General features: G+C 34.1%; 7 protein-coding genes and 1 long non-coding RNA gene across 14 annotated transcripts; 4 read left to right on the top strand and 4 right to left on the bottom strand.

The window, feature by feature from the left end:
- The first annotated feature begins 1270 nt into the window (after positions 1-1270).
- On the top strand, positions 1271-10368 carry LOC115716856 (rust resistance kinase Lr10). Its single transcript, XM_061115305.1, has 4 exons — positions 1271-1349; positions 1440-1469; positions 8744-8776; positions 9068-10368. Exon 4 carries the CDS (start codon positions 9154-9156, stop codon positions 10189-10191), a length of 1038 nt encoding a protein of 345 aa, XP_060971288.1. The 5' UTR covers positions 1271-1349; positions 1440-1469; positions 8744-8776; positions 9068-9153; the 3' UTR covers positions 10192-10368.
- Positions 10369-12483: 2115 nt separating this feature from the next.
- LOC115717484 (rust resistance kinase Lr10) lies at positions 12484-15132 on the bottom strand. The gene is made up of 2 exons (XM_061115304.1): positions 14220-15132; positions 12484-13890 (listed from the first exon to the last, which is right to left on the bottom strand). The coding sequence occupies exon 2, from the start codon at positions 13793-13795 to the stop codon at positions 12665-12667; it is 1131 nt and encodes a 376-aa protein (XP_060971287.1). The 5' UTR covers positions 13796-13890; positions 14220-15132; the 3' UTR covers positions 12484-12664.
- Positions 15133-18594: 3462 nt separating this feature from the next.
- LOC115716854 (rust resistance kinase Lr10-like) lies at positions 18595-28475 on the top strand. Its single transcript, XM_061115302.1, has 4 exons — positions 18595-19453; positions 19548-19577; positions 26851-26883; positions 27175-28475. Exons 1-4 carry the CDS (start codon positions 18700-18702, stop codon positions 28296-28298), a joined length of 1941 nt encoding a protein of 646 aa, XP_060971285.1. The 5' UTR covers positions 18595-18699; the 3' UTR covers positions 28299-28475.
- A 2199-nt stretch (positions 28476-30674) lies between these two features.
- Positions 30675-33209, bottom strand: LOC115716855 (rust resistance kinase Lr10-like). The gene is made up of 3 exons (XM_030645760.2): positions 32368-33209; positions 31957-31983; positions 30675-31862 (listed from the first exon to the last, which is right to left on the bottom strand). The coding sequence occupies exons 1-3, from the start codon at positions 33017-33019 to the stop codon at positions 30766-30768; spliced, it is 1776 nt and encodes a 591-aa protein (XP_030501620.2). The 5' UTR covers positions 33020-33209; the 3' UTR covers positions 30675-30765.
- Positions 33210-34031: 822 nt separating this feature from the next.
- On the top strand, positions 34032-43376 carry LOC115716853 (rust resistance kinase Lr10). Of its 2 annotated transcripts, none has more exons than XM_030645758.2 (4): positions 34032-35170; positions 35265-35312; positions 35403-35438; positions 42055-43376. In XM_030645758.2, the coding sequence occupies exons 1-4, from the start codon at positions 34357-34359 to the stop codon at positions 43176-43178; spliced, it is 2022 nt and encodes a 673-aa protein (XP_030501618.2). In that variant the 5' UTR covers positions 34032-34356; the 3' UTR covers positions 43179-43376. The 2 variants fall into 2 exon arrangements, with proteins under 2 accessions (XP_030501618.2, XP_030501619.2); XM_030645759.2 differs by having other exon boundaries at positions 34134-35170; positions 42250-43376.
- Positions 36941-38825, bottom strand: LOC133037779 (uncharacterized). 2 transcript variants are annotated; one of them, XR_009687780.1, is made up of 3 exons: positions 38057-38825; positions 37352-37601; positions 36941-37268 (listed from the first exon to the last, which is right to left on the bottom strand). It is a non-coding gene; the product is annotated as an uncharacterized LOC133037779 (long non-coding RNA). The 2 variants fall into 2 exon arrangements; XR_009687779.1 differs by lacking the exon at positions 38057-38825 and having other exon boundaries at positions 37352-37862.
- Positions 43377-45767: 2391 nt separating the features above from the next.
- LOC115716625 (uncharacterized) lies at positions 45768-53099 on the bottom strand. 5 transcript variants are annotated; one of them, XM_030645461.2, is made up of 6 exons: positions 52786-53047; positions 51883-52494; positions 49221-50136; positions 47027-48377; positions 46845-46928; positions 45768-46651 (listed from the first exon to the last, which is right to left on the bottom strand). In XM_030645461.2, the coding sequence occupies exons 2-6, from the start codon at positions 52490-52492 to the stop codon at positions 45899-45901; spliced, it is 3714 nt and encodes a 1237-aa protein (XP_030501321.2). In that variant the 5' UTR covers positions 52493-52494; positions 52786-53047; the 3' UTR covers positions 45768-45898. The 5 variants fall into 5 exon arrangements, with proteins under 5 accessions (XP_030501321.2, XP_060971289.1, XP_030501322.2 ...); XM_061115306.1 differs by having other exon boundaries at positions 45768-46624; positions 52786-53044; XM_030645462.2 differs by having other exon boundaries at positions 45768-46624; positions 51883-53099.
- Positions 53100-54765: 1666 nt separating this feature from the next.
- Positions 54766-60196, top strand: LOC115716549 (probable plastid-lipid-associated protein 14, chloroplastic). The gene is made up of 14 exons (XM_030645361.2): positions 54766-55080; positions 55545-55879; positions 55966-56009; positions 56090-56168; positions 56259-56375; positions 56458-56640; positions 56755-56841; positions 57522-57628; positions 57714-57801; positions 57952-58032; positions 58120-58196; positions 58645-58780; positions 59102-59164; positions 59451-60196. The coding sequence occupies exons 2-14, from the start codon at positions 55556-55558 to the stop codon at positions 60099-60101; spliced, it is 2037 nt and encodes a 678-aa protein (XP_030501221.2). The 5' UTR covers positions 54766-55080; positions 55545-55555; the 3' UTR covers positions 60102-60196.
- The last annotated feature ends 6373 nt before the right edge of the window (positions 60197-66569 follow it).

Genomic DNA, 66569 nt, shown 5'->3' on the forward strand with positions numbered 1-66569 from the left:
TTCATGTCATGGTATGGTGTTAAAATATTAATTTTTTTTAGTAAGAAAAAATCTAAAAATAGTTTTAAAATATTTATGCCAAACACCATTAAATTTTAAAATGACAAAAAATTATTTTTTATTCTTACCTTTAAAAACTGAAAATTGAAAACACAGCTAAACAGGCTCTCTCACAAATGCAAATTGAAAGGGGAACAATAACAATTTCCATGGGTGCCCATTGTTTTACTGTTCCTTAGTGTTGTCTTCATTTCTTTTGACTGATATTCTTATCATTTCTTTACAACACAGGATGATGGTCCCATATACCTTATCTTTTTTCACATTTATTTAGAGGTCATTTAAATTTAGATAGTGACGAAAACCAATTATGTACCTAAACTTTTAATGCACTCTACTTTGACTATTCTTTGATATTATTGTGAGTTGATTGTAACATGTCTGAATAGTATAGTATAACAATCATTAAATTGTTTTATTTTTATATCTTATGATATAAACCAAAATTTGATAAAATCATTTTATTAGTTTGGTGTAGAAAATTAACTTCATCTGTTTCTCTGTCCATCCTTCTCTACGAGAAGATTTTCCATGGCTTATTACCTTGTTGATAATTATTCTATAATGACCCCCTTCTTCTTATTATTGTTCCTTAATAATATTACAAGTAGCTATGCAAAATCATCAAATCCTCATTATTGTCCACCCTCTTCTTGTGATAATTATATTATCAACATAACAAGTCCTTTCAGACTCAACACAGATCCGAAACACTGTGGCTACCCAGAATATGAGCTTTCTTGCGACAACAATCTTACTGTAATACACTCCAAAAATGATGTGAAATTCTTGGTGAGGTCAATCAATTACGGAAACTACACCATTAGAATTGCAGACTCCAAACTTGACAAGAACAACTATTGCTCCTTCCCAAATAACTTTCTATTGAGAGAAAATAGTTTCAATGGTTTGAGTTCTTACAGCTACCATTCGGGAGAGGATGTCAAACTCAGAAAGCAAATAGTATTCTTGAAATGTGAAAATCCACCAATAGAAGTGAATAATAATTATATAGACACTGCTTCTTACTGCAATGGTTCTAATTATTATGTGGTGGATGGTGGGTTCAATGTTTCCGATATGGCGATCGGGTGCGAAACAGAGCTAAGCAGTTGCATATCAAATCAGGTAGTGGTGAATGGGACGAATACATCTTATTTTGACATTCACAATCACCTTACTTATGGCTTTGAGCTTTCATGGTTGAAAATACAATTCTATAACGTATTTGGTGATTACTGCTCCATCGATTATTCCGACGAGATGCGATCATTGCGATGTCGTCGTAAGTAGGTCTTATGTTGGGTTTAGCTTTGTAAATATATTGAATCAACTTTGTTCTGATCCGCTAATGTCAAAATTATCTTCCATCACTGCAGATAGGAGCTTTCGAAGCATTGATGACATACGTAATAATTCTATCTTATAAACCACCATATGTATATTATTAGTACGTATTTTCAAACTTTATTTTTTTTTTATATAAATATTTTTATTACATCTATGTTTCTCTGATTCAAACTTTTACCTTTTTTTTTTTTTTTTTGAAAAATTCATTATCTTTATTAATTGCAATCTATAGTGATTATATGATTAAAATTTGGAGTAACATCACTATTCCTGATAACACGATCAGTAACTAAATAAGATGCTCGAGCTAATAAATGAGCAATACTATTTGCAACGACTGGTGTCACGGGCCGCCTATTTGGACACCCCCAAGTAGGTGGAACGTGCGGCACTTGCTGGCACACCGAGCTAGCAAGTCAGCCTAAACGCGTCTGCAGACAAACAAGTTCAAAGGTTAGGCACGATACATGTCTCGCACATGTTGAGTGCAAACAAGAAGCATGAACAAGCAAACACAAAGCGTCCCCCAAGGACCAATCTCACACAACCCACAAGCAAACATATAGACAAATGGCACGCAATGGCCCAACAAAGGCAACAAACAGGCATCACAAAGACCATATAGAAGCATACACAAGAAGCATGGATAAACATCGTTTTATTAATATATGGCCTTGATAGGGCAAGGGAGTACACAAATGCCCCTATCATGCTGGTGACAAGGTGCTTCATAAGTCACCTGGTCACCACCCCCTATAGAGCTTATTGGGGTTTTAAGGGATTTCAGAACATAGATGATTTTAGCTCTGTAGACATATGTGAAGGAAATACAAATAAAGAAAGCTAAACACCAAAAGGTTCCCAACCCCCATGAGGTGCTTGGTGCAAGACTTGACTAATGATCAAGCACCAAGGCATGCTCATGTTACAAAATACCCCAATGAGGTGCTTGGTGCGAGACTTGACTAATGATCAAGCACCAAGGCATGCTCATGTTACAAAATGGCCCTAGTGTGGGTGTGCCATGGGGCAGCACGCCACATTCTCCCCCACTTAATTGTTCGGCGTCCTCGACGAACCTGCCGCATGATCTTCAATCTTCTGTATAAACTGCTGCAAGTCCTCCGCCTTTTCCCAGCTGATCTCGTCATCGGCAAGGCCTTTCCATTTGACCGGTACTCTTTTCTCTTCTTTTTCTTCACACGAACAGTTCTTTCGGCAAGGATTTCTTCGGTTCTCTGTCTTCGCGTCGTTGAATGCCGATGTCGTCCCCGGTAGATCGGTTGCGCGCCGGATCTTCCGGATCTTCATGATACGGCTTGAGGTTGCCGACGTGCGGGACCGGTGTATCTTCATCCATGAAGGTAGTTCGACTTTGTAGGATGCTAGGCCAATTTTGGAGATGATCGGAACAGGCCCTCGTATTTGCGTACGAGTCCGATGTCCTTGTCCCCTCGAATCTCAATTGTTCTCGCCGCAGCTTGATCAACACTAAGTCACCCGTCTCTTGAACTCCACGGCTCGGCGTTTCGATCTCGCCCACTTCTTCATTCTTCGTGAAGCTTTCTCTAAATATGCTTCGGGGCAATCTCCTCGTGTTCTTCTTCCGCCTTTTGTAAAATTAAAGGCCCGCGGATTCCGTCCATGGTATTCATCCACTGTGTGGGGTAACAGTGGTTGCTGTCCGTTCACAACTTCAAAAGGGCTCTTGTTTGATGAAGAACTCTTCTGAGAGTTGAAACAAAATTGAGCTACGTCTAGTAGTTGCGGCCAATTCTTCTGGTTGGCATTGACAAAGTGCCGCAAATACTCCTCCAACATCCCATTGAATCTTTCTGTCTGCCCATCTGTCTGTGGATGGTAGCTCGAGGAGATGTTCATCTGTGACCCAAGAAGCTTGAATAGTTCGGACCAGAAGGTCCCTGTGAATCTTCGATCTCGGTCACTTACTATATTCTGGGGTACTCCCCAGTATTTTACAATATGCTTGAAGAAAAGTTGAGCTGTCTCTTCTGCCGGACACTGCTTCGACACCGGGATGAAGGTTGCATACTTTGAAAATCTATCCACAATCACCAAGATTGCATTCAAGTCCCCAGTCTTCGGCAAACCTGAGATGAAATCAAGCGAGACACTCTCCCATGGTCTGTTTGGGACCGATAGAGGTTCTAACAACCCTGGCGTCTTATGCCTCTCCACTTTGTCTTGTTGGCAGACGAGACAGGTCCTTGTGTAGTCCACCACATCTTCCCGCATCTGCGGCCAATAGTACCCATGCTCCAAAAGGGCATGTGTCCTATGCCACCCTTGATGACCCGCCCACAACGTGTCATGACACTCACTCAGCAGCGTCCTCCTTAGATCGCCTGCCTTTGGAACGAACAACCGCCCACCTTTGGCCCACAAGAGGTCATCCTCTACCCAAAACTGAGTTGTTTTTCCCTTTCTTGCGAGAGTCATGATGTTCTTTGCAACTGGGTCCTTCTCCAAGTTCTCCTTGATGCGCTCTTTGATTGGTGTACCCACTTGGCTAGCTGACATGCCCGCTAACACCTTTAGCGCCGCCAACTCGGCTTTACGACTAAGGGCATCAGCTGCCTGATTAAGACGTCCAGCCTTGTGCTCGAAGTAGAAGTCGAATTCTGCCAAGAATTCCTGCCATCTGGCCTGCTTGGGAGTCAGTTTTGGCTGTGTGAGGAAATGACTAACAGCAGTATTGTCCGTCTTCACCACAAACTTTGACCTCAGCAAGTAATGCCTCCACGTCCGTAAACAATGAATAACTGCCAAGAGCTCTTTCTCTTGCGCAGTGTACCGCCTCTCTGCTTCGGAAAGTTTGCGGCTCTCAAATGCCACGGGGTGGCCCTCCTGCACGAGTACCCCTCCTAAAGCATAATCTGACGCGTCAGTCTGTACTTCAAAAGGCTTGCATACATCGGGCAGGGCTAATACAGGATCTTCGACCATGGCTTCTTTCAAACTTCGAAAAGCTTCTTCGCACTTCTCAGACCACGTCCATGTAACACCCTTCTTTAATAACTCTGTCAAGGGTGTCGCTCTTCTCGAATAGCCCTCCACAAATCTTCTATAGTAATTGGCTAGACCGAGAAACGAGCGAAGTTGTTTCACGTTGGTTGGGGTCGTCCACTCTTGGATCGCCCGCACCTTTTCCATGTCCATACGGATTTTCCCGTGTTCCACAATATGACCCAGGAACTTGATACTTTTCTGAGCGAAAGAACACTTCTCGCGCTTTACATACAACTGTTCTTTCCTCAACTTCCGAAACACCGTTGTCAAGTGTTCCTGATGCTCTTCTAAAGTGGCGCTGTAGACCACGATGTCATCCAAGTACACCACCACGAACTTGTCTAAGACATCATGGAAGACTTCATTCATCAATGTACAGAATGTGGCTGGCGCATTAGTCAACCCAAACGGCATGACGCGAAACTCAAACGCCCCATACCGAGTAACACAAGTCGTCTTTGGTTCATCCCCTTCTGCGATACGAACTTGATAGTATCCTGATCTCAAGTCCAACTTCGTGAAGTATTTCGCTCCATTTAGCTGGTCAAACAGATCCGCGATCAAGGGAATGGGGTATCTGTTGCGCACAGTCACCTTGTTGAGGGCGCGGTAGTCTATGCATAGTCTCAAGGTCCCGTCCTTCTTCTTTTGGAACAACACGGGGGCACCAAAAGGTGCCTTTGAGGGTTTGATGAATTCTGCCTCCAGCATCTCCGTTAGCTGACTCTTCAACTCTTTAAGTTCCGGAGGAGACATTCGATATGCTGCTTTAGCTGGGGCCTTTGCACTTGGCACCAGCTCAATTTGGTGATCAACTCCCCTCCTGGGAGGCAGTCTCTTTGGAAGCTCGTCTGGCATCACATCCTTGAATTCATCTAACACCTTCTTGATTACAGGTGGAGTGGACTCTTCCACTTTTTCGTCGTACACGGTGGGAGCGATGACAAATGTTGGCCTCTTCTTCTTCAAGCCCCTTTTCAGTTGTAGGGCTGATAGTAGCTTGACTTCTGGGGGCTGTCTCACTTTGGCGGGTACCATTGAAGGATTCTCACCCATAATCAGGAGATTCCCTGTTGCTGGAATTGGAATGGCCCCCTTCTCTGCTAGAAACTCCATTCCCAACACCACATCGAAGTCATCCATGCGAACCGCTACGAGGTCAAGTTGTCCCTCCCATCCGTCAATCTTAACATTCACCTTCTCGGCCACTCCGCCTTGTGGCCATGGCCTTGGAATTGACTGCCTTCATGCGACCCGCATCTTTCTCCAGTTTTAGGCCCACTCTCTTAGCTTCAATTTCTGAGATGAAGTTGTGTGTTGCGCCGGTGTCAATCAGTACACTCTTGGCCTGCTTACCGTTTAAAGTGGCCTCCACAAACATCAACCCCTTCCCAAGGGCTTTCTTCCCTCCGACGCCATGCTTCTTGAGAGCAGCCATTAATCGAACAGCGCTCATGTGCGCGCAGTCTTCATCCTCATCCTCTTCCCCGCATCCTTGCTCCTCTTGAGCAATGGATGCCTTTATGGCACTCAGCTTGGACTGGTGGGGGCAAGCAGCCGCCCTATGTGGGCCTTGGCAAAGCCAACACTTAAGGGGCTTCTTCCCCGTTGCAGCATCACTTTTGGAGGAGGAACTAGATTCAGGAGTCCTCTTGTCTCCTCCCCCACTTTTACTCGACCACTGCTTTCCTGACTTCTTGCTTGCGGCATTGTTGGCGCTGGTCTGAGGATTCGTCTTCTTTGGCTGCGAATTCTCAGAGGTGTAGTCAGTCAGTCGTTCGGCTGCAGCTTGAGCAGTGGCGAGATCTGCCACACGCTGCCTTTGCAGCTCTTGTTTAGCCCATGGCTTGAGTCCTTCAAGGAAGTAGAAAAGTCTGTCGACTTCATTCATATCTTTGATGTCGAGCATCAATCCAGAGAACTTCTTCACATAGTCTCGGACTGTCCCGACTTGCTTTAGCTCTCTAAGCTGACGTCGAGCCAGGTAGGCGACATTCTCTGGCAGAAATTGGGCGTTTAATTCCTTCTTGAGATCTTCCCAAGTGTCGATGGTGCATTTACCATTCTGAATATCTTCATATTTCGTCCTCCACCACAACTTGGCGTCCCCGGACAAATACATGGTAGCTGTTGCTACCTTGGCTTCTTCAGAGTCGGTCCGCACGACCCTAAAGTACTGCTCCATGTCAAACAGAAAGTTTTGGAGCTCCTTGGCATCCCTCGCCCCTCCATAGCATTTGGGCTCGGGTGCTCTCGGTCGGCCATACTCCATACCTCCGTGCCCCCCGGTATTTGCACGCTCTGCTGCTATCATGGTAAGATTTAGCTTGGTTGACATCCCTGCCAATTCTTCCCGGATGGCGGTGACAGACACATTACAATCCTCGATCGTATCATTGAGAGAGTCTTGTAATGCAACCTGCCCATTTTCAGTAAGACAGCTGATGTTGCAGCCTCGCATGCCCGCTGTTGCTTGTTCTAATGCCTTGATGCGATCCTCCATCTGAGGTGCACCTGATGTTCCGATAGCAGCATCTCTTCTCTCGATCGCAGCTACCCTGGCCAACAAGTTTGCATAGTCTTGAGCCAACGAGGCAACTTGTTGTTGTGTCACTGTTGGCCCTGAGTTCTGATTGTTAGGGGCTAGATCCCTGACCCTCTCGTCCAGGCCATCTAACTCCCCTATGCGCCTCTCAAGCTCTTGAATCCTTTGGGTGTTGCTCACCATTATGTCGTGTTACCAAGCTTCCCTTTTCTCTTGGCTCTGATACCAACTGTCACGGGCCGCCTATTTGGACACCCCCAAGTAGGTGGAACGTGCGGCACTTGCTGGCACACCGAGCTAGCAAGTCAGCCTAAACGCATCTGCAGGCAAACAAGTTCAAAGGTTAGGCACGATACATGTCTCGCACATGTTGAGTGCAAACAAGAAGCATGAACAAGCAAACACAAAGCGTCCCCCAAGGACCAATCTCACACAACCCACAAGCAAACATATAGACAAATGGCACGCAATGGCCCAACAAAGGCAACAAACAGGCATCACAAAGACCATATAGAAGCATACACAAGAAGCATGGATAAACATCGTTTTATTAATATATGGCCTTGATAGGGCAAGGGAGTACACAGTTGGGCCCCTATCATGCTGGTGACAAGGTGCTTCATAAGTCACCTGGTCACCCCCCCCCCCTAAAGAGCTTATTGGGGTTTTAAGGGATTTCCAGGAACATAGATGATTTTAGCTCTGTAGACATATGTGAAGGAAATACAAATAAAGAAAGCTAAACACCAAAAGGTTCCCAACCCCCATGAGGTGCTTGGTGCAAGACTTGACTAATGATCAAGCACCAAGGCATGCTCATGTTACAAAATACCCCAATGAGGTGCTTGGTGCGAGACTTGACTAATGATCAAGCACCAAGGCATGCTCATGTTACAAAATGGCCCTAGTGTGGGTGTGCCATGGGGCAGCACGCCACAACTGGCAATGGCGATGTGGTAAGTAGCTCTTATGTTGGGTTTAGCTTCGTATATATATTGAATCAACTTTGCTCTGATCCGCTAATGTCAAAATTATCTTCCATCACTGCAGATACGGGCATTGGATGTAATAATTCTATCTTATATAACATCGTGTATATATATGGTTGCACTCTTAATAATGGGTATTACTCATGGTAATATTATGAAAATTTAAGTTTTCATGCTTAATTTTTCCTATCTAATTAAAAAAAATTTCTCATTTTTACATTAGATAAGTTAAGATTGTTCCATGGACTTAAAAAAAATTAAGAAAAATTTTTTTTTGGCAAAAAAGAAAAAATACAGTTTGACTTAAGTAGTTTGTATAGAAATATATTTTTGATATAGTTTAAAAAGTGATATTTTTTTAATTAAGTATGGAAATTCAATTTTTTCTTTTATTATTTGTTATTGGATCAAAATTTAATAGTTTAATATTTTTAAAATTAATATTTATAATTAAATTACGTAATACCTATTAAGAAGTGTTACATATATATAAAGACACGATTTTGTCTCGCGATATATTAAATGGATCTTAAGGTACATTACTATTTTTTAACCTTAATTACCCCTTGATCAACCGCAGCCCTCAACTCAAATAATTCCACCATCTAACAGTTGTCGTACATCACGAAATACATTTCGTGAAGTACATCACGAGAGTAAAGCGTGTCCCATATATATATTAGTAGTATTTTCAAACTTTATTTTTTTTATATAAATATTTTCACTCCATCTATGTTTCTCTGATTCATTTATTATTGCCTTCTTGCAGTTATCATATTGAATGCATTTACGGGTGTGCTTGGTAAGTAATAAGAACTTTTACTTTTAAAAATTAATAAAATTTTATTTTATGTTTTATAATTTTTAATAGAAATATTAATTAGATATAATAAATATTACGGCAAGTTTGCATTTATATGATGGAATACAATGCTAAAAATTGCATAAAATATATCATATAGTTGTCTTGTTATGCTAAATATAAAATAATTTTTGCTTTATACTTGTAATATGTGATAATTTTTTAGTGTAATCACCTTCATGCATAAATAATTGTGTACTGAAGCCAAAATTTCAATTTGTTAAAATGCAGTACCATATGTGGGACTAAAGTTTATATTGGGAACTCCATTTGTAGTTATTTTTTTAATCTATAAATGGCGAAGGCGTCATTTATCAATGTATAATTCTATTGAGGAATTCCTTCACACTCAAAATAATCTTACTCCTATAAGATACTCATTTAGAGATATAAAGAAGATGACCCAAAATTTCAAGAATAAATTAGGTGAAGGAGGTTATGGCTCTGTGTTCAAAGGAAAGCTTCGTAGTGGTCGTTTTGTTGCGGTGAAGATATTGAGTAAATCCAAAGGAAATGGACAAGATTTCATCAATGAAATTTCTACAATTGGAACAATTCATCATGTCAATGTCGTTCGTTTGATAGGATTTTGTGTCCATTCCTCGAATCACGCTCTCGTGTATGATTTCATGTCCAATGGATCTTTAGAAAAATATATTTTTTCTCACGAAGGAATTGCCTCTTTAAGTTGCAAGCAAATTTTTGAAATTTCGCTTGGTGTGGCACGTGGAATTGAATATTTGCATCAAGGATGTCACATGCAAATTTTACACTTTGATATTAAGCCTCACAACATTCTTTTGGATGAAAATTTTAATCCAAAAGTTTCTGATTTTGGGTTAGCAAGATTATGCCCGTTGGATAATCAGAATTTGTCTCTAACTGCAGCAAGAGGAACATTAGGATACATAGCTCCAGAATTATTTTACAAAAATATTGGAAGAGTTTCTAATAAGGCCGATGTGTATAGTTTTGGAATGTTATTGATGGAGATGGTAGGTAAAAGGAAAAATATAAAAGCGGATGCGGAAAATACTAGCCAAATTTACTTTCCTTCTTGGGTGCATGATCAACTAAGTGAAGGAAAAAATATAGACATAGAAACAACACTTACAGATGAGGAAAATTCAAAGGTTATGAAGAAGATGATTATAGTAGCATTATGGTGTATACAACTGAAGCCAAGTGATCGCCCTACAATGAACAAAGTTATAGAATTACTTGAAGGAGAAGTTGATTGTCTACAAATACCTCCTAAGCCTTCTCTATATCAGCTAGACAAGCCTAGAGAACTTGTCCAAGAGGCATCATGTTCAATGAATTCAACAATACCATCATTAACACTACCAAGATAAGTTCAAACCTACATCTTGGCAAATTTTAGTTGGTGATATATGACAATAAATAATGGATTTGATATAAATCCAAACCTAATTATTGTGAGTTACTTTTTTCTTGTGTTTTATTTTATTTCAATTTTTGTGATTTAACTTTGAAAGGTCATAATGGAAAGGATTTTTCTTTCATGATTATATTAGATTATTTTTATTCATCATTCGTTCATTTTAATTGACATTCTATAATTCCATAACTAAATATATTTTCTTTATTTTTCTTAATTTTTTTTTTACAAAAAAAATCTCTAAAAATTAATAATTTTGTATTGGAGAACAAGTCAAATCTCTTACGACAATCCATTTGAATAGTAATGTTACCATTTGAATAGTAATGTTATTGTTACACATCTTACTTTTACTAAAAATATTTATTTAATTTGTGTTTTTGTCTTTTCTTTCATTCCCTCATTTTTTAAAGGATTCAAAATAAAAGATTAGGAGGGAGAGTTGATACCTCCATGCATCTATCATCTCCCTCCTATTTTCTTTTTCTTTCTTATCAAACAATAGAATTTCGTTGTCCTCCCTCCCCTCTTCCTACCCTCTCCATCCTTATTTCCTTTTTGAAAAAGAAAAACATACTAAGTGGAAGGTGGCAATGTATAGTAAATTATTGGTGTTGAAATATATGATGGATATCCTGATTAATGGAAAATGACAAAAATGTAGATGATAGAAACAGAAATTTTGAGAATAATCCTAAGCATTTTAAATAATGGTTTTTACGAATGAGAGAAAAGATGTTGTATTTTTTGAGAGAAGGTTTTACTTGAGATGTGTTATTTAAAATTTTACTATTATGAAAGATGTTTTGACAAAAAAAATTACTATTCAAAAATAGCATGAAGGATAGATATGTTGATTGGATAACAATTAGTAAATAGCACAACAGATTTTGACTAATAATTTAGGATAACAGTACTTTAACATCTTAGGATTCAATTCACATTCTGTATCAACCTTTCATATTGTATTAAACTACTATGTTTAGAGGATAAGTGTTATTGAATTAATTTTAATTCAACCCATAGTGTACTATGGAATACATAAGAAAATGGATATCCAATATTATTAGGCTAATTAGTAATTTTTCCCTCCGAACTTTGACATGTACTAAATCATGCCCCCTAAACTTTTTTAGCCGTTGAAAATTCTCCCTCAACTATTAATATTGTTAAATTTAAAGACTTTTGTCTAATTTTAGTAAAAAAATTCTAGCATAGATGAAAGTTGAGGGGCATGATTTAATACATATCAAAGTTTGAGGGGCATGATTTGGTAGATATCAAAGTCTGGGGAACATGGTTTAGTACATAAACTATCACTGAAACAGTAAAATTAAATGAAATTAGAAAAAGTCCTTAGATCTAACAATCTCAATAGTTCAAGAGAAATTTTTAACAGACAAAAAAGTTCAGGAAGCATGATTTGGTATATATCAAAGTTTGGGGAAAAAAATTGCTAATTAGCCTATTATTTATGAACTTAGATTATTTTGTGGTAAAGTCAAAGTTGGGATCAAGGTCCGAATGAGGTTGGGTTAGGGTCCAAGGCCGGGATCCAAGGGTCAAGGACAGGGGTCGAGGTCAGCGTCCACAAGGTTTGAGTCCTAGATCGAAATCCAAGATTAGGTTGGAATTAAGGTCGAAGGCCTAGGTCATAAGTCAAGTCCAAGTCTAAGTTTGGGTCTAGAGTCAAGGTCCAAGCTAAGGTTTAGGTTTAGGTTTAGGTTTAGGGTCAAGCTCCGAGGTCAATTCGAGGGCTAGGTTTGAGACTTACAGCTCAGTGCCGAAGGCCAAAGTCAAATTATTAATCTTGCTTTTAGTCAGCGACAGTGAGTCAAATTAAAACAATTAAGAATAATTAAATAACAAATGTAAATAATATAACGTAAAAAAATCATATTTATAGAGGTCCAGCCCCATATAGCAAGAACAGGTTTACAAGAATATTCTAGAGTAGGACACGTATGCCCTGCCAACCTATCATTGGCACAGAAAAATATGTACAGTATAATGGTACAACGACTAATATTCTAATAGAAGAGATGCTCTAATCATTTCCCCAATAATGAGGTGTCCAACTAGATGAGGCTGTTGCATAATTCCTATTTTACCCTGCGTCTATTGCATCCATTTTCCTAACAAGGCATCAGAGGGTTTTCTACATGAAAATCTCTGTGCTCCCATCAATCCAAATCAAAGATCACTAGAGAAGGAAGGATCGAGAAGGAAATCCAAAGGAATCTAAGCTAAACCAGAGAATATTACTAAAAATAACAAGTATTTCACAACACTTATTATTTTATTACACACATGTTAAATTAACTCTTTTAAACAGTATGAAAATGTTATTATCTCACCATGTTGACATTCAAGTGCATAGATCTTAAACATATACAAAGTAAATACAAACTTGTCGTTAGATTATATCACTCCAACTCAGTTATAGTTTCTAATTCCAAGTTCATTCTCCTTCTTGGCATATCAACTCTTGTTTTTGTTGAATCATTAGAGGTAAAAGGATTTGGTGGCAAAGTCAAATTTTGTTCTCCTTCCAGCATGTGAATCACAACTTTCATAGAAGGACGATCTGTAGGATGCCATTGAATGCACCATAGTCCTACAATTGCTAACATTTTTGCAATCTTAGCATCTTCTTCTTTATCAACATGAATTCGCAAATCTTCTCCTTCTTCTAAGAGATTATAAATCCATTCCGGATAATAAACTTCCTCTTTCACATCAGTTATCTTCTTTCCTCCAACCATTTCGAGTAACATCATTCCAAAACTATAAATATCTGACTTGTATGAAACAATTCCAAAATTTCTAGAGAAAACTTCAGGTGCAATATAACCCATGGTCCCTTTTGCTGTAGTCATTGACACAATACTTTTATCCTTGGAACACAGCTTGGCCAAACCAAAATCAGAAATTTTTGGAATGAAGTTTTGGTCTAACAAGACATTATGAGGTTTGATATCGAAATGAAGTATTCGTTGATCACACCCTTGGTGAAGATATTCAATTCCTTTGGCAATGCCTAAAGTAATGTCTTTTAGCTTTCCCCATCCAAGAAAATGTTTAGAATCTGGAGAAGATATGTACTGTTGCAATGATCCATTGGGTGAGAACTCGTACACAAGAGCTCTTCTAGCTCCATCCGCACAATATCCAACCAACCGAACCACATTGATATGGTGAATTTGACCTATTGTTCCAACTTCATTTATAAACTCTTCTCCATTGCCTTTTGAGTTGTTAAGAATTTTCACTGCAACGAAAAAATCAGTAGAGAGCTTTCCTTTGTAAACTGTTCCATAAGCTCCTTCTCCCAATTTTTCAGAGAATTGACTTGTAATTTTCTTAATATCAGCATATGAATATCTGCTTGGCTTTAGAGCTTTGTAATCCTCCAAAAATCTCTTTATTCTCAGTTTGTACTCTTTTCCTTGTTTATTAGAGTTGTAAGCACGATAAATTAGAATAAGCACTACTGTCACTACTGCAGCACCAAGGTAGCACCTATAGAAGAAGACAAATAAAATGCAGTTATACATATATATCAAGATTCATAGTATCAGTCTATACTAAATCTAAGATATATAGTTCCAATAAGAAAACTCACCAATAGTGACAAATTTCTTCTTTTCACCTGAGAAAGTACAAGTGTACAACCAAGTTAAGTTAATCTACTTAAGAAACAAATTATGATAATAAATCTTGATTACATTCCGTGATGTACTATAAATTTTGTTTAATGTACTTTAATTAAGGTAAAATGTATTCTAGATTCGATTTGATTTACTTCGACTTTCAAGCATTAATCAACTCAATCTTGATCCAATAGTTATAGTGATCACGGAGTAACCACAAGATTATTATGTGACATGACAAAATTTACTCTCATAAAATGTATAGGCTACTCTGCTTATGTGTTAAAAAAAAGCCAACTGCAGAAGTTGAAAGAGATAAAGGAGTTACCTTTGGGAGGAATGGGAGGAATACATATAATTGATTGGAGATGGGTGGCATTTTTGAGTTGACAAGTCTTCCCTTTTGTTTCACAATGGCGACAATTTGGTTTAAGCCATTCCAAACGTAGTCTGTTCTTCCACTTCTCTACATCGGGAAGAGGAGATGATGTGTTATTCAACTTGGTACAATGTATGGGCAAGTATTCAATTGAATTGCTTGAGTCAGAGAAATAAATTTGATAACCAGGGCCACTAAGGCAAGGGATGAATATTGATCGATAATATATATGTCTTTCTCCATCGTTTGAACAATTGAACAAGGTATATTTGATGAGGTCATCTGCTTCGAATTGAAATGGAGAAAGTGATGGCAAGTCCTGGATTTTCATGACATGTCTCTCAAGGCAGTTATGAGGGTCGTAAAGTTCAATTACTTGAGCTTTGTAATCAATATGTTTTACAAAGAGCTTCAAAGATGATTTTGGGAACTCAAGAAGTGTGTTTATGCCACTGCATGATAGCTGGAAGCCAGGATATGGTGGTTGATTTTGGTCATCTTTTAGCCCAAATGGGAATCTGATATTTGGGCCTTTCTTTCCACACTTAGCTTCAACCACCTCCAACAACAACACTACCACCAACAACATCATGCTTGACCAATACATGATTTTGGTCATCTATAATTACAATATAATTGCTCTCTCTTTCTCTCTCTAAGTTTTTTCTTTTTTTTCTTAACCCAGTTTGTTCTTATTAAACAGGAATGGACCAAGTTTTTGTTGGTTAATTGTGATAAGCTCCAGTAGGATAGATAACATGAAACTTTTGTTGAGGTCACCTTCCTCGAAGGACTTATTTTGAGGTGGGTGGAAGTGGGACTTATATTTCAGTCTCTTCTTTAATAAATAAGACTTTTCTTTCCGTGGAACTTTCAAAACAAACTATATCTTTTTCAATATTCAATTTGTAAAGAAAAATGTTAAAAGGACACCAATGTATCTACCTCAAATGTTGGCTGTAAATTGAAGTCGTTATCCAATTAACTGTCACCATAGACTGCTTATGTGTATACTATTATACACGTGGCACATTTATATTAGTATACCGAATATTATTTTTTAAAAATTATTTTCAAAATTTATTTAAATTTAAATAAAATTATAAAAATAAAAAATATTATAAAATTTGAAATATTTTATTTTTATTTTTTAAATAATAATATTAGGTGTACATAAATGTGTCATGTGTATAAGAGTGTACACATAAGCAGTTTATGTTGACAATTAATTGTAGAAAGTGGATGACACTTTAAGTTAAATAATTTGGAGGGTTTTATGGAGGATTAAGTACAAGTAGAGTGATAGTTGAAAGGGTTTAACCGCAAAAAACTCTTTTTCTTTTTTTTTTTAACTCGTGTTTCCCCGCCTCTCTTCACAGTCTCTCTCCCTCTGCAAAAGTAAGTAATTTTTTTGTTAGTATAATAATTAGATATTTTGTGTTAAATTGACATATGATTACCTATGTGTATTTTTAGGTTAAAATAATTTAGTTTCAGAATTTTCTTTGGTAAGTAATTTATAAAAATAAATGTATTTAAAACTAATTTATGTTTGTGATACATTAGTGATTGAGACTATTCTGATTATTATTTAAAGTTATAAATTTTTGGATATGTATATTTTTTTTAACATATAAGTTATATTTCAGGTAGATAAAATTATTTTTTAATTAATTATGTTATTAATGAATTAAATTTTTATGTAAGTTCTTTTTTTAAAAAATCAAGTTTATATAATAAGGGTGGTATATACGTATATGTATATGTGTATAAGTTTATATATAATATATAAGCGTGTGAGTATGTATATATCTATATGTATATGCGTATTTTTTTACAATGATTAATATATAGGGAATTATTCTATATACTATTTTTTTAACATTTTTTTCAAATTTATAGTTTGGGTTTCTAAAATGATTGCAGCGCTAGTTGCAATAAGAGTTTCTATACGATTTTTTGTTGCAAATTAGATTGCAGCGCTAATTGCAATATGAGTTTCTATGTAAAATTCCGTAAAAATGTAAAAAAAAAAATTATTTTGAAGCGTAAAAATAAAAAAGCCCCTAATATATATGTGTGAGTATCTATATATGTATATATGTGAGTATATATATATATGTATGTCTATAGATATGTGTATATATTCAAAAAAAAAAATTATTTTTTTAATGTAAAATCTTTTAGGGGCGACTATTATGTAATAAAATTCGAACCCAGAACTTATAACACACACATCTGAGTAAAAATTAAACCATAAATGAAGATTTATGTTAGTATTTTTTGAATTTCGGTATTTATCAGCAACAAATTTAATATTTTAAGTATTTATATCATAAATTTTTTAATAGTAAAGTTAAAATTGTAATAAGTAATTATTATTAATTAAAATACACAATTTATTTTTCATATATAATTTAAAATATTTTATATATTCGCCGCGAAGCGCGGGATGTTTACTAGTATATATATGTATGTCTATAGATATGTGTATATATTCAAAAAAAATTATTTTTTTAATGTAAAATCTTTTAGGGGCGACTATTATGTGTTTAGGGGTGATAAAGTCGTCCCTAACTAGAGGCGACTTTTTGTAGCTCCTAAGAGCATCTTTAGTGGTAAAATTTTAAAGAATGCTTGGTGAGGTGGATATATTATGTGGCAAAATATTGAGATGTCATGCTATTGGAGAGAAAAAAAAAATGCCATTCTACAAATTTACATGGATGCTATGTTGTGGCATTGATGCTATTCATTTTTTTTAATAAAAAATTAAAGCTAAAATGTTATTGGAGCTAAAAGTTAGGATATATATTAAATAATAATGTGTGAGATTATAATTATAGCATTTTTAAAGAGTATTATATATTGGAGTATTTTTAAAAATAAGAATGCTAAAAATAATATAGAAGAGAGATAAAATAAAATATTATATTTTTAGATAATTTATAAATTTTTAGCATCCTTAAAAAATGCTACCATTGGAGATGCTCTAATAGTACTTTTAGATATGAATTATTATTAGGGACGACCTTTTAGGAGCGACTTGTCGCCTCGAATAGTGATTAGGGGTGAATTTGTATGGTTTTAGGGGTAGTTTTTGTCGCCCCTAATACTCATATTTGTTGTAGTATCAACATTATTAGTAACTAAAAAGTCACTTTTAAAAAACACAAAAAAAAAATTAAAAAAAAAATTTAAAAAAAATGTCAAAAACCATGAGAAACATCACATTTGGCTGACGTGACATCAATAATAGTGGTAATTTTTTTATTGTAAATTAGATGAAAAAAATATATATTATTGTAAATTTTTCTTTAATAAAATCAATAAAAATTAGTGTAAGACCAAATAAAATTTTAATATTATTTTGATAAAAAATCAGTTCAAGGTATAATTTTTAACTATTTTGAAAAATACATTATTTAATTGGTCATTTAACGAAACTAGCGGTCCAATCGGTGATAATTTCAAAACATAGTCTAAAATAGTATTTATCCTAGTTTTATATGATGAAAACAAATTAAGACTTATTTATTAAATACTTTCATGAGTTGGTTTAGAAAAGCCCAGAGGCCGTTTGGCTTCATAGCTTAAAAACAGTTTTTTGTTTTTTAAAATTGAAAACAGTTTTTAAAAATTAATAGGGGTCATTTGGCAAAATTTTTTAAAAACAGTTTTTTAAAATTGAGTTTTAAAAAACTAAAAAACAGAAAATATCAAAATGTTGTTTTCAATTTTCAAAAACAATTTTTTTTTTCTAATATATTATATTATATTTTTGCTTGCATATTCGGATTTCAGACCCGAAATCATACCTGAACCCGAACCCGAATAGTTCATGTCATGGTATGGTGTTAAAATATTAATTTTTTTTAGTAAGAAAAAATCTAAAAATAGTTTTAAAATATTTATGCCAAACACCATTAAATTTTAAAATGACAAAAAATTATTTTTTATTCTTACCTTTAAAAACTGAAAATTGAAAACACAGCTAAACAGGCTCTCTCACAAATGCAAATTGAAAGGGGAACAATAACAATTTCCATGGGTGCCCATTGTTTTACTGTTCCTTAGTGTTGTCTTCATTTCTTTTGACTGATATTCTTATCATTTCTTTACAACACAGGATGATGGTCCCATATACCTTATCTTTTTTCACATTTATTTAGAGGTCATTTAAATTTAGATAGTGACGAAAACCAATTATGTACCTAAACTTTTAATGCACTCTACTTTGACTATTCTTTGATATTATTGTGAGTTGATTGTAACATGTCTGAATAGTATAGTATAACAATCATTAAATTGTTTTATTTTTATATCTTATGATATAAACCAAAATTTGATAAAATCATTTTATTAGTTTGGTGTAGAAAATTAACTTCATCTGTTTCTCTGTCCATCCTTCTCTACGAGAAGATTTTCCATGGCTTATTACCTTGTTGATAATTATTCTATAATGACCCCCTTCTTCTTATTATTGTTCCTTAATAATATTACAAGTAGCTATGCAAAATCATCAAATCCTCATTATTGTCCACCCTCTTCTTGTGATAATTATATTATCAACATAACAAGTCCTTTCAGACTCAACACAGATCCGAAACACTGTGGCTACCCAGAATATGAGCTTTCTTGCGACAACAATCTTACTGTAATACACTCCAAAAATGATGTGAAATTCTTGGTGAGGTCAATCAATTACGGAAACTACACCATTAGAATTGCAGACTCCAAACTTGACAAGAACAACTATTGCTCCTTCCCAAATAACTTTCTATTGAGAGAAAATAGTTTCAATGGTTTGAGTTCTTACAGCTACCATTCGGGAGAGGATGTCAAACTCAGAAAGCAAATAGTATTCTTGAAATGTGAAAATCCACCAATAGAAGTGAATAATAATTATATAGACACTGCTTCTTACTGCAATGGTTCTAATTATTATGTGGTGGATGGTGGGTTCAATGTTTCCGATATGGCGATCGGGTGCGAAACAGAGCTAAGCAGTTGCATATCAAATCAGGTAGTGGTGAATGGGACGAATACATCTTATTTTGACATTCACAATCACCTTACTTATGGCTTTGAGCTTTCATGGTTGAAAATACAATTCTATAACGTATTTGGTGATTACTGCTCCATCGATTATTCCGACGAGATGCGATCATTGCGATGTCGTCGTAAGTAGGTCTTATGTTGGGTTTAGCTTTGTAAATATATTGAATCAACTTTGTTCTGATCCGCTAATGTCAAAATTATCTTCCATCACTGCAGATAGGAGCTTTCGAAGCATTGATGACATACGTAATAATTCTATCTTATAAACCACCATATGTATATTATTAGTACGTATTTTCAAACTTTATTTTTTTTTTATATAAATATTTTTATTACATCTATGTTTCTCTGATTCAAACTTTTACCTTTTTTTTTTTTTTTTTGAAAAATTCATTATCTTTATTAATTGCAATCTATAGTGATTATATGATTAAAATTTGGAGTAACATCACTATTCCTGATAACACGATCAGTAACTAAATAAGATGCTCGAGCTAATAAATGAGCAATACTATTTGCAACGACTGGTGTCACGGGCCGCCTATTTGGACACCCCCAAGTAGGTGGAACGTGCGGCACTTGCTGGCACACCGAGCTAGCAAGTCAGCCTAAACGCGTCTGCAGACAAACAAGTTCAAAGGTTAGGCACGATACATGTCTCGCACATGTTGAGTGCAAACAAGAAGCATGAACAAGCAAACACAAAGCGTCCCCCAAGGACCAATCTCACACAACCCACAAGCAAACATATAGACAAATGGCACGCAATGGCCCAACAAAGGCAACAAACAGGCATCACAAAGACCATATAGAAGCATACACAAGAAGCATGGATAAACATCGTTTTATTAATATATGGCCTTGATAGGGCAAGGGAGTACACAGCTGGGCCCCTATCATGCTGGTGACAAGGTGCTTCATAAGTCACCTGGTCACCCCCCCCTAAAGAGCTTATTGGGGTTTTAAGGGATTTCCAGGAACATAGATGATTTTAGCTCTGTAGACATATGTGAAGGAAATACAAATAAAGAAAGCTAAACACCAAAAGGTTCCCAACCCCCATGAGGTGCTTGGTGCAAGACTTGACTAATGATCAAGCACCAAGGCATGCTCATGTTACAAAATACCCCAATGAGGTGCTTGGTGCGAGACTTGACTAATGATCAAGCACCAAGGCATGCTCATGTTACAAAATGGCCCTAGTGTGGGTGTGCCATGGGGCAGCACGCCACATTCTCCCCCACTTAATTGTTCGGCGTCCTCGACGAACCTGCTGCATGATCTTCAATCTTCTGTATAAACTGCTGCAAGTCCTCCGCCTTTTCCCAGCTGATCTCGTCATCAGCAAGGCCTTTCCATTTGACCAGGTACTCTTTTCTCTTCTTTTTCTTCACACGAACAGTTCTTTCGGCAAGGATTTCTTCTGGTTCTCTGCTGCTGCGTCGTTGAATGCTGATGTCGTCCCTGGTAGACTGGTTGCGCGCTGGATCTTCTGGATCTTCATGATACGGCTTGAGGTTGCTGACGTGCAGGACCGGGTGTATCTTCATCCATGAAGGTAGTTCGACTTTGTAGGATGCTAGGCCAATTTTGGAGATGACTGGAACAGGGCCCTCGTATTTGCGTACGAGTCTGATGTCCTTGTCCCCTCGGAATCTCAATTGTTCTGGCCGCAGTTTGATCAACACTAAGTCACCTGTCTTGAACTCCAGCGGTCGGCGTTTCTGATCTGCCCACTTCTTCATTCTTCGTGAAGCTTTCTCTAAATATGCTTGGGCAATCTCTGTGTTCTTCTTCCAGTCTTTTGTAAAATTAAAGGCCCGCGGATTCCGTCCATGGTATTCATCCACTGTGTGGGGTCACAGTGGTCTGTGTCCGTTCACAACTTCAAAAGGGCTCTTGTTTGATGAAGAACTCTTCTGAGAGTTGAAACAAAATTGAGCTACGTCTAGTAGTTGCGGCCAATTCTTCTGGTTGGCATTGACAAAGTGCCGCAAATACTCCTCCAACATCCCATTAAATCTTTCTGTCTGCCCATCTGTCTGTGGATGGTAGCTCGAGGAGATGTTCATCTGTGACCCAAGAAGCTTGAATAGTTCGGACCAGAAGGTCCCTGTGAATCTTCGATCTCGGTCACTTACTATATTCTGGGGTACTCCCCAGTATTTTACAATATGCTTGAAGAAAAGTTGAGCTGTCTCTTCTGCCGGACACTGCTTCGACACCGGGATGAAGGTTGCATACTTTGAAAATCTATCCACAATCACCAAGATTGCATTCAAGTCCCCAGTCTTCGGCAAACCTGAGATGAAATCAAGCGAGACACTCTCCCATGGTCTGTTTGGGACCGATAGAGGTTCTAACAACCCTGGCGTCTTATGCCTCTCCACTTTGTCTTGTTGGCAGACGAGACAGGTCCTTGTGTAGTCCACCACATCTTCCCGCATCTGCGGCCAATAGTACCCATGCTTCAAAAGGGCATGTGTCCTATGCCACCCTTGATGACCCGCCCACAACGTGTCATGACACTCACTCAGCAGCGTCCTCCTTAGATCGCCTGCCTTTGGAACGAACAACCGCCCACCTTTGGCCCACAAGAGGTCATCCTCTACCCAAAACTGAGTTGTTTTTCCCTTTCTTGCGAGAGTCATGATGTTCTTTGCAACTGGGTCCTTCTCCAAGTTCTCCTTGATGCGCTCTTTGATTGGTGTACCCACTTGGCTAGCTGACATGCCCGCTAACACCTTTAGCGCCGCCAACTCGGCTTTACGACTAAGGGCATCAGCTGCCTGATTAAGACGTCCAGCCTTGTGCTCGAAGTAGAAGTCGAATTCTGCCAAGAATTCCTGCCATCTGGCCTGCTTGGGAGTCAGTTTTGGCTGTGTGAGGAAATGACTGACAGCAGTATTGTCCGTCTTCACCACAAACTTTGACCCCAGCAAGTAATGCCTCCACGTCCGTAAACAATGAATAACTGCCAAGAGCTCTTTCTCTTGCGCGATTAAGGTACCGCCTCTCTGCTTCGGAAAGTTTGCGGCTCTCAAATGCCACGGGGTGGCCCTCCTGCACGAGTACCCCTCCTAAAGCATAATCTGACGCGTCAGTCTGTACTTCAAAAGGCTTGCATACATCGGGCAGGGCTAATACAGGATCTTCGACCATGGCTTCTTTCAAACTTCGAAAAGCTTCTTCGCACTTCTCAGACCACGTCCATGTAACACCCTTCTTTAATAACTCTGTCAAGGGTGTCGCTCTTCTCGAATAGCCCTCCACAAATCTTCTATAGTAATTGGCTAGACCGAGAAACGAGCGAAGTTGTTTCACGTTGGTTGGGGTCGTCCACTCTTGGATCGCCCGCACCTTTTCCATGTCCATACGGATTTTCCCGTGTTCCACAATATGACCCAGGAACTTGATACTTTTCTGAGCGAAAGAACACTTCTCGCGCTTTACATACAACTGTTCTTTCCTCAACTTCCGAAACACCGTTGTCAAGTGTTCCTGATGCTCTTCTAAAGTGGCGCTGTAGACCACGATGTCATCCAAGTACACCACCACGAACTTGTCTAAGACATCATGGAAGACTTCATTCATCAATGTACAGAATGTGGCTGGCGCATTAGTCAACCCAAACGGCATGACGCGAAACTCAAACGCCCCATACCGAGTAACACAAGTCGTCTTTGGTTCATCCCCTTCTGCGATACGAACTTGATAGTATCCTGATCTCAAGTCCAACTTCGTGAAGTATTTCGCTCCATTTAGCTGGTCAAACAGATCCGCGATCAAGGGAATGGGGTATCTGTTGCGCACAGTCACCTTGTTGAGGGCGCGGTAGTCTATGCATAGTCTCAAGGTCCCGTCCTTCTTCTTTTGGAACAACACGGGGGCACCAAAAGGTGCCTTTGAGGGTTTGATGAATTCTGCCTCCAGCATCTCCGTTAGCTGACTCTTCAACTCTTTAAGTTCCGAAGGAGACATTCGATATGCTGCTTTAGCTGGGGCCTTTGCACTTGGCACCAGCTCAATTTGGTGATCAACTCCCCTCCTGGGAGGCAGTCTCTTTGGAAGCTCGTCTGGCATCACATCCTTGAATTCATCTAACACCTTCTTGATTACAGGTGGAGTGGACTCTTCCACTTTTTCGTCGTACACGGTGGGAGCGATGACAAATGTTGGCCTCTTCTTCTTCAAGCCCCTTTTCAGTTGTAGGGCTGATAGTAGCTTGACTTCTGGGGGCTGTCTCACTTTGGCGGGTACCATTGAAGGATTCTCACCCATAATCAGGAGATTCCCTGTTGCTGGAATTGGAATGGCCCCCTTCTCTGCTAGAAACTCCATTCCCAACACCACATCGAAGTCATCCATGCGAACCGCTACGAGGTCAAGTTGTCCCTCCCATCCGTCAATCTTAACATTCACCTTTCTGGCCACTCCAGTTGTGGCCATGGCCTTGGAATTGACTGCCTTCATGCGACCCGCATCTTTCTCCAGTTTTAGGCCCACTCTCTTAGCTTCAATTTCTGAGATGAAGTTGTGTGTTGCGCCGGTGTCAATCATTACACTCTTGGCCTGCTTACCGTTTAAAGTGGCCTCCACAAACATCAACCCCTTCCCAAGGGCTTTCTTCCCTCCGACGCCATGCTTCTTGAGAGCAGCCATTAATCGAACAGCGCTCATGTGCGCGCAGTCTTCATCCTCATCCTCTTCCCCGCATCCTTGCTCCTCTTGAGCAATGGATGCCTTTATGGCACTCAGCTTGGACTGGTGGGGGCAAGCAGCCGCCCTATGTGGGCCTTGGCAAAGCCAACACTTAAGGGGCTTCTTCCCCGTTGCAGCATCACTTTTGGAGGAGGAACTAGATTCAGGAGTCCTCTTGTCTCCTCCCCCACTTTTACTCGGCCACTGCTTTCCTGACTTCTTGCTTGCGGCATTGTTGGCGCTGGTCTGAGGATTCGTCTTCTTTGGCTGCGAATTCTCAGAGGTGTAGTCAGTCAGTCGTTCGGCTGCAGCTTGAGCAGTGGCGAGATCTGCCACACGCTGCCTTTGCAGCTCTTGTTTAGCCCATGGCTTGAGTCCTTCAAGGAAGTAGAAAAGTCTGTCGACTTCATTCATATCTTTGATGTCGAGCATCAATCCAGAGAACTTCTTCACATAGTCTCGGACTGTCCCGACTTGCTTTAGCTCTCTAAGCTGACGTCGAGCCAGGTAGGCGACATTCTCTGGCAGAAATTGGGCGTTTAATTCCTTCTTGAGATCTTCCCAAGTGTCGATGGTGCATTTACCATTCTGAATATCTTCATATTTCGTCCTCCACCACAACTTGGCGTCCCCGGACAAATACATGGTAGCTGTTGCTACCTTGGCTTCTTCAGAGTCGGTCCGCACGACCCTAAAGTACTGCTCCATGTCAAACAGAAAGTTTTGGAGCTCCTTGGCATCCCTCGCCCCTCCATAGCATTTGGGCTCGGGTGCTCTCGGTCGGCCATACTCCATACCTCCGTGCCCCCCGGTATTTGCACGCTCTGCTGCTATCATGGTAAGATTTAGCTTGGTTGACATCCCTGCCAATTCTTCCCGGATGGCTGTGACAGACACATTACAATCCTCGATCGTATCATTGAGAGAGTCTTGTAATGCAGCCTGCCCATTTTGTAGTACAGTGATAGCAGCCTGCATGCCTGCTGTTGCTTGTTCTAATGCCTTGATGCGATCCTCCATCTGAGGTGCACCTGATGTTCCGGTAGCAGCATCTCTTCTCTCGATCGCAGCTACCCTGGCCAACAAGTTTGCATAGTCTTGAGCCAACGAGGCAACTTGTTGTTGTGTCACTGTTGGCCCTGAGTTCTGATTGTTAGGGGCTAGATCCCTGACCCTCTCGTCCAGGCCATCTAATTCCCCTATGCGCCTCTCAAGCTCTTGAATCCTTTGGGTGTTGCTCACCATTATGTCGTGTTACCAAGCTTCCCTTTTCTCTTGGCTCTGATACCAACTGTCACGGGCCGCCTATTTGGACACCCCCAAGTAGGTGGAACGTGCGGCACTTGCTGGCACACCGAGCTAGCAAGTCAGCCTAAACGCGCCTGCAGGCAAACAAGTTCAAAGGTTAGGCACGATACATGTCTCGCACATGTTGAGTGCAAACAAGAAGCATGAACAAGCAAACACAAAGCGTCCCCCAAGGACCAATCTCACACAACCCACAAGCAAACATATAGACAAATGGCACGCAATGGCCCAACAAAGGCAACAAACAGGCATCACAAAGACCATATAGAAGCATACACAAGAAGCATGGATAAACATCGTTTTATTAATATATGGCCTTGATAGGGCAAGGGAGTACACAGCTGGGCCCCTATCATGCTGGTGACAAGGTGCTTCATAAGTCACCTGGTCACCCCCCCCTAAAGAGCTTATTGGGGTTTTAAGGGATTTCCAGGAACATAGATGATTTTAGCTCTGTAGACATATGTGAAGGAAATACAAATAAAGAAAGCTAAACACCAAAAGGTTCCCAACCCCCATGAGGTGCTTGGTGCAAGACTTGACTAATGATCAAGCACCAAGGCATGCTCATGTTACAAAATACCCCAATGAGGTGCTTGGTGCGAGACTTGACTAATGATCAAGCACCAAGGCATGCTCATGTTACAAAATGGCCCTAGTGTGGGTGTGCCATGGGGCAGCACGCCACAACTGGCAATGGCGATGTGGTAAGTAGCTCTTATGTTGGGTTTAGCTTCGTATATATATTGAATCAACTTTGCTCTGATCCGCTAATGTCAAAATTATCTTCCATCATCGCGAGATACGGGCATTGGATGTAATAATTCTATCTTATATAACATCGTGTATATATATGGTTGCACTCTTAATAATGGGTATTACTCATGGTAATATTATGAAAATTTAAGTTTTCATGCTTAATTTTTCCTATCTAATTAAAAAAAATTTCTCATTTTTACATTAGATAAGTTAAGATTGTTCCATGGACTTAAAAAAAATTAAGAAAAATTTTTTTTTGGCAAAAAAGAAAAAATACAGTTTGACTTAAGTAGTTTGTATAGAAATATATTTTTGATATAGTTTAAAAAGTGATATTTTTTTAATTAAGTATGGAAATTCAATTTTTTCTTTTATTATTTGTTATTGGATCAAAATTTAATAGTTTAATATTTTTAAAATTAATATTTATAATTAAATTACGTAATACCTATTAAGAAGTGTTACATATATATAAAGACACGATTTTGTCTCGCGATATATTAAATGGATCTTAAGGTACATTACTATTTTTTAACCTTAATTACCCCTTGATCAACCGCAGCCCTCAACTCAAATAATTCCACCATCTAACAGTTGTCGTACATCACGAAATACATTTCGTGAAGTACATCACGAGAGTAAAGCGTGTCCCATATATATATTAGTAGTATTTTCAAACTTTATTTTTTTTATATAAATATTTTCACTCCATCTATGTTTCTCTGATTCATTTATTATTGCCTTCTTGCAGTTATCATATTGAATGCATTTACGGGTGTGCTTGGTAAGTAATAAGAACTTTTACTTTTAAAAATTAATAAAATTTTATTTTATGTTTTATAATTTTTAATAGAAATATTAATTAGATATAATAAATATTACGGCAAGTTTGCATTTATATGATGGAATACAATGCTAAAAATTGCATAAAATATATCATATAGTTGTCTTGTTATGCTAAATATAAAATAATTTTTGCTTTATACTTGTAATATGTGATAATTTTTTAGTGTAATCACCTTCATGCATAAATAATTGTGTACTGAAGCCAAAATTTCAATTTGTTAAAATGCAGTACCATATGTGGGACTAAAGTTTATATTGGGAACTCCATTTGTAGTTATTTTTTTAATCTATAAATGGCGAAGGCGTCATTTATCAATGTATAATTCTATTGAGGAATTCCTTCACACTCAAAATAATCTTACTCCTATAAGATACTCATTTAGAGATATAAAGAAGATGACCCAAAATTTCAAGAATAAATTAGGTGAAGGAGGTTATGGCTCTGTGTTCAAAGGAAAGCTTCGTAGTGGTCGTTTTGTTGCGGTGAAGATATTGAGTAAATCCAAAGGAAATGGACAAGATTTCATCAATGAAATTTCTACAATTGGAACAATTCATCATGTCAATGTCGTTCGTTTGATAGGATTTTGTGTCCATTCCTCGAATCACGCTCTCGTGTATGATTTCATGTCCAATGGATCTTTAGAAAAATATATTTTTTCTCACGAAGGAATTGCCTCTTTAAGTTGCAAGCAAATTTTTGAAATTTCGCTTGGTGTGGCACGTGGAATTGAATATTTGCATCAAGGATGTCACATGCAAATTTTACACTTTGATATTAAGCCTCACAACATTCTTTTGGATGAAAATTTTAATCCAAAAGTTTCTGATTTTGGGTTAGCAAGATTATGCCCGTTGGATAATCAGAATTTGTCTCTAACTGCAGCAAGAGGAACATTAGGATACATAGCTCCAGAATTATTTTACAAAAATATTGGAAGAGTTTCTAATAAGGCCGATGTGTATAGTTTTGGAATGTTATTGATGGAGATGGTAGGTAAAAGGAAAAATATAAAAGCGGATGCGGAAAATACTAGCCAAATTTACTTTCCTTCTTGGGTGCATGATCAACTAAGTGAAGGAAAAAATATAGACATAGAAACAACACTTACAGATGAGGAAAATTCAAAGGTTATGAAGAAGATGATTATAGTAGCATTATGGTGTATACAACTGAAGCCAAGTGATCGCCCTACAATGAACAAAGTTATAGAATTACTTGAAGGAGAAGTTGATTGTCTACAAATACCTCCTAAGCCTTCTCTATATCAGCTAGACAAGCCTAGAGAACTTGTCCAAGAGGCATCATGTTCAATGAATTCAACAATACCATCATTAACACTACCAAGATAAGTTCAAACCTACATCTTGGCAAATTTTAGTTGGTGATATATGACAATAAATAATGGATTTGATATAAATCCAAACCTAATTATTGTGAGTTACTTTTTTCTTGTGTTTTATTTTATTTCAATTTTTGTGATTTAACTTTGAAAGGTCATAATGGAAAGGATTTTTCTTTCATGATTATATTAGATTATTTTTATTCATCATTCGTTCATTTTAATTGACATTCTATAATTCCATAACTAAATATATTTTCTTTATTTTTCTTAATTTTTTTTTTACAAAAAAAATCTCTAAAAATTAATAATTTTGTATTGGAGAACAAGTCAAATCTCTTACGACAATCCATTTGAATAGTAATGTTACCATTTGAATAGTAATGTTATTGTTACACATCTTACTTTTACTAAAAATATTTATTTAATTTGTGTTTTTGTCTTTTCTTTCATTCCCTCATTTTTTAAAGGATTCAAAATAAAAGATTAGGAGGGAGAGTTGATACCTCCATGCATCTATCATCTCCCTCCTATTTTCTTTTTCTTTCTTATCAAACAATAGAATTTCGTTGTCCTCCCTCCCCTCTTCCTACCCTCTCCATCCTTATTTCCTTTTTGAAAAAGAAAAACATACTAAGTGGAAGGTGGCAATGTATAGTAAATTATTGGTGTTGAAATATATGATGGATATCCTGATTAATGGAAAATGACAAAAATGTAGATGATAGAAACAGAAATTTTGAGAATAATCCTAAGCATTTTAAATAATGGTTTTTACGAATGAGAGAAAAGATGTTGTATTTTTTGAGAGAAGGTTTTACTTGAGATGTGTTATTTAAAATTTTACTATTATGAAAGATGTTTTGACAAAAAAAATTACTATTCAAAAATAGCATGAAGGATAGATATGTTGATTGGATAACAATTAGTAAATAGCACAACAGATTTTGACTAATAATTTAGGATAACAGTACTTTAACATCTTAGGATTCAATTCACATTCTGTATCAACCTTTCATATTGTATTAAACTACTATGTTTAGAGGATAAGTGTTATTGAATTAATTTTAATTCAACCCATAGTGTACTATGGAATACATAAGAAAATGGATATCCAATATTATTAGGCTAATTAGTAATTTTTCCCTCCGAACTTTGACATGTACTAAATCATGCCCCCTAAACTTTTTTAGCCGTTAAAAATTCTCCCTCAACTATTAATATTGTTAAATTTAAAGACTTTTGTCTAATTTTAGTAAAAAAATTCTAGCATAGATGAAAGTTGAGGGGCATGATTTAATACATATCAAAGTTTGAGGGGCATGATTTGGTAGATATCAAAGTCTGGGGAACATGGTTTAGTACATAAACTATCACTGAAACAGTAAAATTAAATGAAATTAGAAAAAGTCCTTAGATCTAACAATCTCAATAGTTCAAGAGAAATTTTTAACAGACAAAAAAGTTCAGGAAGCATGATTTGGTATATATCAAAGTTTGGGGAAAAAAATTGCTAATTAGCCTATTATTTATGAACTTAGATTATTTTGTGGTAAAGTCAAAGTTGGGATCAAGGTCCGAATGAGGTTGGGTTAGGGTCCAAGGCCGGGATCCAAGGGTCAAGGACAGGGGTCGAGGTCAGCGTCCACAAGGTTTGAGTCCTAGATCGAAATCCAAGATTAGGTTGGAATTAAGGTCGAAGGCCTAGGTCATAAGTCAAGTCCAAGTCTAAGTTTGGGTCTAGAGTCAAGGTCCAAGCTAAGGTTTAGGTTTAGGTTTAGGGTCAAGCTCCGAGGTCAATTCGAGGGCTAGGTTTGAGACTTACAGCTCAGTGCCGAAGGCCAAAGTCAAATTATTAATCTTGCTTTTAGTCAGCGACAGTGAGTCAAATTAAAACAATTAAGAATAATTAAATAACAAATGTAAATAATATAACGTAAAAAAATCATATTTATAGAGGTCCAGCCCCATATAGCAAGAACAGGTTTACAAGAATATTCTAGAGTAGGACACGTATGCCCTGCCAACCTATCATTGGCACAGAAAAATATGTACAGTATAATGGTACAACGACTAATATTCTAATAGAAGAGATGCTCTAATCATTTCCCCAATAATGAGGTGTCCAACTAGATGAGGCTGTTGCATAATTCCTATTTTACCCTGCGTCTATTGCATCCATTTTCCTAACAAGGCATCAGAGGGTTTTCTACATGAAAATCTCTGTGCTCCCATCAATCCAAATCAAAGATCACTAGAGAAGGAAGGATCGAGAAGGAAATCCAAAGGAATCTAAGCTAAACCAGAGAATATTACTAAAAATAACAAGTATTTCACAACACTTATTATTTTATTACACACATGTTAAATCAACTCTTTTAAATAGTATGAAAATGTTATTATCTCACCATGTTGACATTCAAGTGCATAGATCTTAAACATATACAAAGTAAATACAAACTTGTCGTTAAATTATATCACTCCAACTCAGTTATAGTTTCTAATTCCAAGTTCATTCTCCTTCTTGGCATATCAACTCTTGTTTTTGTTGAATCACTAGAGGTAAAAGGATTTGGTGGCAAAGTCAAATTTTGTTCTCCTTCCAGCATGTGAATCACAACTTTCATAGAAGGACGATCTGTAGGATGCCATTGAATGCACCATAGTCCTACAATTGCTAACATTTTTGCAATCTCAGCATCTTCTTCTTTATCAACATGAATTCGCAAATCTTCTCCTTCTTCTAAGAGATTATAGATCCATTCCGGATAATAAACTTCCTCTTTCACATTAGTTATCTTCTTTCCTCCAACCATTTCGAGTAACATCATTCCAAAACTATAAATATCTGACTTGTAAGAAACAATTCCAAAATTTCTAGAGAAAACTTCAGGTGCAATATAACCCATGGTCCCTTTTGCTGTAGTCATTGACACAATACTTTTATCCTTGGAACACAGCTTGGCCAAACCAAAATCAGAAATTTTTGGAATGAAGTTTTGGTCTAACAAGACATTATGAGGTTTGATATCGAAATGAAGTATTCGTTGATCACACCCTTGGTGAAGATATTCAATTCCTTTGGCAATGCCTAAAGTAATGTCTTTTAGCTTTCCCCATCCAAGAAAATGTTCAGAATCTGGAGAAGATATGTACTGTTGCAATGATCCATTGGGTGAGAACTCGTACACAAGAGCTCTTCTAGCTCCATCCGCACAATATCCAACCAACCGAACCACATTGATATGGTGAATTTGACCTATTGTTCCAACTTCATTTATAAACTCTTCTCCATCGCCTTTTGAGCTGTTAAGAATTTTCACTGCAACGAAAAAATCGGTAGAGAGCTTTCCTTTGTAAACTGTTCCATAAGCTCCTTCTCCCAATTTTTCAGATAATTGACTTGTAATCTGCTTAATATCAGCATATGAATATCTGCTAGGCTTTAGAGCCTTGTAATCCTCCAAAAATCTCTCTATTCTCAATTTGTACTCTTTTCCCTGTTTATTAGAGCTGTAAGCACGATAAATTAGAATAAGCACTACTGTCACTACTGCAGCACCAAGGGTAGCACCTATAGAAGAAGACAAAAAATTGCATATATATCAAGATCCATGGTATCAGTCTATACAAAATCCAAGATATTAAGTTCCAATAAGAAAACTCACCAATAGTGACATACTTCTTCTTTTCTCCTGAGAAAGTACAAGTGCACAACCAAGTTAAGTTAATCTAGCTTATTAAAGAATCGAACTTTTAATAATGTATATAAAATGTAGAGAATAAATTTGTCCCTTTATTATAAAAAAATGATACCATTCCGTGATGTACTATAAAATTTTTTTTGATGTACTTTAATTATAGTAAAAATATATTCTAGACTTGATTTGATTTACTTTCAACCATTAATCAACTCAATCTGAGAAACCACAAGATTATTATGTGACAGGACAAAATTCACTCTCATAAAATGTATAGGCTACTCCGCTTATTGGCTAGCTAAGCAAGACTTAGAATAGATATATGTTCAAACAAAAAAAAAAAAGGAAATTAGAACTTGAAGGAGATAAAGGAGTTACCTTTGGGAAGAATACATGCAATTGATTGGAGATGGGTGGCATTTTTGAGTTGACAAGTCTTCCCTTTTGTTTCACAATGACGACAATTTGGTTTAAGCCATTCCAAACGTAGTCTGTTCTTCCATGTCCTTACATTTGGAAGAGATGAAGTATTATTCAACTTGGTACAATGTATGGGCAAGTATTTAATTGCAATGCGTGAGTCAGAGAAATAAATTTGATAACCAGGGCCACCAAGGCAAGGGATGAATCCATAAGAATTTTGTTTTTCTCCATCGTTTGAACAATTGAACAAGGTATATTTGAAGAGGACATCTTCCACAAATTGAAATGGAGAAATTGATGGCAAGTCCTGGATATTCATGACATGTCTCTCAAGGCAGTTATGAGGGTCGTAAAGTTCAATTACTTGAGCTTTGTAATCAATATGTTTTACAAAGAGCTTCAAAGATGATTTAGGGAACTCAAGAAGTGTGTTTATGCCACTGCATGATAGCTGGAAGCCAGGATAAGGTGGTTGATTTTGGTCATCTTTTAGCCCAAATGGGAATCTGATATTTGGGCCTTTCTTTCCACACTTAGCTTCAACCACATCCAACAACAACACTACCACCAACAACATCATGCTTGCCCAATACATGATTTTAGTCATCTATAATTACAATATAATTGCTCCCTCTCTCTCTCTCACTCTCTCTAAGTTTTTTCTCTTTTTTTTCTTCACCCAGTTTGTTCTTATTAAATAGGAATGGACCAAGTTTTTCTTGGTTAATTGCAACTTAATTGTGATAAGATCCAGTAGGATAGATAACACAAAACTTTTGTTGAAGACCTTCCAGGAATTGCGGTGGGTGGGACTTATATTTCAGTCTCTTCTATCAGACTTTTCCTTTGAAGTTTCAAAACAAACTTTTAGAATATCTTTTTCAATAGTCAATTATTTCACCTCATATATAAAGAAAACTTTTATCATCATTTGTAACATATTGTCTACCTATAAAACAAATATTACTCCCACTAACCTTCTGGTATATAATTATTTCTATAATTCTCTTTTCAAACCTAAAAGAAAAGATGATATAATACCAATTTGTGAGATATTTGTTTTAATCTATAGGTAGACACTTTAAGCTTGTATATGTTCACCACTATTAGAGGGAAATCTTTATGGCAGTCTGTATATCTTTTCCTCTAGTTCACTGTTTGGAATTGATTAATGAATTGAAACGAGCAACAAATGCCAAGGTCTATAATAAAATCATTTATAAAAACAAGTGAGAATGTAAATCTCCTTTGTTATTGATTCTTATTTCAAAATGAACTTCTTAGCAATGAATATTCTTTTATATCTTTATGTTTCTCAATGTTGCCTAATGAATATTATTGGTGAAAAAAAACTATGCTTGATTAATATTCTCCAGTACCCCATTAGACAACTTTACTAAAGATAAACCGAAACAACTTTATAGCCTGCGTTTGAATACAATTCTCTGGCACCATAATCATCTTCATATGCTCTCAGTACTGTTTAAATTGCCTATCTTTTGTATTCCGATTTTTTTGACTTGATGCCTTAATTCCTTTTCACAAAAAGAAAGGGGAACAATAACATTTTCCATGGGTGCCCATTGTTTTACTTTATTATCATTCCATGGGTGCCCATTGTTTTACTTTATTATCACTGTTCCTTAGTGCTGTCTTCATTTCTTTTGACTGATATTCTTAACTTTTGTCTACAACACAGGATGATGGTCCTATATACCTTATCTTTTTTCACATTTATTCAAATTTAGATAGTGAGGAAAACCAGTTATTTACCTAAACTTTTAATCTACTCTACTTTGACTAGTCTTTGATATTACTGTGAGTTGATTGTAACATGTCTGAATAGTATAGTATAACAATCATTAAATTGTCTTATTTTTATATTTCATGATATAAACGAAAATTTGATTAAATCATTTTAGTTTGGTGTAGAAAATTAGCTTCATGGCTGTCCAGTACTACTCTGTGCCAATCAAAAGTGGAACATCCTTCTTTAGGAGAAGATTTTCCATGGCTGTCCTTGTTGATAATTATTCTATAATCACCCCCTTCTTATTATTATTGTTCCTTAATAATATTACAAGTAGCTATGCAAAATCATCAAATCCTCATTATTGTCCACCCTCTTCTTGTGATAATTATATCATCAACATTACAAGTCCTTTCAGACTCAACACAGATCCAAAACACTGTGGCTACCCACAATATGAGCTTTCTTGCGATAACAATCTTACTGTAATACACTCCAAAAATAATGTGAAATTCTTGGTGAGGTCAATCAATTACGGGAATAACACCATTAGAATTGCAGACTCCAAACTTGACAAGAACAACTATTGTTCCTTCCCAAATAACTTTCAATTGTTAGAAGATTGGATCGGTGATTTGAGTTCTTACAGGAACCATTCGGGAGAGAATGTCGAACTCACAAAGCAAATAGTATTCTTGAAATGTGAGAATCCACTCCCAGCAGTAGTAGTAGTGAATAATAATTATATAGACACTGCTCCTTACTGCAATGGTTCTAATTATTATGTGGTGGATGGTGGGTTTAGTGTTTCCGATATGGCGATCGGGTGCAAAACAGAGCTAAGCAGTAGCATATCAAATGAGGTAGTGGTGAATAAGAGGAATACATCTTATTTCGACATTCACAACCACCTTGCTCATGGCTTTGAGCTTTCATGGTTGGAAACAGAATTGTATAAGAGAAAATATAACTGCTCCATCGATTATTCCAACGAGTGGCGATGTGGTGGTAAGTAGGTCTTATGTTGGGTTTAGCTTTGAATATATATTGAAACAACTTTGTTCTGATCCGCTAATGTCAAAATTATCTTCCATCACTGCAGATACGAGCACTGAAAGTGAAAGCATTGTTAGAAGAATTGTTGACATAAGTAATAATTCTCTATCTTATAAATAAACCAGCATATATTAGTATTTTCATTACATCTATTTTTGATTCATTTATTATTGCCTTATTGCAGTAATGATGTACTCTAAAGCTGCATATGATGTGCTTGGTAAGAGATTTTACTTTTAAAATTAATCTACATTAGAAATTTTATTTATTTATTTTTTTTAATAAAAAAAAAAAAAAAATTGATCAGGTCGGCTCATTGGGTCATTGGTCTCAGGATCATTTTTTTTTTTTGGAAAATGTTTAATTATATACTTAATTATAAAATAATAGCATAATTACATCATACACTATTTTTTGTAAAAAAAATTACATTTTTATATTTAAAGATTTTTTTTTTGACATTTTTATGATTTTTCATAGAAATAACACGAAAACAACAAGAAAATTATACAAAAATAACATGAAAATAATATCAAAACAACAACAAAAAATAACATACAAATAACAAAAAATCAACAACAAATCAACAAGAGTACAACATAAAAAGACCGTATTTTCTGTAGATAAAATTAAAAAATCGTAAAAATATTTAAAATTCCGTAAAATTGTATTTTTGATTTTTTTTTTTATATATTTGTAAAATAATCTCTAAAATAATAAATAAATTAACCGTCAATCATTGAAATGATACATTGAGCGGTAATGACTGTATATGTAAACAAATATATGCTATTTTTTTTTGTTGTTAGTGTAGACTCAAGTGGCACATTTTTTTTTATCATTTTTTCTTTTGATTTTTTTTTTTTTTGTTGAATCTATCTCTATTTTTATTTTTTACAATTTTAAAAATAAAAATAATTACACCGTTAATCATTTTGATTAAAATATAATATTATTGCGACCTATTTCTCAAATTTATCATTTTAATAGGTAAGCAGCATATTTTTTCTCCTCACTAAATAAGATATTTAAAATCAAAAGTAATCAATTAATTTCTTTTATAAACTCTTAAAAAAATAACAAATTTTTTTAAAATCAAATATGTACCACACTAAAAGTATTTTTTTATTGTGACATTCATCCAGAAAATATTTATTTTATATTATTTAAGAGTTACTAGATGTTTTTAAAAAGTAAGGTACTACAATACTAATTGATTTTTTTTTATAAGCTTTACTTTGAGATAATATTATCTCATATGCATCTTTGTTACCTACCAATTTATTACTTTTAAAATCATATATTTTGTTTATCTACTAATTAGTTACTTTTAAAATTATAATTTTATTTTTAAGTTATATTATATTATTGATCATAACACATTTGCGTTACTTTTATATATATTTATATACTAGATGAAAGTTACGTGGCGAGCCACGTAAATATTAGTTTTATTTAAGTTTTAGTGATTTTTTTAAAAAAATTCGGTAACTAATTGTAAATTATTTTTTATTATTTGTTTTATAAAAATAGACTTTTTAAGAATGTCATAATTGTATATATAAACTTATGATGTACACATTGTTATTAATAATACTAAAAAATTGGTAATATTAGAAGTACTTATGAACTGTACTTATGATTATGATTAAAACATGTTACACTTAGAAGATTGAAAGAGACTTCATATTAATGATAAATCAAAGAGAAGAGCTTGCAGCCTATATAAATATTTATATATATAGTTAAATTTTTGTTGAATCCTGTTAACTCTTACAGTTGTAGTAAAGAATGGAATGGGTCCTTGGAAAGAGTTTTTTTAGGAAACCTTGCATCAAGACAAACAAGTAGTTAACTATTGTTAATAAGGATATAGATATTGCAACATCATCAAAATACAGATATTTGTTCATCTTGCCTTACAAGGTAGTAAGATTTAAACATATTCTTTTCTAAGAAAGAAAAAACAAAAATGTTCTCATACGCTGAGAAGAATAAATTTCAAACCATATGGATCTGGCTGAATATGTGTTGGTGGGGCTTTAGTTTTCTGTAGGAAAAAAAAATTATCAATGAAACTGTGATAATCATCAGTAATACCAACAATTTTACAACAAAAGGGATATCACTTACAGCTACTAAAGTATCCAAGCCTTCCATTACCGGAAGTGGAAGGTCCTCTCTAACAGCTACAGTTAACAGAAATTTATTGAGAAGAAACACAAATAGAACATATATGACTAAACATTATATTAAATTAGGATGCACGAGAATCTCGATTTGTTTATAAAGTGTTGAGCTAGCGCACTCTCCCATCGACCTTTTGAAAGGCAAGAATGTTAAACTCTTAGAAAGACCCAATGTCTTGAGCTTGACTATAAATCTCAAAGAACACAATATAGGATTATATAAAATTTTCGATTAGATAAATAGGAAAATATATAAAATCTCATATATATATGTATGATTTCTTCTAAGAGTTTCACGATTGTTGGGCTACCTAAATTACAAAGATCTCATATATATATATATATATATATGAATTCTACTGAATCAATACACAAAAATATGAATTACAATAATTAATCAAATGCCTCATTTCAATAAACATATTTGAAAACTACCTGAATTTTTTGAAACCTATATATATTATATATAATATCTTTATATATTAACAAAAATATGGAGAATTGATTTAGCCTCTCCACTACAGAGAATACACTGACATTAATCGAATTAAATTTATATATATGTGTATGTATTAATTTTTGTAATTTCAGAAATTAAATTAGATAAAAAGAAATATAAGAAATTAAAAGAGGGAAAAGAGAAACTAACCGCATTCTTATATTGGCCTCAATTCTTTCACGAAGGCCTGAAATATGAAATCACATTGGATCAGAACCCTCTCCCTCTGAGCTGCTCTCCAAGCTACGAGGGCAACTTGTTGGGGAGTGAAGGAGCTAAACTGAATCGTTGATGTGACAATTGGATTTGCTGCAATTTTTGGGCGATATCGAATTGGATCTCTTCTTGCAATAAAATGTAGCGACATTAATTGGGATTTCTTCTTTCCCAAGAGTTTCACGATCATTGTTGCAAACGAAGAGGCCATTATTGTTGCAGTCGTTCTCCAATTTTGATTTCTTGAAAAGAAGAGAGGATCGATCGATTGGGATTTCTTCTTTTCCAAAAGTTTCACGATCAATTGCTTTTTTTATATTTTAGGATTGAGATGAAGAGAAGAAGAATTGGAGCAGAGGTAGGCTTCACGCAGCCGTCTCCATAACCTCTCAAAGATATAGGGTTTGAGATTTTAAACAAAAAAAAAAAGAAAATTATAAATAAGATAAATTATGGATTTGAAAGTTAAGGGAGATGTTAATCTCCCGTTAGTTTCTATTTAAAAAAATAAAATTTGTTAGAGAGATATGTGGGTAAGATAATTTTTTTTAATTTAAAAAAAATTGTTTAATTTTTTGGGTTTAATTATTGGGTTTATTTGTTAACGGGAGATCAAACTATTAACATCGTTAAATTTAACAGAATATTCTTTTATTTTTAAGGTATATTCTGTTAAACCAAGAAATGCCGTTAGATAGGCACTTTTAATATATAAAGATATTATATAGCTACCTCCAAACATATTTGAAATTAATAAATTATAATATAACTTATTAGCAAAATTCGTATAACTTATTTTTATTTTATATTTTTTAAAATATAAATTTGAGATACTATATAATTTTTTTATAAGTAATTTTAAAATTTATCAAAATTGTTTTATAAAAATAAGTATATGAAAAATATAATTTAGGTACTTTTAATTATTAAATAATAATAATCTTTTTAGTAACTTATGAAATTGGTTAGATTATTTAATTTTTTCTAAATTTAATGTTTGACTTTTTTTTAATGTAACTTATATATATATATATATAAATATATATATATATATGATGTTTAAGATATTATTTAGTTTATTAATAAGTTATTTTATACGTCTATCAAAATAGTTTTATAAAATATATTTATTTATAATTTAATCTTTTAACAGATAAAATAAAAAAAAAAACATTTTAATAACCTATCAAGTTGTTGATACATCAAACTTTGTTTAAGTTTAAAAATTAATTACTTATTTGTTAAGAGAATATAAAAGACACAAAAATGTTACATTTGATTTCGGTTATTTTTTTTTAGTAATATATACTTGGGGTTTTTTCATTAGTGTACAACAAAAACAATTATATTACAAAAAATGTGCAAAAAAATACAATTTTAAAAATGTATACATTTGAAAACATATTTACAAAAATTCATACATATTTTTAATTAAATTATAATAGACATATTAATGATTCAACTTTCTATATTTAGATTTGTATAACTATTTTTTTATGACTAATTGATATGATATTAATGAGTAAGCCTACTAATTAACAAAATTTATATATTAATAATTAAAAAACATAATAAGATTCTAATTATAAACAATAATATTTAAAATATACAGATGTAATATTTTAAATATAAGATAAAAAAATAATTAACGATTAAAAATAATAAACAGTTTTAAATTAATAATAAAAAGTGAAAAAAATACATTAAAAAAAATAAACAAAAACAACCCATCAAGTTTAACAAAAACATATATAAATTAAAAAAAAAAAACACACTAAAAACAAATAAGCAATATTAAAAAAAATATTACAATGCGATACACAACAAAACATAATAAGAAACACCACAAAAAAAAAAAACAAAAGAAAAAAAACAACTAACAAAGATAAAAATACAAAAAAAAAAAGGACCTTTATAGATGGAGCATGAATAATTCTTTCACCAAAAAAATACATTAAAAAAATAAACAAAAACAACCCATTAAGATTAACAAAAACATATATAAATTTTAAAAAAAAAACACTAAAAACAAATAAGCAATATTAAAAAAATATTACAATGCGATACACAACAAAACATAATAAGAAACACCACAAAAAAAATAAAAGAAAAAAAACAACTAACAAAGATAAAAATACCAAAAAAAAAAGGACCTTTATAGATGGAGCATGAATAATTCTTCCACCAAAAAAATACATTAAAAAAATAAACAAAAACAACACATCAAGTTTAACAAAAACATAGATAAATTTTTTAAAAAAAAAACACTAAAAATAAATAAGCAATATTAAAAAAATATTACAATACCATACACAACAAAACATAATAATAAAATAGTTATACAAATATTTATACAAATCTAAATATAGAAAGTTGAATCATTAATATATCTATTATAATTTAATTAAGACTTTGTATGAAATTTTGTAAATATGTTTTCAAATATGTGTATTTTTAAAATTGTGTTTTTTTGCACATTTTTTGTAATTATTTAAAAAAATGTATACATTTATGTAAAATACCCTATATACTTCTCACATATTAAAATGATCAACATAAAAATTACAATAATGTAACTCTTAAAATGAAATAATTATTTGTGTAGTAAAAAATAATATTTTTAAAACTTGTAAAAGGAAAAAAAAAAAAAAAAAAAAAAAAAAAAAAAGAGAAAGAGAACTAAGTAGATGAAGTTAGAAATTTATTATAAAGTTTTTTAAAAAATAATAAAATAAAAAAAGATAATTAGATGTCATGTATTAAGAGAAAAATTACAAAATAAATAAATAAATGAAGTCAGATTTTGAAAAAAAAAAAAAAAAAAAAAAAAGTTTTCTTCTAAATAATAATAATAAAAATTATATATATAAAGTTTTTTCTATTATATATGATAACAGTTTATGGAAGAAAAAAAGAATGGTGAATGATGCACCAATACCGAGAGAGAATACTAAATGTAAATAATTTTTTGTTATTTTTATCAATTTAAATTAATATAGGTATCTGTATAAATAAAATGTAATTTATTTATAGAAAATTACATATTTTCTATAATTTATTTATGTAATTTACGTATTTCAATGAAATTTTCTCTTTTTTTTTTTTGGGGGGGTATTTACATAAATATAGAAAAAATAAAGTTAGTTTACATAAATATGGTAAGGAATCTTAATAGAAAAAAATATGACATTTAAAATAAAAACTTAACATATATGAGATACGACACTTTGAAAGTTGAATTACCATAAAAAAAAATTAAAATTCCCTTTATACATTTTCTAAAAAAAAAAATAAAACAAATGAAACTACTGTGATTGTCGGAGTGGTTATAGGGCCGAAATTTGCTGACGGTGCAAGAAAAGTTGTTGGAGTAGCTGTCGGTGTTAGAAAAATCATCGGAGTTGTTGTCGGCGTTAGAAAATTCGTTGGAGTTTCTTGGTGATTTTTCCAGTAATTTTTCCGACGACAATGGCAATTTCGACGACTTTTTTGGCGTCGGCAGCAATTCCGACGACTTTTCCGACACCGATAGCTACTCCGACAACTTTTTCAGTACCCGTCACAAATAAAATTACCTAAAAATAAATAAAAACATTAAATATGGGTTTTGAAAACCTAATTTACACATATAATATATTAAATACCATAAAAATACCTAAAAATAATAATAAAAAAAAAATATCATATTAAATTTTGCATCAAGTTCGCATTTGTGTATTCGAGTAAAATATTTTTTTTTTTTTTGAAAAATATTGGAGTATAATATTAAAATTATGTAAAACATATTAATTATTTTTCTTTCACTAAATATAACACAATATTTATATCTCCCATTAAAAATAGTTTTAGTATGTGATAATTTTTTAGTGTAATCACCTTGATGCATAATTAATTGTACACTGAAGTCAAAGTTTTAATTTGTTAAAATGCAGTAGCACATGCGGTACTAAAATTTATATTTGGAACTCCATTTGTAGTTTATTTTTTAAACTATAAATGGCAAAGGCGACATTTATCAGTGTATAATTCTATTGAGGAATTCCTTCACACTCAAAATAATCTTAGTCCTATAAGATACTCATTTAGAGAAATAGAGAAGATGACCCAAAACTTCAACAATAAATTAGGTGAAGGAGGTTATGGTTCTGTGTTCAAAGGAAAGCTTCGTAGTGGTCGTTTTGTTGCGGTGAAGATATTGAGTAAATCCAAAGGAAATGGACAAGATTTCATCAATGAAATTTCTACAATTGGAACAATTCATCATGTCAATGTCGTTCGTTTGATAGGATTTTGTGTCCATTCCTCGAATCACGCTCTCGTGTATGATTTCATGTCCAATGGATCTCTAGAAAAATATATTTTTTCTCACGAAGGAATTGCCTCTTTAAGTTGCAAGCAAATTTTTGAAATTTCGCTTGGTGTGGCACGTGGAATTGAATATTTGCATCAAGGATGTCACATGCAAATTTTACACTTTGATATTAAGCCTCACAACATTCTTTTGGATGAAAATTTTAATCCAAAAGTTTCTGATTTTGGGTTAGCAAGATTATGCCCGTTGGATAATCAGAATTTGTCCTTAACTGCAGCAAGAGGAACATTAGGATACATAGCTCCAGAACTATTTTACAAAAATATTGGAAGAGTTTCTAATAAGGCCGATGTGTATAGTTTTGGAATGTTATTGATGGAGATGGTAGGTAAAAGGAAAAATATAAAAGCCGATGCTGAAAATACTAGCCAAATTTACTTTCCTTCTTGGGTGCATGATCAACTAAGTGAAGGAAAAAATATAGACATAGAAACAACACTTACAAATGAGGAAAATTCAAAAGTTATGAAGAAGATGATTATAGTAGCATTATGGTGTATACAACTGAAGCCAAGTGATCGCCCTACAATGAACAAAGTTATAGAATTACTTGAAGGAGAAGTTGATTGTCTACAAATACCTCCTAAGCCTTCTCTATATCAGCTAGACAAGCCTAGAGAACTTGTCCAAGAGGCATCATGTTCAATGAATTCAACAATACCATCATTAACACTACCAAGATAAGTTCAGACCTACATCTTCGCAGATTTTAGTTGGTGATATATGACAATAAATAATGGACTTGATATAAATCCAAACCTAATTATTGTGAGTTACTTTTTTCTTGTGTGTTGTTTTGTTTCAGTTTTTGTGATTTAATTTTGAGAGGTCATCAATGGAAAGGATTTTTCTTCATGATTATATATGATTATTTTTATTCATTACTGGTTCATTTTAATCGACATTCTCCATAACTAAATATATTTTCTTAAATTTTTTTTAAAAAAAAAAAAAATCTCTAAAAAACTAATAATTTTGTATTGGGGAACAAGTCAAATCGCTTACCATGCAGACAGGCGGAGGCTCGGAAGAACAAACACTGATTTCAAAATTAAACAATCCATTTGAATAGTAATGTTGTTGTTACACATCTTACTTTTACTAAAGATATTTATTTAATTTGTGTTTTTGTCTTTTCTTTCATTCCCTCATTTTCGAAAGGATTCAAAATAAAAGATTAGGAGGGAGTGTTGATACCTCCATGCATCTATCATCTCCCTCCTATTTTCTTTTCTTTCTTATCAAACAACAGAATTTCGTTGTCCTCCCTCCCCTCTTCCTACCCTCTCCATCCTTATTTCCTTTTTGAAAAAGAAAATCATACTAAGTGGAAGGTGGCAATGTATAGTAAATTATTGGTGTTGAAATATATGATGAATATCCTTATTAATAATGACAAAAATGTAGATGATAGAAACAGAAATTTTGAGAATAATCCTAAGCATTTTAAATAATGGTTTTTACGAATGAGAGAAAAGATGGTGTATTTTTTGAGAGAAGGTTTTACGTGAGATGTTTTATTTAAGATTTTGCTATAATGAAAGATGTTTTGACAGAAAATTTACTATTCAAAAATAGCATGAAGGATAGATATGTTGATTGGATAACAATTAGTAAATAGCACAACAAATTTTGACTAATGATTTAGGATAACAGTACTTTAACATCTTAGGATTCGATTCACATTCTGTATCAACCTTTCATATTGTATTAATTTTAATTCAATCCATAGTGTACTATGGAATACATAGAAAATGAATATCCCCATATTATTTATGAACTTAGATTATGTTGTGGTAAAGTCAAAGTTAGGATCAAGGTCGGAATGAAATTGGGTTAGGGTCTAAGGTCGGGATCCAAGGGTCAAGGCCAGAGGTCGAGGTCAACATTCACAATTGAGGTTTGGGTCCTGGATTGGGATCCAAGATTAGGCTAGAGCCGAGGTCGAAGGCCTAGGTCATAAGTCAAGTTCAAGTCTAAGTTTGGGTCTAGAGTCAAGGTCCAAGCTAAGATATAGGGTCAAGCTCCGAGGTCAATTCGAGGGCTAAGTTTGAGACTTAGAGCTCAGTGCCGAAGGCCAAAGTCGAATTCAGGAATGGATCTAGGTTAGGATTTAAAACATGCATTTTGTTTATATTTTTTGAAAATTTAATACAATACAACACTATTATACATCAAACATAATACAATTTCACACATCTATTAATACAAATCAACACTATAATACTGTATCAAAATAATAACAATACAATCCAACGGATTTCTATACAACGGTGTACCAACACCTCCTTACTGAAATTAAGCAATCTTTTTTATTAGAGTAATTGAAGTTGACTAAAATTCAAATGAATCTTGACTATATTCATAATCCTATTATTACTGGGAACTTTTGAACTATAAATTACTTTTCTATTAGAAAATGCATATAAAGAAATATATGGATGTCGATCTTTTTCTTCCTAACAATAATCTACAATTGCCTTATCAGATTTTTTTCATAATCTTCTTTTCAAAAAATATTTTTTTTCATCAATATTAAAATATATTTTACTTATATATTATGTATTTTTTGAGAATACGAAAAAGAAAAAAGAACAGAGAAAAAAAAAAGTCAAAAATATACATTTTTGGGAGTGCATGTGTGGGAATCATGGGATCAAATCCCAGGTGAGTAACAAGAAATATATTTATAAAGACGCTTTTGATAATACAACGACTTTCTGAAACAATTCTAAATAGAATTTTCCATTTACTTCAACGAAACCAAAAAAACAACCAAATACTTACTATGAGAAATACTTGGGCCATAAATTTCAGAAGTTTCTAACGTAAACCAAGCCATTCTATCCTAAAATAAAATCATAATTTATGTAACAAACCAATAAAAAATTCCAATGAATTCACCAACACCAGCCAGCTATATATAGTCGATACAAAAAATAACAGCACTAAGACACAGAAAGAAAAGGGCTATTTCAGAGATGAACCAAGCAAACTATCAAGAGATGGAAATATAGCAAGAAAAACAAAACCCTCCACACCCAACTTTCAAAAAAGAAAAGAGAAAAAAAACAGTTAAACACTCACAAAGACAAAAACACTCACATGGTTCTTGAAAGAAAGAAAGAAAAAACACAAACACAGCAAAAAATCACTCAAACAAAGAAAACACACACACACACAAAACATGCAAAGAAGAAGACAAAGCAACAAAGCGAAAGATATCAAGAAAGAAAGCACGGACAACACAGCAAAACACAACTACAATGGGAATTCAAAAAAAGGCACATATGATATAGTTTTATTTCCTTTGCTGAAAAGGGGAAGGCAACAAGATATGAAATGGCAAAACTAGCTTACCAAGAGGGCAATTAAAAAAGAACATGATGGATAAAGAAATTGTCTCAATGTGTACTTTCAGGAGAATGATGTATCCGACTTAAATTTACCGACTCAGACTCATTTGACCCAGACATCACAGCCTCACAATCCTTTGGGGATGTTTCGCCTGGAACAGACACAGGACCACTCATCCCATCACCCAAAGTCATACCTTCCTCTTCATTCTCAACAGATTGGCCATTGTTGGCCCTGCTGCTATCTTCATCTATGTGTTCACCCTCAACCGATACTGATGCGGCAGGCAGTGATGCATTGTCAGGTGACAAGGCTCCATCTGCTGCTGCTGCTGCTATTTCTGCAGTTGAATCCTCAGGAGGAATCACCTTCTGCTCAGAGGAAGATATCTCCTCTGTCTTAACTTCCTTGAAGATGGCCTGTGGCTCCTCTGTATTCTCTTGACCATCCTCTTCCGTGGGCACTTCCAACTTTGGAGAAATGAGAGGATTGTGATTCTGCATCTCGCAAGTAGGAGGTGAAACAACAGGTTCCGATTTCACCTCAGACACAACAGGCATAACAGGTTCAGCATTCTCCACATCCATCTTCGAATTCGAAGCATCTGCCATTTCTGTATCTAGAGTTGGAACCAAGTCCTTCACCATTTCTACATCAGTATGGACCTCTAGCTTCTGAGATTCTGATTCTGATACAACATTCAATGTTCTCTTGGACAAAAATGGTACACCTATTGCTTCCGTTCTTTGCTTCTTGTAAAGATCCATAGCCCTCTGCAAGACATGAACAACATCAACCAACTGCGCAAATCAGAACAGAAACAGTAATTTTTTATTGAAAACTTCATTCCCTAGAGATACTGAATATCTTCTCATGTTTTAAGTTCAGATAACAATTCATGATCAAGGCTGAAAGAAATGCGGCCTATATTAAAAAGCATACGAAAAGTACTATACAATATCAAATTCAACCCAATCATCCATCATAGTTTACCTGAAAGACAGATTTCTTCACGCAAGGAAAATGAGAACTCTGCAATGTATTAGCAGACGATTTCACTTCGGCTCTCAAATGGTCCTGTAACATAAGAACAGAGGCAGCCACTACAATCATTAGTTAGCCTGATCTAGTAAAAATTAAAGATAGACAATAGATTGTGTGAATAAAACTCATACCTTTGACATTATACGGACAGTAGTCTCTTCATCAGTCATTGTACTTTGATCAATATTTAGTAAGCTCATACACTGGCTATATAATTCTGGACGTGCAAGTTCTACAGAAATATCAAGCTTGGAGAGATAGTAACGGCTTAAACAATAAACATTATCCTTCGTAGATTTAGAAGGACCAAGTTTCTTCTCACGGATAACCTTAGTAGATTCTTCTGCAGAAGAGGTTGCACCAGATCTTGTTTCAGAAAATTTTCCCAGAATCCCATCACCACGATTATCTTCCTGATTAGACATCTGACCAATCTGAACGGCCAAACCATCATCCACTGTGGCCTCATCTTTGTGAGATGGGGAACGCAAGTCTCTTTTTGTATCTCCGTTTTGTCCTTTCCACACGTCCACACTGGATTCCCTTGCCCGGCTATTCATTGGATGCCTGTTTTGGTCCCACTCAGCTGCCGCATATAAGTGAGGTTCATCTCGGAAAACACCATTGTTATCCCACCCATGCAAATGAGACGGCCCCGAACCATCCATCATATTTTGCCAACCAAGTGGACGCATGGGACTGGAAAATCTGTCAGCATCAGGGATATGATATGGAATCCCAGCATGGTTAATTTCCAATGAAGGTCTAACACCAAAAAGTGGACCAGGAAATTGTGTCATCATCCCTTGGAAACCTGCATGAGGTGGCCCAGGTTGAAAAGGCATAAAGCCATTTGGTAGTGGTGAATTCCAGTTTGTCACACCCCTCCATGCATTATTATGCCCTCTTCCCATGTTGAGATCACCCCTCCGATAACGAGCATTAGAATTCATCCTGCCATCATCTTCATGTGAGCCCATAAAAGGGCTGTCAACTCCAGCCCTGAAGGCAGAGTGTGAAGGAATTAAAGATGAGTTGCCCTGATTAGGCCTATTGTAAAAGTTGGAATCATTAGGAGACGATTCATCTGCCAAAGGCTTCTCTGATGGTAAGTCCCGACTATGTCTATCATCAGAAGCACCAAAATCTCTATTATCAATAGAAGCAGTGTTTCTCCTCCCTGTTTCTTCAATGTCAAGACTCCGCCTAGCACCCGATCTATTAATGTACCTACGGTCAATACTTGAAGATGAAGGAGATCTTTCTATCAAACCCAAGGGTGAAGCTTTAGAGCTAGAAGACTTCTCATTTGACACTTCTCCCAACAGAGTGTCATCCAATTTAGTGGATTTCTCCATGGATCTGTATTTAGGGCCTTTTTCTAGTCCAGTAGAAAAACCAGATACATCTTTAGAAGGAAATCCTTTGGACCTGTAGTCTGTCAATGACTCCCTGTACTTCAAATCATCAGAATTTAGATGCCTGTGATAAGAAAATTGATGAAAAGTTACTACGGGTCCGAATGAGTGCTTCATGAAAGAATAATGAAAATTTATCCTCCTTAAAACATTAGACACTAATACAACTAAAAATCACATAAGAAAGAATTCAAGATAAAAGGCTGGGGTGCCAATAAGTGAAGAATCCAGAACTAAGTAACATAGTAAATATCCCTTGTTTCATTAGCCACAATCAAGACAATCATTAAACTTGATCCTACCATAAAGTTAGATCTAATGAAATAACCATTTACATCTTGGTAAAGACATTTCTCCAAGTATATACAAATATAAGGTAGAAAGTGCAAAATCGGTCCTCTAACATATGATCTGTATGCATTTACAGAATACAAATATACAAGGATTAGTGACACAAAATGGTGATAAAAACCAAACCACAGCTTTAAATATAATTTTTTACAAAGAAAACTTATATATCAATTGATCCATAAGAACCTACTAGTTACTGTTCTAAGAATGATTATCCAGATGCTGCCATTAAAATATACTAATATTTCTGGAGAAGGCAATTCAATAAGAGAGAAGGCCCTTAAATGTTGAACGATTTTAGCATAACAAAATTTAAGGCCTTTACTATTCATCAACTAAAATAGTAATGATACAGAAACTGCACTGTCTCTTAAAATAATGGATCCGTTGAAGAAGAAGGGCTGTTCTATAATTATTCAATTCAAATAGTCTGACAGCCTCTGTATTAAAATAACTTGGATTGTTAACTCTTTCATAAGGAACTTGTATTCAATTACCAAATATTATCACAACTTTACAATACACCAATGTTAAAAGAAAAAAGAGAGAGAAGTACCTATACTCATCAACACCAACACGTGGACTGGAGCTGGGGGATTTCCTCCGCTTTTCATTGCTTGTCACAGGGTCTACCAGAGTTTGCCGTGAATGAGATCTTCCCTTATTAGCATCTGAATCTAATCGATCACCACTTAAAGCCTTCTTTTCCAGATCAGAGTAACGAGCTTTACTACCTCTAGATGGAAAATCACTGATATCATCACGGTCATCAGGAGATCTTTTCTTTGCCCTGGTGCTATCTTTGTATCTAGAAGCTCGGTCATCAAGATGTGAGCTAACATAGTCCCGATCAAAATCATGGTCATGATCTCGATCATAGTCCCTGTCTCGATCACGCTCACGGTCTCTCTCACGTTCTCGTTCCCGATCCCGATCCCGGTTGCGTTCTCGGTCACGGTCCCCATCTCGATCTCGATCACGGTCCCAATCCCAATCATGATCACGATCATAATCACGATCGCGACCACGGTCACGATCATGCTCACGATGTCGGTCACGATCTCTAACAGTTAATTCACGATGACGATCACGATCCCGATCATTCTCTTTAGATTTCTTATTTTGCATTTCTGCACTGTCCTTTTCATCCTTAACATGCTTATCTTCAGATCTGCTGCTAAGATGATCTTTTGCAGGACGCTCATCCTTTGGCCTATCATCACGATGCTTGCTGTCTCTATCAATAATTTCTTCTCGATACTTGTCTTTGTATCTCTCATCCTTGCGCTTCTCATCTCTTTGTTTTCCATCCTTGCCAGTATCCTCCCTGGAAGATAATCTTCTATTGTTGAACTCTCCTATATCATCTTGATGCTTCTCATAATCAATAGAAGAATCTCGTTTTTTCCTCATTCTTCTTTCAAGCAGGTTATCTGGTTCAGGACTTCCCAAATCACCCTGAGCATCCAAATCTGCAACACCACATTGTTGTTAGTTACATATATAAATACACACATCTACATATCTACAGCTACAACTGTCATATACAGCAAAGGAGATCTCTTTTAATTTTTCCCCATTGCAAAAGACACGTTAGCCATAGAAGCAAGTTATTTAACTTCTACTTAGCACCAATCAAACATAAGAACTAAAAAAAGTCCATTAAAATAACAACAGGTTAAAGAATTAAAGAGGATTTAGGCACATGATTTTGTCAATTCAAGACCTCAAGGGGAAAGAAAAGAGCCATATGTAGGAACGACATCATTATAGACATGGACCTAAATTGTAATCAAATATATTTATTAAAAAAAAAAACCAAACAAGAAAATTCCCAGAAAAGAATATACGGTCTTCCAATTTATAGGGAGGACTTTAAGGGAACAATAACAATACTAACAAGGCAATCATAAATAAGCAGAATCTTCATATACAGGGCTAGAGTAGACATCTCCTAAATGCAAACCCTACTGAAGCACATTTCTTTTTTAAAGAAGCTTAAGGAAACACCATCACATACAATAAAAGGATAATGAACCTATGGAAATATAGAAAAGACCTGTTTAGACTGTACTAGAATAGAAGAAAACTAATAGCCACCTCAGCTCCAAAGTGAACTTGTGAAAATACAGCGAGAGCCTAATTTGTAATTAAATTTAATTTTATATTGCCAAAATATGTCCACTTCAATAAAATTAGGAAAATAAAAAGAGAAATATCTAAAGAAAATATGGGTTTTCATTTCTGTAATAATGTTGGTGTATATAATCAGTTCATTGACTACTCAAGACTTCCAATATTAAAGAGTAACATGCGTACGTGAATTCCATTAAAACCGACACATCTCGTACAGTAATAAAATGAGAACGTTTGGATCAGAGTTGATAACACCGGAACAAAAACATATAAAAAAACAGTTGATCATGTAAACAAGGAACTCAATGTCAGTTCTTCTACTAAATTAACATGATACCATCCATAACAGCTTTACAAAATAAATTTCAGCACATAATTTTTTTCAAAAGTATTTTTTTTATTTAAGTTTATAAACCATACAGTATTGATAAATACAGTGCACAAATTTTCTTTTTCATCCTTAATATTAGGTTGTCACCATAACAAGAACCTTAACTACTCAAAAACTTAGTTATAACTTAATACATTAACAAAAAAAGGCATAGAACTATAGCATGTACCTTAGTTTACATTCTAATATTCTTGGTTTCAAACTTCTTATTGTCAGAAATTCCATGTGCTCATTTTGAATTCTCCTTTCACATGGAATCCAACATTTAAGGTATAAGTGTTAGAGAATGTAGGTGATGTAAAAACAAGCAATAAGTCAAGAAAGCTACTTATCAAGCGGGGACAGAGAGAGAGACTCCAAGCATAAAATAAATTAGGTTGAAAATAAACAATAATCTCAGTAGGAAATCTCAATATAAGATAGCATCACCACTAGATATTTAAAACCAAGCATAAAATTCTCACTCCCACTAGTAATTCAAAAAAAAAGTTAAGAAATTAATACATGAGTAAAAATATTCTACCAAGCATTAAAATTTGCAACATAATATTCATGGGGGGAATTTCATAGCAAACAAAACTTCAAATCAAATTGTTTCCCCCTAATCTCTTTATTCTATGCTAGCCATATTCTCTATGAGCAAAAAAATTATAGCACAGAGACAAACATATAAACCATTTAGTTACCTTACCAGTATTTTCGATTACTTGCTTCACTACCGGACGATGTTCATCGCCACCAACAGATTTCTCACTACGTCCTTCTTTAGTTTTTCTTTCCCTGTCCTTCTCCTTCTCTCTATCTCTCTCCGTCCCACCATCCTTACCCTCCTTCCGACTAGAATCTCTATCCCTATGCCTTCCCTCACCCTTCCCACCACTACTACCCTTCTTCAACTCCTCAATCTCTTCATACATTCCCATATTTTCATCTTTTCTCTTACTCTTCGTATCACCTGATGCTTTCGACGACTTCTTGGAGCCCTCACCACTGCCTCTGTGATCATCATCACCACCATTCCACCTATCAGTTGCTCTTTCATCAGCCCTATCCTTGCGCCTCTTTGACGAACTGTACTCATCCGAATAGTCCCCGTTTCCTGAAGCACTATACAAGTCCTTTCCATCCTTCGATTCAAGCTTCCGTTTTTCACTCGATATTAAATCTTTCGAAACCCTAACTCCACCACTCTCTTCTTTCCCCTTCCGATCCTTGAAGCTCAAATCCTTCTCCGAATCCGAATACTCCTTCAACTCCTTCGAACTATGCTTACTTGACTTATGCTTCGAACTCCTCGGCATCACTAAGGAAGAAGAAAAACTCAAAAGACGCTAATATCGAGCCCCAAACAGTAACGAGTATCCCCAAAACTCAAATACAAATAAAACTACTCACTTTATTCAAAACCTAATTTGAAATCTTTTTCAAACAAGAAGTAAAGCCGCCATATCCAATACAACAAACCCTAATTTCAACACCCGGGCGATACTTAGCCAGACGAATCTAGATAACGGCAAAACCCTAATTCAAACGCAATGGTAGTACTCACCGCAATACTTGTTTAAACCATAACCGAAGAGCAGGAAGAACTAACCGGAGGGAGACAGTCGCCGGCGGCCGGAACAGGAGAAATGGATCGAAAATGGTGATGCAGAAATGAGATTTGGGGGTATGGTAGGGACAAAAATGGAATAACAAAAAATGTTGAGAGAGAGAGAGAGCGTGAGAGTGTGTGTGGGAGCAGAGAAAGAACACTTTTTAGACTATGATATTTAGATTTGGGACATTTGGTGAGATAAGTAATTGAAATTTAGTTTGACGAAATTGCCCCTCCCTAAGCAGTTTTAAGGCAAATTAAGAAAGAAAACTAAATTCACGTCGCCAAGAGCAATAACTATGTGACACTTCAGCCTAAAGCGTCAAAACGACGGTGGATTGGGATTGAAAGAGGAGCTGCCCTGATTCGGACCAAACCCATCAGATTCGTCCCACCTTTGTAGTGGGGTCCATCTGGAGTAAGCGCACGTTTTAAATATCTATCTATTGGGCTTGCCTCTAACTTGAATTGGGCCACGGCCCTAGCCCAATCCCTCGTCGTGGCCCAATCGTTCGAACTATATTTCCATAAATACCTAAAAAGGACAAAAAAAATATTAAAAAATGCATCTACAAATTCTATTTTCCAGACTAGTTAGGATTTTTATCCCTAAACTTTGACGTACATTAGATTATATTCTTGAAATCTTTTAGGTCATTAAAAATTTCTCTTAAACTATTGAGATTATTATATTCAAGGAAATCTAATCAATTTCGTGCAATTTTACTAACGTGGTGATTGTCTATGTATCAAATCGTATTCTCTGAACTTTGATATGTACTAAAATGTATCTCTATATACCAAATTGTGCCCCTAAACATACATATACGTCACGCGTTTATTAATAAAATTAGAAGAAAATTTTTAAATTCAACAACTTCAATAGTTCGAAATAATTTTTAAAGGTTTTGAAAGATATGATTAGGTACATATCAATGTTCTAAGGTAAAAATTCTAACCAGCATTTTCTTAATATTTGTGTGGATTTAAATTTTATTTACAAAAATAACGACACTAGATTTTACATTGTTTTCAAAATATTATTGTTGCCGCATTTCTAGCATTGTGTTACATTGCTACAATATGGAAATAATGTTATTATTATAAAAATGTATTGAAAATGGGTAAAATAAATTATAAAAATATATATTCAAAAAAATTAGGTAAGTCGTGCACTTTTTAAAGGGGTGTTTCGGTAGACTTCTATTGGATTCTACATTTATAAGAGTTTTTTAGTCTATTTTTTTCATAATCGCATATATTGTAGTTATTTATGATCACTTGTAAATTTTTAAAAAATTTTGAATAATTTACAATACCGAAGAAAAAATTAAATATTTTGTTTCACGCTGGACTATTTTCCTTGTACGCCTGGTAAGTAATTATTTAAACTTTATTTTTGACATTGTAAACTATTTGAAATTTTCTAAGAATTTATAAATTATCTTAAATAGCTACAACATATGCGATCATGAAAAAAAAAATAGACTAAAAGACTTTCGAAAATGTCAAAATAGATAAAAAGTCTATCAAAGTCAAAACCAGCATTTAGGGTCTACTACATAAATTTTTAATATATATATCACTTAAAAGAGATGCATTGATGAACCATTTACCTGTTTTGGCATTCAAAAAAAATTAGTCATTTTTTTATATTCATGTATATTATAGTTATTTAAGATATTTTACAAAATTTTAAAGAAATTTGAAATAATTTACAATATAGAAAGCAATCTTCAAATAGTCTATTTCATACACATGTAAAATAAAATAGTCACGCACCCAATTTAGTTTGAATCATATTTTCGATATGTTAATTTTTTAAAACTTTATAAGATGTTTTAAATAACCATAATGTATATGACTATATAAATATTTAACTAAAAAATTATTTTAAATACCAAAATAAATAAAAATGCATCAAATGAAAATCTTTTTAAATTGTAAAATTTTCCTATACTTGAGATAGTTTATGTAACTATAATGAAACAAGAACATACACACCGTTTGATTCCGATTGTTGGGGTTGGATTTCATCATATACTTGGCCTCATCGAGAAGTGCCACGTGGAGTTTGAAACATGAGAAGTGGGGCCGGGAGTGAAAAATGATGGTGGATTTGGAAGAGAGATATTTGAGGAGGCGGACGTGGACGCGCGGGGAACCCATGGCGAAACGTTTTCACTCTTTTCTTCCACGCAACACTCACAAGCACCCATCCATTTCCACGTTCATCTCTCTATATATATCTCTGTAACTCTAATTATCTCTGTAGCTGAGCCTGAGTTTTTGGTAAGTTCTCCAGTTTTTGATTCTTTTTTCAAAACAAAAAGAAGGAATTGATTAGTTGACCGTTTGGTTGTTTAGAAATTTAATGAAAATTGGAGGGAAAGGTTTAATTGTGATTCTAATTCAGTAGTTTTCGGTAGCTGGAATCATTTTTTTTTATGCAAAATAATGGTTTTTGACAAATGTTTTCCCCTAATTTTCATGGGGATCAAGTGGAGGATCGGGTTTCTTTTTTTTGCATATAGAAAGAAGTTGAATTAATTTTCAGCTCGAAAGATTAGAGCCTTAATGTTGTGTTTGTTTGAAGAGGAATTAGCAAGATTAATGAGTTCCAGCTTTTAATTGTTGTATTAATTTTGTTAGATCAATTGGACTGTGAACTTGAATTACTTAGGTGATCATATTTTAATGAGTAATTTTGGAAAATTAATGATGTATATTTATGGTTAATATTTTTCTTTATGCAGGGCTTTGATCAATGGCGTTATCTAGAATTAGTACATTTCCAAGTCTGGAAAGCTCTGAATTTTGTTATGGTAATCGAAATTTGTTGACAAGACTCAATAGGCCTAGTCCTATGTTATTCATTAGGAAAAATGATAGTTTAGCATTCTTAGGAGGAGTGCGGTGTACATTGTCAAGAAAAGATGTGACTTCCGTGAGATCAGAGGGAAATGGTGAGAGTGCTTTATCTGTTTCTATTGAACAAGAAGAAGAAGAAGAAGAACGGGGGCATGTTGTGAGGTTCAAGATATCTGATTTTAAGATTATCAACCATATCAGTGTCGGCCTTGGTGCACGGGTATGATGTTTATTTTGTAAATGGGTTTGTTATGTGAACAGAATTATATACAGAAGTTTATTGATTTGAGCTTTTCTCTTTTGTAGGCGGATGAAGTAGTTTTTGAAGCCATAGTGAAGAATCCTAGTAGGTAAGCCAATCTACCTTTTACTTTGGTTATCACATTTCCTATGAGATTTGAGCTTAATTCATATTTTACTCGAATTGTAGCCCGTTGTATGGTTCAAGAGTTGTTCTCCGACGTCTTATTAGTGCTCAAGCTCAGCGTAGAGGTAAAAGAGCAATAGAGGTCAGTAGAATTTGTACTAAACTTTTTGTTGTGGTTGTGGCACCTTTATTGTCGAGATGTTCTAATAACTATTGTTGTTTTTGTATCTAGGTTCTGAAGAGGTTAGTTCGTCGTAGACTTTTATACCATTCATATTCAATGCAAGTCCATGGTTACATCTCTTCAATCACGAGTAGTGGTCGTGGCTCATTCACCTTAGTCCACGGGGTAGGTCATTTACTGTTAAACATGTATTCAAAGATTCATTAGAAGGAAACCTGTGAATCTATTGTTTCCTGTTGTATTGCAGTATCAGGGAAGTTTTTCTTTAAGACATTGGCTTCAACAATCAGATTGGCTTCCAACTTTAGAAGCTACTCTTGCATTGGATGATGAATATGTTAGGAGGGTAGGAGATGACAAAATTGGAGGATCTGCAGTTTCTCGGCAGTTGCGAATTATTAGGATATTGATGAGAGATCTTTTAATTGGAGTATGTATTCTTTCAGTTGGAAAGCCTGGTATATGCTCTCTTTTCATGGACGAATTGTTGAAGTTATGGATGTGTGTCTTTCTTTAATATTTGTTCTATTTCTTTTCCCTTCAGGTGAATTACTTGCACAGCCATGGACTCGCCCATACAGAATTGAAGCTGGAAAATGTGCACATATGCCCAGTGGATAGACATATTAAAGTAAGCACCAGATTTTTACTGTCAAATTGAAGAGTGCATTTTCGTCCATGCTTGTCATCTTTTCAATCAATGAATTACCAACACCCAGCAAAATTTCAGCTGTTTTTTTTTTCAACTATTGTGGAGCTTTTTTCAACACTTGTCTTTAAACCTTTTTTATCAAAAGGAACAGAATTGTCTGCTACCTTAGGGTGGGGAACAAGAGATATACGGGGTACCACAAAAATAAAGAAATAAAATTAGAAAGATTGGTGGATACGTGAGTATGCTAATTTTAAATTTAAGGGGAAGCTTCGAATGAAACAACAATTTCAAAAAGCATGCCACTCAAGAGCCATGATAGTTTGAATTCTGATGAATTGTAGAGCCCTTCCATGGAGAGTGACAGTTTTCCTAAATGTTTCAAATTCAACAAGCACAAAGTGTTATAATAATTTATCTAATGTGAAACCATTGGTGCTTATGAAATCTACAATTTATATTTAGTTCGGCCACGTGACAGCTCAGCTAATTTAACATTGTATGCACTTTCTACAAAGGTTATTAGTTTCATAGTAAGTTGCACCAGAGGAACTATGGATTCTGATACTTTAATACTATGAAATGACATTGGCTATTCTCTTTTCTCCCCATCCCCTTCTCTTCTTGCCTCCTTTATCACTTCAGGTTTTTACTTTCAGGTAGGGATACTAGGTAATGCCGCTGACTTTTATGAGGAAGGTCCAAACAGTGGTGCTCCAGACAACAATATAAAGAGGCGACAAATGATGATTGCTTTCGACATGAGGTACTCATTAAAGTGCACAATATGTTTCAATTGGACATTTAGAGAACATAGTTTTAACATTTTTTTTTCTCTTTGTGTTGCACAGATGTGTTGGATTCATGATGGCAAAAATGGTGCTGCGGGAACTCATGGACCCTTTAGTATTCACAAAGTTCAAGTCTTTCCTCACAAAGGTATATGACTCAGCTAGTTTTCTTGTGCAAGCTGTTTATTTTCTCACTTATCAAAAAGCTAATTGAATCTAAGGGACATAATTTTGTTCCCTATGTAAGACGTTCATTGTTTGAAGTGATCATAATCCTAAGTTCTGTTGATAAACGCAGGGAAATGATCCATCATGCCTACGTGAATTCTTATTGCAATTGCTTAACAGGAATTCCTCTTTTGGAAATGCTGGCCTACAAGTAAGCATGTGTGCTAATAAACACTTACTCTGCTTTAAATGCTCGTCCTCAGATTTATATGTATAAGTTTCTGTTTCTGTCTGGCAGATGCTTGATAGGAACTGGGGTGCTGGTTGGAACCTTCTGTCGTTATTGCTTGCAACTGAGCCTTCTAATAGAATAAGGTGTGCTGCTTATATATAGATGCAGAAAACTGCACTTGAATGTAGGAGTAGAAAAAGTTTATTACTAATGTACCTGATCCCCGATCCTATCAAAACTCCACAGTTAAGTGTGTACTAGGATGGCTGACCTCCTAGGTAGCCATCATGTTGCACCCTTAAGAAAGAAAAACAAATTATTACTTAAAAGTTGAACATTTAATATCCTAACATAAGATAGTTAAAAATTCAAGTTAAAAATTCTTCCAAACAATTTATTCACTTGCACACAATAATGTTATAATGCCCAAATTTCATGTGTATCTATATTTTTTATGAATGTAACATCAGATTATTTAAGTTTACAAATTACATATTAAAATTTAGTGTATTGGAAAAGGATATTAGGTTTAATTTTATAGCAATAATTATTAGTTAATGCATATAGTAACGTTCAAATAATGTTTCACAGTTGTTTAGATGCTCTTAGACACCCATTTCTATGTGGGCCTAGATGGAAGGTTGTCCCATCCATGAATATTATCAGGTGGGGTCTTGGTTCTACTGCAGTGCGAATTTCTGAGGAGTACATCTACGGCCACCCTCAGGTATGTCGGTTTGTTACTTTTCTACAATTTGGTTGTGTTTATTTGTAAAATGTGTTGACTCTTGAGAGCCACGTTTGCTGTCCCTCATCATATCCTACACTGAATTAGAATGTCTATCCTACACAGTATTTCCATTGTCCAATCAATGGGGCAGTGATTTTAGTTTTCTACTTAAAAAACTCATACCACTTGTCAAAAAAATTGTGGGGAATTTTATGATAATTTCCTTTTAAAGTAGATTTATATTACTATATTACCACCCAATTGGGACTAATAGATGCACTAACTTCATTTTGTTCCATTTAATTTTTCTTACAACAGCGCAGAAGACTAGCCCATTTTATTGAACTAATGGAGATGCTGAATCCTCATCCAAAGCCAAAGGTAGACTTCATTTGCGTTTTCCCATCTCTCTTTTGTATTACCATTCTTTCACATGATGAGCCCATAGACTCTAGTGCTAGTTAGTTTTTGACTTATAACAAATACGATAGATAAATGTTAACAAATAACCAGGCATAGCAATTTAGTCCAACTCTTTGTGCAAGCCATGCAATGCACTAATGCTGAATAGCATTTTTTTGCACAGAAAAAGTTACTTTTTATCTTACTAAACTTAAGTTGCTGACTTGTGAGTAAACCTAAATCATATTTGATTCCAATTTTGCAGAATTGGCTGGAGTTTCTGCCAGGAAAGTGGCGTTTATTGTACTGTACTGGTAAGCACATAGGTCTGACCTTCCGGCAACCCCCAGCGCGAGTTCTTGTTGGTAACGTGAACCTAACAATATCGAGAACATCAAAGACAAAGACAGCCTTTTCGCTTGCCTCTGAGATTGACTTCACAGTCATGCTCGGTCAGAATTGGCCCCATGACAAGACTGGTGTAAATGGGAAAATGCAAGTGAATTCACTTTGTAGATTAACAGCAGGTAAGCGGCTGTATATCAAGGAAGAGGATACAACAACAGGAAAGTTCTCCTGGAGTCCAAATACCCATGATTCCGTAGCTCAGAAACTCTCCGGTAGGAAATGGAGAAAAGCTGTTCCGTTCAAGGAGTTGCCAACAAGCCTTCCGGTGGCCAAGCTTGTTTCAAATGACATTGATGTGACGTTGAATCTTGGTGATCCGTTGAAGAAAGACGTCGCCACTGCTGGAAATGTAGTTCAAGAAATTCGGTTACAAATCCCACCTGAAATGTTTGATTTAACAAAGCTAGTTTGTGGGACATATGTGGATTCGAGGCTTCTAGTGGTGAGGGGAGTGAATGGTTCAGCTCTGTTGTTCACAAGATCTTGTATTGATGAAAACTTGAGATGATTTGTTGATATTTAGATCTCTGTGTATTCTTTTGATGTAAGTTGTGTAAGTAATTGTTTATAATTTAGAAAATGAAAATGGTGAACTTTTTTCCACTTAAGGCCTTGCTCTTTTCTTCGTCAACTTTGATATTATTAACATTCCTTAACAATACCACCACCGATATGACATTCTCCATTTTATTAGAGATATAAAATAGAGCAACGTTAGGTGGTGTGCAGCATTCGCTATGATACTTAAGATATTATACTTTATAAGTGTGTTAGGCATGATGTTTAACATCTATCTATATACTAGGTGAATGTTACGTGGCGAGTCACGTATTGTTAGTTTTAATGAAGGTTTTAATTTTTTTTTAAAATTTTTGTAAGTAGAGTGATATGATTATTTAAGGTTTCTCTTTCTTTACATTGTAAATTTTTGAAATTTGAGGCCCCACAAAGCTAATTGATCTTTTTAAAACTTTAATAAACAGTTTTATACATGTTGGCACTTGGTACCAAACTATAAATGCTTTTAATCAAATCTTTATCAGTCAAATTTTGCGACATGACATTTTAAAATCACTCAAAAACTATTTTTCTCTCTCTTCTTAATTCTCTCAATCTCATAGATTGATCCCAAAAATTGGGCATTGTGTTTCTTCAATGTGCATCCTCCGCCCAAAATAGCACACACGGGAAGCACTTTAGCAAGGATATTCCACCATAGAATTTATATTGTTCCAATTTTTGTTCCACATGGGAGGGGAGGCTCTTTGGAGAGCTTGGATAAGATACGCCCACCAACTTGTAAGAGAAACGACAATTTGACTCCTTAGTCCACACCCAGTAATCATGACCCCTTTTAGAAGGCTTCTCCCTTTTTTAAATGTTTGCCACAGTCTCCTGGTCGAAAAGGTAGACTAGTTTATGAAAATCCCACTCACCATTGTCCCATAAAAGATCTGTAATTTTATGGAGTCGAAGGGAGGGCAAGCACCCCATTAAGTTTTGGGTAGAATTGGTTTCCATGAACCACTCAGGGATCTTCCTATTATTTTATTATTATATTTAGTTATAGTATTAAATTAAAAACTATTTATATTTATTTCTATTGTTTTACATAATAAATGCTTGGATAATTGACGGCAAAATTTTCTTATGTTTTAATTTTACACACTTAACCCCGTGATATTTTTTTAGGTGGCATCACCCTTAAGTTTACTTTTGTTTGCAATTTTAAAGCACCAGTTAAGTTTCATCGTTAAATGTTAACTAAATTGTCATTGTGTATGTATATGTGTCATGTTTTTATTGGATTCGAGGTTTTAGTGTCTCACGTACGCAAGTGTTCACAGTGACAATCTCAATTGACATTTAACGGTAAAATTTAACTAACACCTTAAATTTGTAAACAAGTAAACTTAAGGGGGTATTACAACAAAAAAATTAGGAGTTTGAGTGTATACAAATTAAAACATAAGGGGGTTTCACTGCTAATTACTCTAAATGTTAAATATTTTTTAAATTTTTAATAAAAACATTAATTAATATTAAATTTTGCTCAAGTTTTGCAATTGTGCATTTGAGCATAGTATTAAAAATTATTACAAATACATCATAAAATTATGTTTTTTTTTTTATCAAATATAAAACATTTTTTACATCTCACATTCAAGATGGTCTAATTTTAAATAATAGGTTAAGTTAGAGAATTTTTATTGCAAATAAGTTTTTCTATTAGGGCTAGACATCTGATATAATCTAATATTTTTCTCTTCATCCGATCTAATTTAATTAATAATTAGATTTAGAAAATCATCATTGGACCTAATACGATCAGACCTCAAAATACAATCTAATTACTAATTAGATTAGATTGATTTTGTAATTGGATATTCAATAACACACAATTTTTTTTTATATAAATTTAAAAACATAACAAAAATTACATAAAATCTAATTGATATTGAAATCGATTAAGGGAAAAGGAAAGAGCTATTAGGAATTCTCTTAGAAATTTAAGACTATATACGTGTTTAGAAAAACACAATAAGCCAAGTCTGCTATTCTTTTATTTTAGGTGGAGTCAGGGCCGGCCATGAGCATAGGCGGGCTCGGCCTGTGCCTAGGGCCCACCTAGCTTAGGGGCCCAAAAAAAATTTGTCCCCTTTTAAAATTACATATTTTTTTTTATCAATTTTGAAAAATACCACTTTTTTTTTCTAAATGAGGGCCCAAAAATATTTTTCCCCTATGGCCTACTAAATTTCAGGGGCCCTGGGTGGAGTTAAATTATTTTTTAGAGAAATTAATTAATTAAATATATTTGTAAATAAAGAGACAATTTAACAAAATATAATTAAACTATATTATTTTTTAAATATTTTTATTGTATATAAATAATATTTAATTATATATATTAATTGTAATTTGATTAGAACGATTTTTAATTGAATTTTGAGATTAATATTCAATAACTAATCCAAAAATAGACATTCAACTTTTGACATTTAATTTAATTTAACTGTAACTGGATATTTAATTTTTTATTATTAAATTAAACTGCAGTAATTCAATTTAATTAGATGAGATTGAATCATGTCCAACCCTGCTTGCTATCATACAGGGAGCATATAGCATATAGGCTTGTAACCCCCACTCAGAAAAGCAAATTCACTTAAAAAAAATCATTATATTTCTTTTAGTTTAATAATTATACATTAAAATAGTAAAATAGCCCCCAAATAAATTATAACAAATATTTTTAATAATAGCTAAGTCCCATAAAACAATTTATAATATATACACGCTTAAATAAAAAAAAATAAAAAATAAAAAATAATAAAAAGTCCCATAGAACAAATTTTTTGAATCTTCCACTCCTATCATAGATAAGAAATTGCAATAACTTCCCCAAAAAATAAATAAAAGCTTTATATACTTTTGTTTCCATTTAAGCAAATTAAATATTCATATTAATGGGAACTACTTATTAGACTACATCAACACCTATATGCAATTAATAACAATAATTATCTCATTCATGAAGCAAATAATACTATACATGTGATTTAATTGTATAGACTTTTAATGACTTAATGTTTAATTATTATTTGGCAATGTGGTCTTTTGGTCCAACCACATTGAGAAAATGACTCTCATCTATCTCATAGAACAATCCCAATCCAGCCACCGTTTCACCTAATTTTGCTAAACTAACTTTAATAGTAAGAATTTTATATACTTATTAAAAAAAGTTCACCAAAATTTTATATACTTATTAAAAAAAAACTTTAATAGTAAGAATTTTATATACTTATTAAAAAAAGTTCACCAAAATATTTCTTTAATAACTGCATCCTTTCTTTATATTTTTATGAGAAATTATGATTTTTTTTTCCTTTTTGAATTTTAACATAAAATCTTTTCTTTAAAAATGTTAAAATTATTATATTTAAGGACTTTCGTTTAATAAACTAGTAGATGCCTAATGTGAAAATTGTCCACGTACTAAATTATGTCCTCTCGAACTTTCGTATACATCAAGCGTCCATTAGTAAAATTGAACGAAGGTCTTTGAATCTAACAGTCTCAATAATTTAGGTGTGAATTTTTAACAACCTCAAAAGTTTAGGTATAACGTCCCCGCTTCAAACTATGGAATTCTTTCATGATGGGCTACTAAAAAAATAATAGGCACTTTATAGATATATGTAGTACCAATCGGTCCATTTAAGTCATCTTTAATTGTGTAGCCACATACCTACACAGTCTTAAAATCATCACACTTAATCTTCCCCAAACGATGTGAAATAACACAACTCCCAATCATTTCTCTTGCAGATCACGAGACTCTGACTATCACATTAAAGGTATGATTTACTACGTATTAAAGTTATGAAGAATAAATCTTAATTAGCCTATTTTTAATAAGATAAAGTGATTAAGTCATTCAAACTCTTATACTCTTCGTACAGTGTAAAATTTGTGCGGTAGACTCAACCAATTAAATTGGAGCATTTCAAAATAAAGTTGGAGGCCAAACCTTATGTTTCACGTAATCTTTATGTTATACTTGAAATTCAGCTATCAACTAGAAGTTTATACGTGTACTCTAGGAGGAATATGAATCAACTCAATAATTGTGTTATTAAATGCAATTTAAATAACTCATTTCAGTAATTATGGTTGATAGAAATATTTAAACTCGCTGCCATATAAGCAAATGCGAGATAAGAATAATAACTATTACCTGTTAAAGATTGATGAGATAATAAGTCCATCTCGAGATAGACAGAGTACATAATAGAAGTGTTTAAGGCGAGATAACTAAGAGCTTGCAGCTCATTGACCCACATACTTGGGAATAAGAGCTTGCGATTAATTAGTCCACATATGTGTACATGGAAAGAATAACTATATTCATCCATCTCGCCTTCTATAAGTAGAAGTAACCACCTCGTTAATGCCATCATGATAAAAGAAGATTGCGAGGAGCTTTATATCTATACTTAGCATTTTTCTTACAAAAATGGTAAATAAGGACAACTTGTATTTAGCGAGGAACAACGTGCACAGTTAGCATGACTGTATAAGAATAAAGACAAAAGAGCAGTTGGGTGGTTATTAAATATTATCCCGTGCATAAAAATAAAACGTGGAGAATGTCCACGTTTCATGAGCAGTTATGAATGATTAGATCCCAAAAAAAATAATTGTCACCCTATACACTTATAAATAAGGATAGAATTCAGGGTAAAATGGACGGTAAATTTGAGAGAAAAAACTATATATATTATATTCATTGCGATAATTCTACTTGGTATCATGAATATCATCTATAATAAGACGGACTCGTAGAGTATGTAAATTTCAACTACAAAATTACGTAAAAATATCTAGTGTTCATTTATTTCAATTAATTATGTATTATATTTATTACGAAAAAAAGTTTATACATTTAGTTAATAAAAATTTGTGTTAACCCTTTAAAATTAACCCGAGCCAATATATTATCGTATTTTTGACTCTGCATCGTTGACAGATTTTTGAGTCAACATCTTTCATAGTGTAAACTCTCAACACTCACTAACTTATTAACCCGAGCCAATATAATTATCAATGTTTTATTGAATATTTCTAAATATATCTAGCACTATAAAAAGAATTTATGTATAGCATTTAAATCATACAAATCAAAATTAATTGTATTAAAAATAAATTTTCCAAATAAATACAAATTAAAACAATTACTGTATGATAATAAATTAAATGCTTAATTCCATGATATGTAATTAATTATGCACTTATAACCATATAATATCTTAAATATTTGTACTAATAATTAGTTTGTATAAATAAGGTAAATATACAAATTAGTACAATTAATTATATGAAAGAAATTAAATGCAAAATTAAAGAATATACTTGATGGCAGATTATCAATTAATTTAATCAATAAATTACTTAATTGGTAAATAAATATAATAATTGCGCACTTAATTGTAGAATAATTAAATATTCACATTCTTAAAATATCACAATTATTGTAATTACATGTAAAAAATAAAGCATGTAATTAATTTACCAAATTAAAAACTTTCCATAATAATTTATTACTAAATAACATATAATATATGAAGATATATGTTAAATAAGAATGGAAAGTTTAAATAAATGTAATTTAATTGACTAAATAAACAAAAATAAGGAAATAAAATAAAATTCCAAAAATAAATCAAAATAATAAAAAATTTGGAATTTTCTTAAATTTTTCTTAATTTTCCTTTTTTTTTTTTTTTGAAAAAAACTGCCCTGAAAAACAACACCGACGACTAAAATTCATGAAATCAATTCAAAAATGATCTAAATGAATAAATTAAGAGATCCATATTGATTTTAAGCATCAAAAAAATACGTAAAATGTAGACTTTAATTTCATAAATATTCTTTCGGGTCCGATCGTGTTCTTAAGAGCATTTTTCAGTTTTCAGATGGTTTTGAAATCCTTTTCATTCATAAAATCGATCTAAAATATTATATGAATATAGTAATAAGTAGAGGATTCGAAATAAATACCAAAAAATGAAAACGAAAAAATTACAGACCGAAAAATAAAACCTTCATGTATATATATACTCGTATACAATGTATATACTGCATAAAATCATCATTAATGTATGGAAGATAATATTACATACAATTTTATGCAATAAAAATATGAAAGCATTTTTCTACAAAAGTATAGATTTATATGTTTCAAAGACATTTAAATCTTAAGTAGAGAAATGGTGCATTTTGCATATTAAGATAGTGAGATCAAATATAAAATGGAGAATACTACATTAAAATTCGTGAGTATGGATAAACTCCCAGTCTATTTGTAAAGTTTCTTTAAAAGCATGGGTTCATTGCCCGATACATATGCTTGGTACACCCAAATTATAGTGTGTAACAGATTTAAGAAACTAAGCATTTTTTAGAC

This window comes from Cannabis sativa, chromosome 5, assembly GCF_029168945.1.
Source record: "Cannabis sativa cultivar Pink pepper isolate KNU-18-1 chromosome 5, ASM2916894v1, whole genome shotgun sequence".
Taxonomy (NCBI): domain Eukaryota; kingdom Viridiplantae; phylum Streptophyta; class Magnoliopsida; order Rosales; family Cannabaceae; genus Cannabis; species Cannabis sativa.

What these genes read in the sequence shown, in the direction of transcription:
- LOC115716856 (XM_061115305.1), top strand. Translation starts at nt 9,154, where the DNA reads ATGTATAATTCTATTGAGGAATTCCTTCACACTCAAAATAATCTTACT.
- LOC115717484 (XM_061115304.1), bottom strand. Translation starts at nt 13,795, where the DNA reads ATGTATAACTGCATTTTATTTGTCTTCTTCTATAGGTGCTACCTTGGT.
- LOC115716854 (XM_061115302.1), top strand. Translation starts at nt 18,700, where the DNA reads ATGGCTTATTACCTTGTTGATAATTATTCTATAATGACCCCCTTCTTC. An exon ending in GCGATCATTGCGATGTCGTC is followed by an intron (nt 19,454 to 19,547) that starts GTAAGTAGGTCT and finishes CCATCACTGCAG; the next exon opens with ATAGGAGCTTTCGAAGCATT. An exon ending in TGCATTTACGGGTGTGCTTG is followed by an intron (nt 26,884 to 27,174) that starts GTAAGTAATAAG and finishes GTTAAAATGCAG; the next exon opens with TACCATATGTGGGACTAAAG.
- LOC115716855 (XM_030645760.2), bottom strand. Translation starts at nt 33,019, where the DNA reads ATGACTAAAATCATGTATTGGGCAAGCATGATGTTGTTGGTGGTAGTG. An exon ending in TGCATGTATTCTTCCCAAAG is followed by an intron (nt 31,984 to 32,367) that starts GTAACTCCTTTA and finishes GTACTTTCTCAG; the next exon opens with GAGAAAAGAAGAAGTATGTC. An exon ending in GAAGAAGTATGTCACTATTG is followed by an intron (nt 31,863 to 31,956) that starts GTGAGTTTTCTT and finishes CTTCTTCTATAG; the next exon opens with GTGCTACCCTTGGTGCTGCA.
- LOC115716853 (XM_030645758.2), top strand. Translation starts at nt 34,357, where the DNA reads ATGGCTGTCCAGTACTACTCTGTGCCAATCAAAAGTGGAACATCCTTC. An exon ending in TAGAAGAATTGTTGACATAA is followed by an intron (nt 35,313 to 35,402) that starts GTAATAATTCTC and finishes GCCTTATTGCAG; the next exon opens with TAATGATGTACTCTAAAGCT. An exon ending in AGCTGCATATGATGTGCTTG is followed by an intron (nt 35,439 to 42,054) that starts GTAAGAGATTTT and finishes GTTAAAATGCAG; the next exon opens with TAGCACATGCGGTACTAAAA.
- LOC115716625 (XM_030645461.2), bottom strand. Translation starts at nt 52,492, where the DNA reads ATGCCGAGGAGTTCGAAGCATAAGTCAAGTAAGCATAGTTCGAAGGAG. An exon ending in GTTGGTGTTGATGAGTATAG is followed by an intron (nt 48,378 to 49,220) that starts GTACTTCTCTCT and finishes TTCTTATCACAG; the next exon opens with GCATCTAAATTCTGATGATT. An exon ending in CTGTCCGTATAATGTCAAAG is followed by an intron (nt 46,929 to 47,026) that starts GTATGAGTTTTA and finishes CTTATGTTACAG; the next exon opens with GACCATTTGAGAGCCGAAGT.
- LOC115716549 (XM_030645361.2), top strand. Translation starts at nt 55,556, where the DNA reads ATGGCGTTATCTAGAATTAGTACATTTCCAAGTCTGGAAAGCTCTGAA. An exon ending in ATGATTGCTTTCGACATGAG is followed by an intron (nt 57,629 to 57,713) that starts GTACTCATTAAA and finishes TGTGTTGCACAG; the next exon opens with ATGTGTTGGATTCATGATGG. An exon ending in TTGGAAATGCTGGCCTACAA is followed by an intron (nt 58,033 to 58,119) that starts GTAAGCATGTGT and finishes TCTGTCTGGCAG; the next exon opens with ATGCTTGATAGGAACTGGGG.